Source organism: Triturus cristatus, chromosome 3_2 (assembly GCF_964204655.1).
Source record: "Triturus cristatus chromosome 3_2, aTriCri1.1, whole genome shotgun sequence".
Taxonomy (NCBI): domain Eukaryota; kingdom Metazoa; phylum Chordata; class Amphibia; order Caudata; family Salamandridae; genus Triturus; species Triturus cristatus.
The window spans coordinates 67548624-67620712 of NC_140584.1; positions in this window are offsets into that span (position 1 = coordinate 67548624).

Sequence of the window (72089 nt, forward strand, 5' to 3'; positions counted from 1 at the left end):
GTTTTAAGAGGTAGTTTTAATCCCCTGCCCTATTATATACTAGGGGCTTTACAGAGGAGGTCATGCTAATCACAGAGGGACCCCAACGCATGGTGTTCCCTAGTGTATGTAGGTGTTTTCACTGTATTCTGAGTGTTTTTAACCATAGCAGTGGCTTTAGGACTGGTTAGTCAGACTCAGTTACCACCAGTATCCGTCTGAAAAAGTTGAGGGTACAGGATGATTTTGCAACAAGGCTTCTTTCTGCTCTTCTGTTTGTTCTTTCTGCATGCTATCCTTCTTCCTGCATTTTTCTTCGTCTTTGAGGACTTCTGTTGCTTCTTTCTGCATTTCTTTTTTTTCTTTCTGTTAGTTTTTCTTCTTTCTTCACATGTCCTATCTCTGTAGGCATAGTTAGAAATTAGCATTTAAAAAACCTTTGAAATTCACTGAAAAAAACATAGGTTTCAGGCACGTTATGCGGATCTTAGAATTACTGAATAGGTTGTTGTAACTGGTATTGGTATGTCCATTGTTTTGAAAATTTTAGTTTCTATTTTTGAATGTGTGTATCAAAGGGTATATTAGGGGGAGAGGAGGTCTGCCACTCTATCACAAGGATGATGTCATCAGTGATGTCATTTGTGATGTCATCAGTGATGTCATGAGTGATGTCACTGACCATGTCATGAGTGATGTAATATGTGACATCATCAGCAGTGCATTGCGGGCGCGCAAGTTATAGTTAGCTGAACTAACTATAACGGGGGAATTTCAATGGTTTTGTACGAGTGAAAAGTGCAGCTAACTATAACGCCCCTGAAACCAATGGTTTTTTCAGTGAATTTCTAAGGTTTTTTAAATGCTAATTCCTAACTATAACGTGCCTGAAACCTATGTTTTTTTCATTGAATATATATATATATATAATCAATCTACTGGCGGTCGCCAGTAGATAGTTATAGTTAGGACCGAGTTTCCATAGGAAATCTCAAAATTCTATTTTGAATAACTTTGGCGCCGATTGACGAATCCTCGCGAAATTTTCAAAACTAATGGGGCGCTCTGCTCCGCTCCTACCCTGAAAGTTTTGGGGTGATTCATCAAGCGGGGGCTGAGAAAAAGGGGGGTCCCAAAACGCATTTTCCCCATGGATTTTTCCATAGGGACTTTAGTCGCAGCTACAGCCCGAACGGCTGAACAGAATTACGTGAAATTTGGCAGAGAGGTAGCCATAAGGTCCATGAAGTGCCTTTTGCAGGTTTGGTGTAAATCTGTTCAGTATTTCCAGAGAAGATAGCATTTAAATCAATATATATATCTGTACGCGCGCAGCGTGCGCTCTGGGTGCGCGCACCTTGCCGTGCGCGAGCGCAATTCTGATTGGTTGTTAGATCTTAGTAAACATTCGAATCGGTCGAAACCAGGAAGTGTCGGCCGCCATTTTGTCTCTCGCACTCTGAGGGGGTGAAAAACAAATGTGGAGAACGTGAAAAGGGGGCAGGGTGGACAGTTCCTGACCCCCTAGCCGTGGTCAGGGGTCCCAGAAGGACCCCCAAGTGCCAAAAAACAATTTATTTTTTTTCGAAAAATTGCCGAGTGCGCGCACCCTGCGCTCACCACCCAAACGGAAAAAATTCTGCGAAGTTCGCACAGCGTGCGCGCACTCCGCGATTTATTTTAAAAAAAAATGTATTGTAAAGTGGCCGGGCGGTCACCGCGCGCACGGAGCTCCGTGCGCGCACGTCACGAACTGCGTAAAGTGGGCGCGCGGTGCGTGAAGCGCACCGCGTGAACACCGCGCGCGCACGGTGCGCGAAGCGCACCGTGCGCGCGCCGTGAAAAAGTTTTGTTTAAAAAAATATATTAATAAATACATAACTTAGCATTTAAAAAACCGCACAAATTCACTGAAAAAACCATAAGTTTCACACACGTTATAGTTAGGAATTAGCATTGAAAAAACCTTGCAAATTCACTTAAAAAACCATAGGTTTCACACATGTTATAGTTAGCTGGGCATTTCCCTCGTAAAAAACCAATGAAATTCCCCCGTTATAGTTAGTGCAGGCAACTATAACTCACGCGACCGCAATCCACTGCTGATGACATCAGATATTACATCACTGATGACATATGTGTCTTTCTGAAAAAAAAAAAATGTAATATATGTATAGCTAAAGATGAATGGAAGAAGACATGGGTAAATAAGTGTCTAAATACAGTGATGTAATATCTGACATCATCAGCAGAGGATTGCGGTCGCGTGAGTTATAGTTGCCTGCACTAACTATAACGGGGGAATTTCATTGGTTTTTTACGAGGGAAATGCCCAGCTAACTATAACATGTGTGAAACCTATGGTTTTTTAAGTGAATTTGCAAGGTTTTTTAAATGCGAATTCCTAACTATAACGTGTGTGAAACCTATGGTTTTTTCAGTGAATATATATATTCCTCACATGCAGTTCGACATTTGTGGTGTATGCCATTGAGTGTACATGCAACCTCTGGTACATCGGCAGCACCACATGCATGGCCAAGAAGCGCATTCTGGAACATGCCAGGGCCATAAAAAATCAGGACCCCAAATACCCAGTAGCGCGTCATTTTAGAGAGACACATTGCTCAAACACCAATGACATGAGTTTCTTCATCCTAGAACAGATTGAAAAACATCCTAGGGGGGGGAACAGGCTACTCATGTTAAGGCAAAGAGAGTCGAAATACATCATAGACTTTCAAACGAAAAATCCCACTGGATTGAACCAGGACGAGGAGTTGTCAATACACCTCAAAGAATGATCCTGAAGACACCCAGATAACACCCGGGCGTGTCAATCTTGTACATACATATATTTCTGTATATACATTTTAGTGCGAACCTGGAGCTTCTCATTATTGTAGCTTTCTTGCTTTTCATATTTAATTTCTCTCTTTAGACATCTGTGCATTTGAACATGGGATGTTTTTTATAACTAGCCGTGGCACATGTCATAGTTACATTGCTGGATGGGTGGCTGCTACTAGTGCGGGACATGTCATCCCCCTCCCTTCATTTATGAGGGTGTCACTACCGTAGACACTCACTACCAGTTACTATCCTTTGCTCTATGACTGAGTGCTCTTCCTCTTTTTTCTTCTTTCCTAATTCATGTTTCCTGTGTTTCTTTTTAGTCACTTGAGCCAAGGACTTGGCCCTTCTATCAAATTTCACCAGCACAAGACATTTATTAATCCCTCACATGACACAGGAACCTGTACATCACCCACTTCTCTTTTCTTTTCGGATGGCAGAACTGATCACAACTTCATCATTGAAAATACGAGCACATGAGGATGACGCTTTGGTATTTACCTTTCAATGTCATGTAATTTTATGCATCATGTATATCCTTTATGACAACGTGATTAAGATGGACATTTCTTTTGAACTTTGGAACCGTGTAACATACTATAACCCCATGTGATGTGAATTACCGATGCTTGAGATGCTCGTTTTGTATAACACGGGGCACTAGTCCCCCACTTGTCAATACTTTGCGATTTCCCGTGCGAACTGCCAACTTTGCGGTCCACAGGTTTTTCTTACCTCATTTTTTGCTAATTTTGAGAGTGCGAGCTTCGACATATCTGTGTTTTATTTTATTTATTAACACAGAGCACAGTACACTTACAGCAATCGTGGTTCCATTGTTCAATTTAGTCAGTCTTTGTGACAACTTGCAGCGCCAAATGCTAAGATATTTTATTTTATGAGACGATGTTGGGGACAGTTCTTTCAAGTGAATTTACACCGTTACAAGATGTCCGCTGCACCCAGCACATTAGTCCATCTTTCTATGACTGTTGTTTTCTATTTAACTGCATTGCCATTCGGTAGCCTACATTCACGTGATCAAGCTCGAGGGCGAGCGAAACGCGTTGTGAATAAACGGCGATTTCACCTTGGTACGGAGTTTTGTGTTTCTGAGAGTGCACTTATTTGGAACGTTGGTTTTGATGATATTACGAACCGGATTTCCCTGCCGGTGCGTGCACCACTCTACGAGGGTCCCAAGCCGTCCGGAAGGGGAGAAGCGCTTTTTGGATTTATTTGGAGGACGGCGCCTGGACCGGCCCTCAAGCACTCACAGCAGACGTAAGGAACAAGCAAGAAGACAACACGAAGACATTGCAGCCAGCGGGGTAAGCGGACACCGTCATCTTCCATCCCTAGAGGGGGTTTGCAGTCAGGGGATTGGGTTCCTTAGGCTTGATTCCACTGTAACCTCCCGGGGCAGCGGGGTTGCTTGCGGTTCCGCTTTTCCTTGTATGTTCCCAAAAACGTTGCATCACGCACGTGTATGATACATGTTGCCCAATAGGAGCAGTGCAACATCGTTTCTGCTGTAGTAAACCTCAGCAAGAAGACCTTATATTTAAAATAAAGTCATTGCAGTACAGGTTTACAGTGCCCGAGGGCATAGAGAACCTACTACTACTAGTGGGGGAAACCAATTTACTCCGTACACATAGAGTGGTATTTACCGCTGTGAGTAACATGGAAGATGAGGAAGAGCGCAGATCAGCGGCAAAGAATTTATTTGCAAGAAAAACGACACAAACAACTAACAGCAATGTTCAAGTCACGCAGACACAGCCTAATGAGGAAAAACTGCGTAAATATGAGAAACTAAAGAAGAGTGAGACGGCGAAGTGGTGGGAGGCAACTTCTTTGCAGAACTACATTGAACAAGAAATGGTGCCCAGGGGTCTCAGGATATTCATAACACCAACGTACGACAAACCGAACCCCAAGATGTTAGATGAATGGGCAACGAATTCGGCACAGAGCTCAAGAAAAATGCTGGAAATACTGATCAAATACGCTTGGTCGGATCGAGAAAGCATTATGGATGAAATCAAATCAATCATGGAAGATCTAAAAAAGAACATGGAAAGTGAAGCACTCAATACAGCGCTTGATGTAATCAAAGAACGCCTCAAAAGACATGAGGATGAGATAAGGGCGCGGAAAGAAAGGAAGATGATTCGTGATTACAACGATTACGACAGTGGAAGAATTTTAACTTTCAGTCACAAATATGACCATCTTTATAATCAAGGAGACAATGACAAGGATGATGCGGACAGCAATAAAGAGATTCCTACGGAGGAGACCGCTACAACCAGCGGAAGCGAATCAGACGTTTCTGCGAGCAGCTTGCCAGTAACTGTAAGAAGCAACCGGCAGGTCACTTTTTTAGACGAGTATCGAACTCTGAGACGGGGAAAACAAACTACGAGAGAAACACCAGTGCCAAAAACGAGAGGACAAAGGGGGAGGGGACGAGGCCGAGGAAGAGGACACGGAGCAACCGGCGAGCAAGAATTAGGCAACGATGGCAGAGGAGGCAGGGGCCGTGGCGCAATGGGAAATGCCAAAACACGCGCCAGAAAGAATTACTAATGGACAATACAATGATCAACATGACTATCATCAACCTGTCTTCTAGAGTTGTAAGTGACACGGAAAAGAGAACCCTATGCCTAGGCCTCTCCTTTTGTCCGTCCTTTCCCTCTAATTATACCAACACCAGGATAGATCTATTTAAATACGTGCGTAAACTCAAACTTAACAAATGGCACAAACTTAAAGGGAACACCAACATGAGTACAGCACAGGTGACCCCAGTTGATAGTAACAAAGATCTCAACATTGATGACATTGACACACTTAACACCATGATCTCCTTAGAACAAGGGAATGATAACAACGAGCAAGATCTCACTCCCACCCAAATGTTGGTCGAACTTGACATTACCGCTGATGCATCTACAGTTACTCACTTTAAACCCAAGTCCAACTTTTTGCCCATGACAGCACACGACAACATTGACACATTCCATGAATGTGTAAGTAAAGCACTTAACGAATTCAGATTCAAGAGTCACAGTAACCAATTCAAAAGGGACTCTAACCTTTCTTTCAAGCAGAGACAGGCCCTTAAATCGTTGATGGAAGACAAAAACATCATTATCCGCCCAGCGGACAAAGGGGGCAATATTGTCATTTTAGATCGCGAACAATACATCAACGAAGCTTGTAGACAGCTGAGCGATGACAAGTTTTACGAAAAAGTCAGCACAGACAGGTACAATAACAGCATTCTGGCCATCTGGGATCTTTTGGAAAGCTGGAAAAACAAGGGCATTTTGACCTGGGAAGAATATGGATATCTGAAAAGGGATTTCCCTACCCTCCCTGTCCTGTATCTTCTTCCGAAGATACATAAGGACCCCAAAATGCCCCCAGGGAGACCCATTGTCTCTTCCAGAGGCAGTGTGACAGAATGTATCTCCAAGTACATAGATCATTTTTTGAGGGAGTATGTGGTGACTCTCCCGAGCTACATCCGTGACACCAAGGACTTCCTCAAAAAAATCGACAACTTCACATGGAACAGTGAGCTCCTCATGATCACACTCGATGTACACAGCCTCTATACCATTATCAATCACCAGCAAGGTTTGGAGGCGTGTAAGCATTATTTGAAGGATAGGCCCATCCGGTTCCGTGATCATACCTCAATGATCATAGACATGACAGAATTCTGTCTGTTGAATAATATATTCATGTTTGACGGTTCTCTGTTTCGCCAAACCACAGGTACCGCGATGGGTTCGTGCTTTGCTCCCAGCTTCGCCAATCTTTTCATGGGGAGCTGGGAGGAGACCGTTCGATCCCATCCGGGTCTCATCTCGGATTTTGGGCATGTGTCGTTGTGGCTTCGCTACATCGACGACTTGTTCATTATCTGGAGGGGGACCGAGCGAGAGGCTGAGGAGTTCATTGAGAAACTCAATGACAATGAGTATAATATCAAACTCAGTGGGAATATCTGCAATATCTATGCTGAATATCTCGATGTGAAGCTTGAAGTAAGGGAGAACAAGATACACACCTCCCTGTTCAGAAAATGTACAGCAGGTAACAGCATCTTACATGCTCTCAGCAGCCACCCGGATACTCTCAAATGGAGTATCCCCTATGGTGAGCTGCTGAGAGCAAAAAGGAACTGTAACACAGAAGAGGCATACGTACTTGAGAGCAATAACATCATCACTCGGTTTACGGAGAGAGGTTACCCGAAATGGGTACTTAAGAGAGCACTTGATCGAGCCAAACAGGTAGACAGATCAACTACCATTGCTGACAAACCGTGTGATGAGACGGAGGGTGAGGCCTCCCCTAGAATAATTACCACTTTCAGCACGGATGCCAATAAGATCAGGCATATCATTTCAAAACACTGGGGTACCCTCAAGAGTGACAACGTTATTGGGGGGGTGATTCCTGACAGACCCAATATAACTTTCAGGAGAGGGAGAAACCTTAGAGACATGTTGGTACGCAGTGATGTCACTATCTATCCACAGAAAGACCTGCATGGCCTAAGGGGTTTTTTCCCCTGCGGCCATTGCAAAGCGTGCAATAAAAGTAATTTTCGCAAACATGTCAGATACAATGGTGTCAGTAAGGAACTCACCCAATTCCTCACATGCAGTTCGACATTTGTGGTGTATGCCATTGAGTGTACATGCAACCTCTGGTACATCGGCAGCACCACATGCATGGCCAAGAAGCGCATTCTGGAACATGCCAGGGCCATAAAAAATCAGGACCCCAAATACCCAGTAGCGCGTCATTTTAGAGAGACACATTGCTCAAACACCAATGACATGAGTTTCTTCATCCTAGAACAGATTGAAAAACATCCTAGGGGGGGGAACAGGCTACTCATGTTAAGGCAAAGAGAGTCGAAATACATCATAGACTTTCAAACGAAAAATCCCACTGGATTGAACCAGGACGAGGAGTTGTCAATACACCTCAAAGAATGATCCTGAAGACACCCAGATAACACCCGGGCGTGTCAATCTTGTACATACATATATTTCTGTATATACATTTTAGTGCGAACCTGGAGCTTCTCATTATTGTAGCTTTCTTGCTTTTCATATTTAATTTCTCTCTTTAGACATCTGTGCATTTGAACATGGGATGTTTTTTATAACTAGCCGTGGCACATGTCATAGTTACATTGCTGGATGGGTGGCTGCTACTAGTGCGGGACATGTCATCCCCCTCCCTTCATTTATGAGGGTGTCACTACCGTAGACACTCACTACCAGTTACTATCCTTTGCTCTATGACTGAGTGCTCTTCCTCTTTTTTCTTCTTTCCTAATTCATGTTTCCTGTGTTTCTTTTTAGTCACTTGAGCCAAGGACTTGGCCCTTCTATCAAATTTCACCAGCACAAGACATTTATTAATCCCTCACATGACACAGGAACCTGTACATCACCCACTTCTCTTTTCTTTTCGGATGGCAGAACTGATCACAACTTCATCATTGAAAATACGAGCACATGAGGATGACGCTTTGGTATTTACCTTTCAATGTCATGTAATTTTATGCATCATGTATATCCTTTATGACAACGTGATTAAGATGGACATTTCTTTTGAACTTTGGAACCGTGTAACATACTATAACCCCATGTGATGTAAATTACCGATGCTTGAGATGCTCGTTTTGTATAACACGGGGCACTAGTCCCCCACTTGTCAATACTTTGCGATTTCCCGTGCGAACTGCCAACTTTGCGGTCCACAGGTTTTTCTTACCTCATTTTTTGCTAATTTTGAGAGTGCGAGCTTCGACATATCTGTGTTTTATTTTATTTATTAACACAGAGCACAGTACACTTACAGCAATCGTGGTTCCATTGTTCAATTTAGTCAGTCTTTGTGACAACTTGCAGCGCCAAATGCTAAGATATTTTATTTTATGAGACGATGTTGGGGACAGTTCTTTCAAGTGAATTTACACCGTTACAAGATGTCCGCTGCACCCAGCACATTAGTCCATCTTTCTATGACTGTTGTTTTCTATTTAACTGCATTGCCATTCGGTAGCCTACATTCACGTGATCAAGCTCGAGGGCGAGCGAAACGCGTTGTGAATAAACGGCGATTTCACCTTGGTACGGAGTTTTGTGTTTCTGAGAGTGCACTTATTTGGAACGTTGGTTTTGATGATATTACGAACCGGATTTCCCTGCCGGTGCGTGCACCACTCTACGAGGGTCCCAAGCCGTCCGGAAGGGGAGAAGCGCTTTTTGGATATATATATATATACACATCTACACACACACCTATTCATAAATTCTAATTAACACACATACTTGCAAATATTTCCTGGTACATCCCTGTTCGGGGACTAAACCCAAATCAAATCACATATGCACACATTAACAATTACATAGCCAGGTGCATAAACAGATGTAAATGCATAAATGTACATATGTTGCCATATACACAACCTATTCTCTAAAGTATAGCTATAGACATATATACTAACACACATATACATGCACATGCATTTACATTTGCATACAAGTAATGGCGCATCTTTATACAAAGTATAGACCCATATACATATGTGTATACACATTACAGTACATATATACTTAGACATATATAAATGAGGCCTGAGCAAAATTGTAATTATGCTGCAAAAAACTCAATAATTTCAGTATTTTCATGTGAGTCTTTGATGCAAAATGAAGGAAAATTATGCAATTATGCTTACTCACATAATTTAGAGTAATCTGAGGCAACAATGCTTATGGCAAGAGCACATGAAGAGAGCCCAGACAGCTGCTAGCTGCTGTTCTTGTTCTGTTACATGTAGGGCTATTTTCTTACCATTTAGACACAGGGGTGCATTTTTGTGCTTAGAAAGTAGAGCTAAATGCAGAGTTGAGGTCCTATGGTAATTCTACATAATTTTGCTGTAATGTTTTCTTGAATACGGTACAGCAAGTTACAACAACCCCTAATATAAATATGTAAGGAATAAATACACATGCATTGTTATGTACAAAGCGCCGGTCATTTTTTAAACGTCTTGTTCATGCTTTTACTATAAATTGTTGTCTTGTGACTAGTGTGATCATGTAGTAAAAGGAGCTAGCTCTTGACTAGTCTTTTTAAGCTGAGATCCATCTCAAAAGACCTTAATTTTAGAAGTGTCAAATTCCACATTTTAGCCACTTGCACAAAGAAAGATGTGCTTATTGTTCTTGTTGTATCCTGGGATATTGAGATGGGGTGCCAGTCTAGAACATAGGTTAATGTGTTGGATGTATTTTCTTACTGATGAGAAGTGATACATTTCCGTTGACTTGTGGGTGATACAAAGCAGCTTGAAAGGGGATCCTGTGGCAACTGGTAGCCAGTGGAGGGATATCAAGGCAGGGGAGATGGGCTTGTAACTGTAGCTGTAGGACTAGTCTGGCAGCTCAGTTCTGATTTCCGTGCAATCTTCTCATGGTTGGAAAAGGTGAGCCAAATGATATAGACTATTAGTGTAATCTAGTCTTGAGTAAACAAGAGAGATTGTTGCTTCGACCATGTGTTTGTGTGCAAATCTACATGTAGGATTATGAGTTGCAGTGTTTTTCTGGTAAGAAAGGTTGACCAGGACAGTTTACCCCCCTGGACATTTATAGACAGCTTCAAGTATGGGAACTGCAATATTTCTTACAGCCTTGGATATTTTTGATATTGTTCCTAGATTGTCGGGCCAGGTACAAAGAGAGGGTCATATGTTTTCCAGGCACCATAGGTGATTATTTGAGTTTTGGAGATGCTCAATTTGAGGTGGTTCCATGTCATCCAGTGGTCAACAGCCTGGAAGCAACTGAAGATTTTTAAGTTTCCGGTGTCCTTGCGGCTTTGCAATTTAAGAAGTACCTACGTCATCTGCATACTTATAGCAGGTGCACTCAAAAACTTTGATCAAATCTCGTAAGGATTTCATGTAGCTAGTGGGATGGAGGGGACCATGAGAGAGCCTTGAGGACTGCTGCTTTTATGCTGTAGGTTTTTGACAAACGAAAGGAGGAGTATGGATCACATTTGTTCTAATGGATTGGTAAAATTAGATCCAATTGAGAACCGCACCCTCTATTCTGGTTTCCTTAAGATTTAGGATTAATGTTTCTTGAATGACTGTGTCGAAGGCAGGTGAAAGGTCCAAGAGAAGTAATGCATCAACCCCATTCTGGTCTGCTGTGTTTTTAAGGTCAAACTAGATAGAGATTAGTGTTGATTTGGTGCCTCTTCCAGGATTGATTACCAGTTTGAAGTCGGAAAGTAGTGAGTTATCCTCCGTGTAGATAAAGTTATCCACACCAACTACTCTCAACCCCTTAAATGTAAGCTTTTTAGTAATACACATAGATTTTGTCAACAATAAAGGTGGGGCATTTTTAATTAGACAACAAACATATGTGCAATACATAGAAGCACTATTTTGAATGGTGATCCTCTTCTTCATATACATCTACAACACTATGTCCTTTCTCATACAGTGATAGAGTAAAGTACTGCAACCTGTGTCAGGAAAGGGTCACTCGAAGTCTTTAAAGGGCTTGGAAATGTGTGTCATTGCTTCTTTGAAAATAGCAAGACATTTCGGGATTAACAGTGCTTGTTTCCAAAATCATCTTCAATAAGATTCCTTGTTCCCATGCAGTACAAGCAGAGCAGTGCTTTGTGGTTGCAGCTGCAAAATAATGCACAATAGCAAACTAAAAACACTCTAGTGTAGGGTACATTTTCTTTATAAGTTACTAGGACAGATAGTACATCGTAATCGAGCCAGCTCGTCAGGTCTCTAATTACTGTCTGCTGAAACATTTGAGAGGTTCACACAAAGCTCATCTCACTCAATCTTTCAAAATATCTTCACATACTATGATGTCTCATACAGCACACGAGGATAGAAAGATTACTAATGCATCCTTTCTCCTAATCAAAGCACAGAAAACAATAGACGGTATATATGAGCATACGAATTAGAAGATAGCACAGAAAATAGTTTCATAGAATAGAAATTGACAAGCATAGGAACCAGAAGAAATGTCAAGATTGTGACTCTTAGAATAGTTTAGGCCTCAACCTTCTTTCCTCCATGGTGTGGCCCCTTGAGGTGCATTAATAAGACTCATGCAGCTGTACCGGCTCAACACATTGCCATTCCTCTCCTGAGTGCCAGATTTACCCAATCGGATAGGTAAACATCGTTTACAACTATGTTTACACATCGCATTCCGTTACAACGCGGTCATTACAATGATTGCGTTGTTACATTGCATGCTATTACAATGCAAGCCGTTACAACAACTTCCACACTGTTGCACATACTGGAGTTGGAATAGTAAATTATACTATTCAAATATCCATCGCCCTCTCTACAGAAAGTCGTTGTGATGACTTGCATTGTAATCGACTCCAATGTAACAACAAGGTTGTTGTAATGACTACATTGTAATGGCATGTGTCCTAAATGCATGCATTGTAACGTGGCATATTCAATCGGATCAGCATGCCTCCAATGCATCTAGGCCTGCACTTTTAGAGCATTCCATGCAAATTACTTCGGAAACATAAAATTAATTTAACTTTGAGCTTCTGTGTTATAAATAAGTGTGGGCGGGGCTGGCGTAGTACCTCTGCTTATAACTCCACAGAGTTTGGAAAAAACTCTGTGGAGCTATGCTCCACTACCTCCCTGCTCCCTCTCCCATCCCAAATTCTTTAAAAATGATAAAAGAAGGCACTTACCTGTGTTTCTGCCGCCTCCCCTGCCTGGCCGCTCTCCTTCCTGCTCGCGCGAGACGTACAACATAGTGTTTTTTTAATTAAGAAGGATGTGAGAGGAGCAGAAAGGAGAGCGGCCAGGCAGGGGAGGTGGCAGAAACGCAGGCAAGTGCCTTCTTTTATAATTTTTAAAGAATTTGGGAGGGGGGAGGGAATGGCTAACTCTGCTCCGCCACAGAGGCGGAGTTTTGCCTACCTCCTCATTCGCAACGGAGCATGGAGTAGGAAAATCTCTGCAAACTCCTCTGGCAGAGCAGATTTACCTGCCTAGGGTTAGTTATAAATAAGGAGAAGAGGCACCATCAAGTTTGCAATCTAGAAACAGACTATGGCAATGCAAATTTTCAATGAAAAAAACAGGACTCATACATTGGCAATGGCACAAAGCAGCTGGCTTACCTCATAGAGATGAATGACTACTATTTAAGTGGACCCAAACCATAATTAAAATTTACTAATAAATAAAATTGTCTACTCAATCTAATAAAAAGGAGACAATTGTAATGAGATAAGATGATATCAAAATGGTCAAAATTAAGGAAACCAAAGATATATACACTTTTAATATTTTATAGCATAAAGTGCCATGAAATTGCCAAGCACCTATGATTGTGGTCGTTGTAATGACCGCGTTGTAATCGCATGTGTCCTAAATGCATGCGTTGTAACATGGCATATTCTATCGGATCAGCATGCCTCCAATGCATCTAGGCCTGCACTTTTAGAGCATTCCATGCAAATCACTTCAGAAACATACAATTAATTTAACTTTGAGATTATGTGTTATAAATCAGGAGAAGAGTGATCATCGAGTTTGCAATCTAGAAATCAATCAATCAATCAAATAATTTGTAAAGCGCACTACATACCTGCAAGGGTTTTAAGGTGCTGAGGGTGGGGAGAGGGGGGATGCTGTTGCTACTGGTCGAACAGCCAGGTCTTGAGTTGCCTCCTGAAGGTTAGAAGGTCTTCCGTTTGTCGTAGGTTGAGGGGGAGGGTGTTCCAGGTCTTGTCGGCGCGGTGGGAGAAGGATCTGCCTCCAGCTGGGGTTGTACGGATGCGTGGGATGGTAGCCAGGGAGATGTCTGCGGAGCGGAGTTTCCTGTTGGATACGTAGAAGGAGAGTCGACTGTTGAGAAAGGCTGGGCCGGTCTTGTGGAATGTCTTGTGTGCATGGATCAGGAGCTTGAAGGAGATTCTTTTGTCGACGGGGAGCCAGTGCAGGTTCCTCAGGTGAGGGGTGATGTGGTCGCGGCGCGGGACATCGAGGATCAGGCGTGCAGAGGCATTCTGGATTTTTTGCACTCTGTTGATGAGCTTGGTCGGGGCTCCGGCGTAGAGGGCGTTTCCGTAGTCGAGTCTGTTGCTGACTAGAGCCTGGGTGACTGTTTTCCTTGTGTCTGTCTGGATCCATCTGTAGATCTTGCGGAGCATACGGAGGGTGTTGAAGCAGGTGGAGGAGACAGTGTTGACTTGTTTGGTCATGGTGAGTTTCGAGTCGAGGATGACTCCCAGGTTGCGTGCGTGGTTGGCAGGTGCGGGGGTGTCCCCAGTGATGCGGGCCACCAGGAGTCATCCCATGCTGAGGGGTTGGGCCCAAGGATGAGGATCTCCGTCTTGTCTGTGTTCAGCTTAAGGAGGTTAACCCCATCCAGTCGGTGATGGCCTTCATTCCCTGGTGGAGGTTGGATTTGGCGGTGTGGGGGTCCTTGGTGAGGGAGAGGATCAGTTGCGTGTCGTCGGCATAGGAGATTATGTTGAGGTCGTGATGTCGGGCGATGCATGCGAGAGGCGCCATGTAGACGTTGAACAGCGTCGGGCTGAGGGAGGATCCCTGCGGGATGCCGCAGATGATCTTGGAGGCTCCGGGATGGGGGGAGGCGGACTCTCTGGGTTCTGCCGGAGAGGAAGGAGGAGGTCCAGTCCAGGACCTTGTCTCGGATCCCTGCATCGTGGAGTCATGTGCGTAGTGCGTGGTGGCAGACGTTGTCGAAGGTGGCAGAGAGGTCCAGAAGGATGAGGGCCACCGTCTCGCCGTTGTCCAGTAGGATCCTGATGTCGTCTGTGGCGGCGATGAGGGCGGTCTCAGTGCTGTGGTTGCTGCGGAATCCTGACTGGGAGGGGTCCAGGATGCAGTTGTCTTCGAGGTAGCGGGTGAGCTGGGTGTTGACTATTTTCTCGATGACCTTAGCTGGGAACGGAAGCAGGGAGATGGGCGGGAAGTTTTTGAGTTCGCTCTGGTCCGCCTTGGGTTTCTTCAATGGGGCGTTGATCTCGGCGTGTTTCCAGCTCTCAGGGAAGGTCGCGGTTTCGAAGGAGAGATTGATGATGTTGCGTAGGTGGGGTGCGATGTAGCTGCCGTCTTTGTTGAAGATGTGGTGTGGAAAAGGGTCAGACGGCAAACCGGAGTGGATTGTGCCCATGGTCTTGATTGTGTCTTCGATTCTCACGTCGGCCCAGGTTGTCAGGGGGTCGTGGTCAGTGGGGTGTGGTGGGTCCAGCATGTTGGGGCCTGTTAGGGTCGTCCGGGGGTTGAGGCTGTCGTGGATGTCGACGATCTTTTGGTTGATGAAGGTGGCGAGGGAGTCGCACAGGGCTTGTGACGGCGGGATGTCGTTGGCGTAGAAACAAACTATGGCAAAGCAAATTCTCAATGAGAAAAACAGGACTCAAACACTGGCAATGTCACAAAGCAGCTGGCTTTCCTGATAGAAATGCATGATTACTATTTAAGTAGCACCAAACCAAAATTAAAGGTTATTTAAATAAAATTGCCCCCTCAATCTAGTAAAAAGGAGACAATTGTTATGAGAAAAATGATATCAAAATAGTGAAAATGAAGGAAACCAAAGATATATAAGTTTTTAATATTTTATGACATAAAGTGCCATGAAACTGCCAAGCACCTATGGTTGTGGTCGACTGTGAGCTGCTACAAGTTTATATTAATCACTGTGGAGTAAACCTAGCAGGTCCCAATGGTCAACAATTTTGCCCACTAACTTATATTTCTCTTTGCCAATGTAACACTACTGCCTTTTCCTTCACTATAGTTTTACCATCAGCTTAAGGGCTTGATTTAGAGTTTTACGGATGAGTACTCTGCCACAAATGTGACAGAAATCCCATCCACATTACAACAGGTGCATTAGGATATAATGCACTTGTAAAAAAGTGGATGGAAAATCTGTCATGTTATTGATGGAGTAGCCTCCACCAAATTCTAAATCCGGCCATTAATCATGTTACTGAAGCTTAAAATCCTCCAGCAGGCTGAATTTTATAGACAAGAAGGGTTCCACAATGCGGTGTACCTTTAATGTGAGGTCCTGCTGAAACTGTTTTTACTTTCCAGCAAAAGGAATACATTTTAAAGTGAACTAGGAAATGTCGGCCCCCAAGACCATAATTTTCTGAGAAACCTTCAGCATTTTATTGTGATCATTTCCAAGTCAAACAGGAAACAGAAGTGGGGCGCAGGCTCAATCATTCACTTCAGCCAGGGCTACAGCACAGCTCCCTGTGTATACTGGCCTGATGGTTCTTATTCCAAGCTTGCATTCTTCAGCTTTTTCTCTCATTGAGGCTATAAAAGTTAAGCTGGTCGTACCCTTGAGGTCACATGTAGGCTTGGTATGAGGCAAAGGAGGGCCTAAATGAGAAAGGAGACAGCAAGCAAACATCCTCCTCTTGCAACTTATTCACCTAAATCTATGTTTCTCATTAATCTCCGTAGTATTTTCCTATCCTGATTTATGAAAAATTAGGATTTTATTCACCGTCAGAAGAGCTACCGTAGCATGCGCTATGAATAGAATGTTTTTATGTTGTCACTCCTTGGAAATACCAGATTGAATGTTAGGCACATTCTTTTTCACATTATGCACCAAAGTCTAGTGAGTTGCATAGCACCATTCATAGGTGATCTAGTTAGTGTCATAATTAGGTTTTTCCACGTGTCAAATAATTATTTAATTTGATAGGGGCCTACTGTAGTTTTGCTTACCACTGTTCAGGGCTGCATTGGAAAGCGAGAAATAATGTTTTTACATTCACTCATGTGTTCATGTAAATGTACACTGCAACCCAGTTGAGATATTTAACTTTTATGCCAGTGATAGGCTTCCGTATCCTCTACAGAATTCTTCCAGGGGGGTCACTTATGTATACAGTACCAACCATTCATTCTCTATATTTGCCGACATATTTGACAGTTATCCAACAAAAACATATTTTTAATTATACAAATTTATATTGGGGATGAAAATATTTAATTCTGATTTATAAAATAAATATATTCAGAAACCTGAAGAAGAGAGCAGCACATCAATCATACACATAAAAAACTAAAACTACCACATTTAATTAAGAGACGAAAAAGATATTGTGATATTGTTACACAAAAATGAAACACTTCATGCAAATTACAGATGATACAGGTAAATCAATTATAAAGCACTTGTCCAATTAATCTACGTAAGTCGAAGTTTAAGTCCTCAAAATAAATCAACATAGGACTCTCATCAGGACTTGTGTGCCAACTCGATAAAGAAATGTCTTATTGTTGAACAACATAACAAATGATACAAGCTATATTAAAGTTCCTAAAGTCCCTAATCAACATTATATTGAATACATCATTTAGATTGTACTCTTTACAATTACAGCATTTTCATCAAATAATCAATAGTCAATTCATCAATTTGATAATACATTTTGTTACATATCTTAAATTTCAACAAGAACTCAATTCTAGAAAAGCTGATTGACGCATCATTCCCACAGTTACTGGGCTCTACTAATGATTTTGGTTGTGAAATCATGTAATTATGGGAGCTATTGTACTTTAAGGGCCGTGTTGTACAAATATGAATAATCCTCACTTAAGTGTTTTACCAGGGGTAAACAACTTTAATCCAGCTCTGTCACAGCAAACAACTCATCAAAACTTTGCTGATGTGTTAAGGTTTGTGACAAGATTGGAAGAAAGATATTTACCTTTGTTAGGGTGTTTGTACACTGGTATAGAGGACCCAGTTTTGCCCAACAAGCTAGTGACCTCCTGCTCTGCTTCTACAGATGCGAAGGTTGTGTTCAAGGTAGAGGGAGGCAGAGCATAGATGTCCGGCAAGCTGATGAAGTCCCTTGTTGAGTTCTCTGGAACTCCAGGGATTTCAGTTTTTTTACGGAGGTTGCCCCTCAGCAGTCCCTTTAGAGGACTTTCTATTCTTTGAATCAGTTATATACAAGGTGCCTGAGATTCTTAAATTGCCTTTGTCAGTTACAGTGGCTTACACAAACATTCTAGTGGAAACACTTTAGCCCAGTTCTTCCACATTTTAAACCTTGTTTCCTTTTAATGTTACCCTTGAAGACCATATCAGGCCTGCCTGGATTAAACCAGTCTGTTCACAGGCCATCCACTCCCAAGTTGCTAGTCATCATTGTCTGTCTCCAGATGACCACAAAATATTGTTTACATATCTGTCACCTGATGATATGGTAAAGCAGACTTTTGACTTTTCCAAAATGTATATTGACTCTTTGACATCATCTCCTCCAGACACCGACTCTTGGTGAATCCAAACACTAGGCAAGAAATTGTTCCCCCAGAGGGCCTGGCTCTTTGTTTTGCAATGCTGTATTCTTGTTGGTTTGCTAATCCCATGCTCTTTTGGAAATAGCACAGAAGGAGGGGTCCCTTCTGCTGGATCATGTGAGTGGACAATTTGTAGAAGTAGTTGGTAATTGTTTTGGGGCCATTAAACAACTTCTTGGAAGCAGTCTTAGTCTTGACTTTGTGGATTCAGTGGGCAGGTCAATATTTGCTTGCATTCAACAGACATCCTCACAGGCACCTGGGCGAATCTGGTGGATGTGTATGGATTACAATAGTTCCCACCTTTTTAGTGATTGGACTTCCTCAGTCTTTGATGGGAGTCAACAAACTTGTGCCTACACCCATCTTAGGGTTTGGATATTTATGCACTAATTTCTTTTTAGCAGCACATAATGTCCAAAGGCTTTGTAACATTGCAATGTTGTGGGAAACACCAGAATCTCTGACCTGAGATACATCAGCCTGTTGTACCTTTGGGTAGTTTTTAAAGAAATTATGTTATAGATTGGCATTTCGAAATATTTATTGGATGCAGAGTTTTATTCCCCAGAATGCAGCATAACAGTTGGTCACTAGAACCAGTGGATATCAAATTAGGTAAAATAATGGGTATCATACCACTCACATTAATTGGGGCATTGGTATTCCATGTAGGTCTCTCTGTGGGACCTCACTAAGATATAGGACTGCTGGTCATTAATCTGGTGGGTAGATGGATGGTAGCTATGGTATACTGCCTAAACACTTGGTTCCCATCTGCTGCAGATGAGGTATCTTCAGCAAGGACTGGAGACAAATCTTGAGTCATTGGGGTCTTCAGACTCCATCTTCACTTGGGCAAACCCATTTCTGAGAAGGGCTTGGCTTTATGTCACAGTAAGGGCCACTCACTTGAATTCCCCGGACTTCTGAAGAAGCGAAGATCTTCCACCACTTCCGCATCAGGTTATTCCTTAATTTCAAAAGAGATGGCTGATAGCAGTGACTAACCCTGGGAGGAGAGAGGGTTTGGAGAGAGAGAGAGGGCCATAGAGTGAGAGGGTTCTGAGGTACGTTGGCGCTCCATTGGGTGGTGGGTGGGTGTTACTTCTGGCCAGAAATAGCCATTACCACGCAGTCATAACCGCGCATGACCATTACCATGAATTCTTTACAACGAACATGCCTTTACCACGCATGCCCGTTACCATGAATCTTTTACCATGAATATGACTTTACCACACACGCCTTTGTATGCGCGGTAAAGGCATGTTCATTGTAAATGATGCGTGTTAACGGTAATGGACCGTGTTGTACACCGAGGGTGCTGCAGCGGGGGTGGTTTTAGGGCTGAGGGTCCAGTAAAGGCATATACATGGCATCACACAGCATTCTACATACCTTTCTGTCTCAGTTCTGGTTCTCTCTCTCTGGATCTGGCCTCTCTGTCACAGTATTCTGTCAGTAGATGCAAATATATATATATATATTTTCACTGAAAAAAACATAGGTTTCAGGGACATTATAGATAGAAATGAGCATTTAAAAAACCTTAGAAATTCACTGAAAAAAACATAGGTTTCAGGGACCTTACAGTTAGAAATGGACATTTGAAAAACCATTGAAATTCCCTGAAAAAAACCATAGGTTTCAGGGATGTTATAGTTCAAAATTAGCATTTAAAAAACCTTAGAAATTCACAGTAAAAACCACAGGTTTCAGGGACGTTCTAGTTAGTTGGACATTTCACTCATACAAAACCAGAGAAATTTGGCTGTTATAGTCAGTTGACTAACTATAACTCGTGCCCCCGCAGTACACTGCTGGTGATGTCACATATTACATCACTCATGACATGGTCAGTGACATCACTGATGACATCACTGATGACATCATCCACGTTATAATCTGATGCACCTCCTCACACCCTAATATAACCTTTCATACACCCACTCTAAAGTACAGACTGCCAATCTCGAAACCATAGACACATCAATACCAGTTACTACATACCCACTCACTGATTCATAGGTCTACACACACATCTACTCCCTCATCCATACAGTCACTCATAAATGCAGTCTCTCATCAATACAGCCACTATCATATGTACTCATAAACCCATACAGACACTCACACACCACCACTCACCCATAGTTACTCACACAGCTAGTCAGTAATGCAAAGAATCAATCACGCTCCCATTTACTCACTTACACAGATATACACATACCACCTCACTTATTTATACAGATACTAACACATACTTACTCTCATATTCAATCACTGACACAAGCACACACTCATCCATACAGCTACTCTCGCAATCACTCACTCTTACATATAATCATTTATATACTCCAACACTCACATATACTGCCTTTCACATATGTATTACTCACATATGTACCACTGACACATCCATTCACTCACCAACACAGCTATACAGATACTCACCCACCCATATAACCTCTCACAGGCGTACTCTTGAACCCATACACCCAGTGAATCACCCATTCCCTCATCCATGCAGGGAGTCACACACACCCCACCCACCCACACAGACTCTGATGCACCCATTCAGGTACTCAGACAACCAATCAAAAAGCCATATATAGATAGTAATGTAGCTACTCACCAACCCAAACAGCCACTTGCACACCAGCTGACAGACTGATGCAGATATTCATACAAATTAGTCAGTCACCCATGTATTAGTAAAACACGTTTAATCACTCACTTATACAGTCAGTCATGCACCTATTAAATCATCCATTCAGACGCTCATATACCCACTCATTCTTCATTACACCTTGGCATATATATGTATAAAACATATCTAAACTCTTGAGAAACCCTCAGCCACTGGATAATGTAATCAGTGATGTCATTTGAGATCTCATCAGTGATGTCATCAGTGATGTCTCTGACCATGTCATGAGTGATGTAATATGTGATGTCATCAGTAGTGCATTGCAGGAACGAGAGTTATAGTTAGTCAACTAACTATAACAGCCAAATTTCTCTTTTTTTGTGCGAGTGAAATGTCCTACTACCTATAACGTCCCTGAAAACTATGTTTTATTCAGTGAATTTCAATTGTTCTTTAAATGCTAATTTCTAACTATAAAGTCCCTAAAACCTATGTTTTTTTCAGTGAATTTCCCCAAAATTTTAAATGCTAATTTCTAACTATAACGTCCCTGAAACATATGTTTTTTTCAGTGCATTTCAAAGGTTTTTTAAATGTTTATTTCTAACTATAATGTCCCTAAAACCTATTTTTTTAGTGTATTTCAAAGGTTTAAGAGAAATGTTGCAGTAGTCACTTTAGGACACAGGGACTCCGTAGTTGTCTCATGAAAATGCAAATAAAACAAAATATAAGGGGGCATAGGTGTCCTCTTACTTCTGGGCTCTGGGGGAGTGGGAGTGAAGTCCCAAAGACACAAAGTCTGAGTGCTATTTTTTTACCATTGCTCAGACTCGTGGTTCTCAGTGTGCACCGTCACATGCAAATTGACAGGAGAACCAAAAAATGGCTGCAGATTACCACTAGATTACTGTGGGACCAAAAAAAACACAAACAAAAAGAAAGTGGGTGGATGTCTGTGTGGTGTTGCGGGACCATGGGGGGTTGGGCAGCAATGGGGGTTGGCTGCCTGTGGGGAGTTGGGCGCCCGCGGAAGTTGGGAGCACATGGATGGTGGAGGCAGGGACTTTACCCAACCCTCAGCTGCACACAGCCAAAAGTTGCAGGGGCTTGGGATAGTTAGGTGTGGTAATAAAATCGTACTTCATGTTAAAAATAACCCTAGAAATTCCCTAAAAAATACAAAGTTAAATTGTCATTCTAGTTAGACATGGCAATACCTTACATTGCATTTTTTTTTACTTTTAATAACTCACTGTAAAAACAAAAGGGTCAAGCGACGTTACAGTTAGGTGAAAAGGTCAATTAAAAAAACAATTTTCAACTTAAAAACCCCTGAAATTGATCAATTATTGATAACTTAAGTGACTATAACTTGCAAACTTGTCATGCACTGCTTATGGCCTCACATATTCCATCATTCATAACATGGTCTATGATCTCATTGATAACATACATGATGCCATTTGAGATGGCATCATTAAGAACATCTCCAGTGAAGAAGTTCTAGTTAATTCAGTTTACTATAACTTGTGAATTACAGGTTTTGTTTTTAGTTCAAAATAGTATTTTTTAACTGACACTTTCACCTAACTAAAATGTCATTTTAACACTTGGCTTTTTTTAGTGAGTGTGTGTGTTTTAAAAAAAATATATATATATATATTTACACACACATATATATATACACATAAGCAATTAGAGAAATTGATGCGAACGGAACAGTCAAAGTGGTGGGAACATAAATCCCTGTCACGATATTTGGAGGTGGGAAGGATCCCAAGGGGTTTAAGAATCATGTTAGCTCCGAGTTATGAGAACCCCGACCCATTAATGCTGGCAGAATGGGCTAATAGCAACTTGGAGTCCTCAAGGAAATTAGTCCAGATTTTGGTAAAATATGCTATTAGCGACCGGGCGGCGCTTCAGGTCAAAATAGATGAAGTTAATGTAATAATTGGTAAGCTGGAGGTGAAGAAGGAGTTACAGAAAATGCGGGATGACATGATGTCAGGCTTGCAAAAGGAAGAGGATATTATAAAGAAGCACAAAGCTTTTAAATTTCAGCGCGATAAGCTCGACTAGGAACAGGGTTGCGTGTTTATTTTTGCAAGAAAGTATGACTCTGTCAAAGCAGCTAATAAGAACAATGTACTATCAAAATCACTAGCAGGCGGCAGTGCGCGGGTTGAGACATCAGAAACTGAACTCAGCTCGGCAGTGGAAAGTGATTCTGAAATAGACCAGCCAGGATCAAGCTGCGGGTTGGGGTTTCAGAAGCCATCACTTGCGCAGGAAGTAGATTTTCTCCGGCAAGACAGGAGACAGACGCTGCGTCCGCGTGTACAAAATGCAAAATCAAGCAGCGAAGGAACCAAAAGCGACGGGCAAGACGCCGGCTTTCCCAACAACGGCGGAGCAAACAGAAAACCAGCCAACAGGGGTTGGAGGCACAAGTAGTGCCAATAATGCCAAATGTAGACTCGCGAATGGTGATCAATTTAACAAAAACAATATTAAGCGAGGATGAAAGGAAGATTCTGGCATTAGGTTTATCATATAGCCCAAATCGAATTTTGATTATGCTGAAACACGAGTGGACATGTTTAAGTTTGTGCGAAAATTGAAATTGCGAAAATTCCATTTAATGCAAAATACGCAAAAGCACAAAGCCAATGAAGCACCAATAACGGCAATCGGTAGCCCGACGACCTTGACAGCAGGGGATGTAGGGCTTTTAAGGGATCTGGAGCAACTTCATGATGAAACAGAAAACGAAGTAATAGCAAGCCAGGACAATCCATTACTGGGAGGCACAACAAAGACCCCATTCAAAGTCAAATCCACGTTTTGCCCTATTTTGATCAAAGATAATCTTGATGTATTCAATGATAAGGTCACTGTTGAATTGAAAAAACTGAACCTGTCAACAATTAGAGCTCTGAGAAAATATAGCAAACAGGACAATTTGTATTACCAATTTATGAAGAAATTACAATCAGATGACATCATAATTGTCCGCCAATCGGATAAGGGGGGCAATGTGGTACTGTGGCCACGAGACCTCTACATGGAGGAAGCCCTCAATCATCTAAACAATAGGGATTGCTACAAAAGAAGCTCTGTACAAACTGTCAAGAATTCATGGCAGGATTATTATAACAAATTGTTGGCATGGAAAACAGCGGGATTACTGAGAATGGATGAATTCAAGTTTCTGAGGATAGACCATCCGGTAATCCCTGTGATATATTTCATACCCAAAATACATAAGGGACTATGTAAACCACCAGGTAGGCCAATCATCTCAGCTAAAGGAAGCCTGATGGAGAATGTTTCTCGGTATATTGATCTGTTTCTTCAAGAACACGTGAAACAGCTACCATTATATGTACAGGATACAGGAGACTTCCTTAGAAAGCTTAACGAAATTGAGTGGGAGGATGATTTTATGCTTATGTCCCTAGATGTCACTAGTTTGTATACAACCATATACCATCAGGATGGTGTCAAAGCTGTTGAATATTATCAAAGCACTAAATCAATGAATATGTACATGCATAATAAGATGTTGAGCACAATGATTTCAATGTGTTTGGAATTTTTTTTTTTCGATTTCAAAACCAGGTGTTCCAGCAAGTAAGAGGTGTTGCCATGGGGGCTTGCTTGTCCCCGAGCTTTGCTTGTTTGCATATGGGGTTCTGGGAGGAGCGGGTCCTCATGGCAACCTATGATGATATTGTTTCTAGGCATGTTGTGTGCTGGTACAGATTCATTGATGATCTGCTCATAATTTGGAAAGGAAATGATGTGAGTGCTCGGGAGTTTATTGAACGGATTAATGTGAACAATCTGAATTTGGAGGTTACGGCTCAAATTAGTAAACAATCCATAATTTTTCTGGAGTTAGAAGTATACATTGAAAATAATAAATTGGAAACCAAAATGTATAGGAAACCAACTGCGGGCAATTTGGTATTGCACGCCTCGAGTCATCACCCGAAGCATCTGATCCACAGCATTCCTTACGGGGAAATGCTGCGGATACGCAGGATTTGTAGTACAGATTCTGAATGTTACAAAGCTCAGAATGAAAGTAAACTCAGATTTAGAGCAAGAGGATACTCTGACTCAGTGCTTAACAATGCCATCAGAAAAGTGTATATAATTGATAGAACATTGGCACTGATCAATAAAAGCAACAACAAAAAAGAGACATCAGAAGATAGTCAATCTGGTCAACCAACAAGATTGATTTTAACCTACAACCAGCAGCATAACTCCTTACAAAAGATAATAAACAGCAATTGGCCCCTGATACAAAATGATCCCATTATTGGAAGTCAGCTCACTAAATCTCCGAATATCACGTTTAGGAGAGCACCATCAATGAGCCAATCTTTAGTGAGTGGTAGTCCTGAAGTGAGGACGGGTAAAAGCTGGCTTAGTGCTAGGAAACAGTTCTACAAGTGTACCTCATGTAAGGCTGGCAAGTATGCTAGTAGTAAGTTCTCATATGCAACGCCTTTCAAGCCCAAACCGGTTCAGATAACTAAGATGCTAAATTGCAGAACAGAATTTGCAGTGTATATGCTGGAGTGTTTGTGTGGCCTGCAATATGTGGGTAGTACCAAGTTGCAGGTCCACAAACGAATACTCCAGCACATAAGGGCCATAAATATTAATGACGTGACCTATCCGGTTGCATGACATTTTAGTTAATTCCACAACAGATGATTGGATGATCTAAAATATTATGTTGTGGGTTCCATCCCCCCATTAAGGAGGGGAGGAAATTGGGAGGCCTTACTCAGGAGGCTTGAAACGAGGTACATAGTAGAGTTAGACAGTAAAACACCGTCTGGTCTCAACTCTAGTGAGGACTTTTACACTTGTTTATAATTGTTCTTAAAACGCATCGTTTCTTAAATACTGCTTTTACATATATATATTTCTTTTCCAACTGATGTATTGCTGCTGCTGATATTAAATTTAGCTTTCACATATATTTTGCACATTTGCACAGACTAAATCACGGCTGTGACTTAGCATTTTGATATTATTTGCACTTTAGACACTAGTACAGTGATAAGGGTGGGATGTATCAATCATGGCCCACTGTGGGCATTAATCTATCAAACAAACTCAATTATTCAAGCAATGGATACATCCAAGTTTATTGGACAAACCAAATGTTTACAATTTATAAATGTTATTGTTGACAGTTTTTAAGCATTAAATTATATGTAATTTTATAAAGATGATTATTTATGATGTATGGAATTGATTATGTGATTCCAATCCCGCACATATGAGAATTTTTTATAAAAAAACTTTTAAAGACAAAAAATAAATTTTTGTATATTAATTTTAATGATGTATTGGCCAGTCCGTTATCTTGAAACACTGAATTTTGTATGTATTAACATGCTTAATGTGTTTTGAATAATTTGGATGTATTTTAAATCTTGCTAATGAATTAATGTATTACACAATGATTTTTGGGTTTAAGAGAAAAAAGACCATGCTACTAATAGTATGTTTTCTATGGGTATTGAACATCCGTATCATGTGATTATCACTTGCACTTTAAGATGGTGAGAGCACTCCCTTAGCGTGTCATGTGATCAAGGCCTCAGGTAGGCTGAAACGCGTAATGGCGGAGGTGCAGGGAGTTCTTTAATAAAGAAAGTTGCACAGATTTTCGGGTCTGCATCCATCATTTCGAGACAACAAAAGTTGGGGGAGTAAAGTTACACATATGTGTATATTATCTACTGGCGGTCGCCAGTAGATAGTTATAGTTAGGACCTATTTTCTATAGGAAATACGCAACATTCTATTTGGAATAACGTTGGCGCCGGTTGACGAATCCTCACGAAATTTTCCATACTTTTGGCCTGCTCCGCTCCGCTCCTATCCTGAAAGTTTTGCGGTGATCCGTCAAGCGGGGGCCGAGAAAAAAGGGGGGTCCCAAAATGCATTTTCCCCATGCATTTTCCCATAGGATCTGTTGTCGCAGCTACAGCCCGAACTGCTGAGCGGAATGACACCAAATTTGGCAAAGAGGTAGTCCTCAGTTCGGACTCGTGCCTTTTGCATATATGGTGTGAATCTGTTCAGTAGTTCCTGAGAAAACTAGGGTAAAAAAGTTAGTGATATCTATGGCCGTGGAGGATCCGCGGACCGTACCCGCACCGTAAGCGCACCCTCCCCGAACCGAGCACGCACCCTCCCAATCGCGCGCTGAATGCTAATTGGCTGTCGATTGTCTCTCTACATTCGAAACCAGGAACTGTTGGTGGCCATTTTCTGCCTCGGTAGAAGCGAGGTTGAAGAAGCAAGGGGAATAAGTGTGTAAAACATATAAAGGGGGCAGAGTGGAAATACTCTGACCCTCTAGAGGTGCTTAGGGGGTCCCAGAAGGACCCCATGTGGCCCCCTTTTTAAAAAAAAAACACGGGGAAATGCGCGCATGGTGCGCGCATCCTATCGTATTGGATGCACGGATTCTCTCGCGGTGGGTGCGCGGATCCACGGCAACTTTTTTGGAAAAATGACAAGAAATCATTGGTTGTATGACTACTTTCTACACTAAAAGGTAGGGTGTATATTTCTGTTTTTTAAAGGTATGATTGTTATTGGTTGACAAAAACAGATTGTAAGGAACAATATATATGATAAGCTGATATGTTGAAAAGTCAAGCACACTTTCTGTCTTATGTAGGAACATTGTGTGCTGAACTTGTGACCTGTGAGCTCAGTGCAGTGTTCCATGACCTGTTTCTATGCTAACAGGCAGATGGCAGATTGGGGGAAGGATTGAACTGTATTTCAGTTGGAAAGGGTTGAAATGTTTAACCAATAGAAATGTGTGTTTGCTTTTGAGTTTATGTGTGAAGGATTGTGATTTGATGTTTACATGTATATGTGTGGAAAATGAAAGGGACACTTTTTCATTCTTTGCTTATGCTGAGAGGTGCACAGTGCAGAGATTCTGTGAAAAAAAATATGGTGAATGATTGATATACTTCCTAATCTACAAAATAACTTGAAAGATGAGTTATTTAATTGTGAGGGGATGTATGTAGAGTATTTTGATTTTAATCAGACTAATGTATTTTTCCTGCTAAAGTGTAGGGAGTACTTTTTTCTCTACAATGTGTGTGCATGTAGAAACCATTCTGTGATAAGCATTTGTGTTTTTCATGTGTTAGTAAACAGATAACTGTGCAGTTTTTATATTTTGGTAGAATTAGAAACCAGTCATTGTTTATGAATTTGTGAAATGAGTTATGTTATGTTTCTATACTAAAATGTAGTACTACTTCTAGATGAAGAAATGTGTTTTGGTATAGTGCAAGGGATAGTGTTGTTTGTCTAGAATCACACAGTGAGTCTGTGTGCATTTTGGAACCACTGTGAGAGAAGCATTTGGTAACATCGTGTATTTGCTGACAGATAACTGTTTTAACTTGTCATGTTGTGAAGTTTTAGTAGCATTAGAAGACAGTTATGGCTTATGATTTGATTAAATGAGTCAGGCTTTGACAGAAAATTGCAGTCCTGAAATATGTAGATTGTGTGCAGTTCCCTTACCAGTTGCACTGTAGTGAATGAGTTTTGGTAAACTCCTAGGGATAGTGGTGAATGTCTAGAATCACAGTGTGAGTTAGTGTGTATTTGGGATCAGTGTGAGAGAAGCATTTGGTGATATCATGTATTTGCTTACAGATAACTTTTTTAAAACCTGTCATGTTGTGAAGTTTTAGTAGCATTAGAATCCAGTATTTGGTTATGCGTTGATTAAATGAGTCGTGCTTTGACACTGATTTGCTATACTTAAATATGTAGATTGTGTTCAGTACCATTAACTCTTCTAGACTAGTGAATTAGTTTTGGTAAACTCCTAGGATAGTGTTGATTGTCTAAAATTACACTGAGTCTGTGTGCATTTGGGTAAGGATTGTGAGAGAAGCATTTGGTAATATCGTGTATTTGCTGACAGATAACTATTTTAAAACTCCTCATGTTGTCAAGTTTTAGTAGCATTAGAAGCCAGTCTTTGTTTATGCTTTGATTAAATGAGTCAGGCTTTGACACAAAAGTGCAGTCCTGAAATATGTAGATTGTGTGCAGTTCCCTTACCACTTGCACTGTAGTGAATGAGTTTTGGTAAACTCATAGGGATAGTGGTGCTTGTCTAGAATCACACTGTGAGTTAGTGTGTATTTGGGATCAGTGTGAGAGAATCATTTGGTAACATCATGTATTTGCTGACAGATAACTGTTTTAAAATCTGTCATTTTGTGAAGTTTTAGTAGCATTAGAATCCAGTCTTTGCTTATATGTTGATTAAATGAGTCATGCCTTGACACTGATGTGCTGTACTTAAATATGTAGATTGTGTGCAGTCCTCTTACCCCTTCCACAGTAGTGAATGAGTTTTGGTAAAGTCCTAGGATAGTGTTGATTGTATAAAATCACACTGTGAGTCTGTGTGCATTTGGGTAAGGATTGTGAGAGAAGCATTTGGTAACATTGTGTATTTACTGACAGATAACTGTTTTAAAACCTGTCATGTTGTTAAGTTTTAGTAGCATTAGAAGCTAGTCTTTGCTTATGCGTTGATTAAATTAGTCAGGCATTCACATTAAAGTGTAGTCGTGAAATATGTAGATTGTGTGCAGTTCCTTTACCACTTCCACTGTAGTGAATGAGTTTTGGTAAACTCCTAGGGATAGTGATGTTTGTCTAGAATCACACTGTGTGTCTGTGTGCATTTGGGAACCACTGTGAGAGAAGCATTTGGTAACATCGTGTATTTGCTGACATATACCTGTTTTAAAACCTGTCATATTGTGAAGTTTTAGTAGCATTAGAAGCCAGTCTTTGCTTATGCTTTGATTATATGAGTCAGGCTTTGACATAAAAGTGCAGTCCTGAAATATGAAGATTGTGTGCAGTTCGCTTACCACTTCCACAGTAGTGAATGATTTTTGGTAAACTCCTAGGTATAGTGGTTGTTGTCTAGAATCACACTGTGAGTCTGTGTGCATTTGGGAACCATTGTGAGAGAAGCATTTGGCAACATTGTGTATTTGCTGACAGATAACTAATTTAAAACCTCTCATGTTGTCAAGTTTTAGTAGCATTAGAAGCTAGTCTTTGCTTATGCATTGATAAAATGAGTCAGGGTTTGACACTAAGGTGCAGTACCATGTACTATTCTGTTCACTGTGGCAGAACTGAAAATTAAAAAGTTTTACCTAAGCACTGTCCTAGAAGTAGTCTGATTATTTAGTCAGTTTCTAAGTACCAAATAGACTGCTTCAAATGTCTATGCAGTATGCATGTAGTGTTCTAACATACTATACACTTGTCTATTACACCTTTAATTCCCTAGTCAGTATCCATACACTTCCAGGAAATATCCTGTCACTTCCTTTGCAGTCCTCTAGAGACCCATTCAACAGCATGTACTAATCCGTTCACTGTGCCAAAACCCAAACACGTATAAATTCACCAAGACACTCTCTTTCCAGTACTCTAATGATTCAGTCACTGCCTAAGGATTCATGCACAGAGCCAGGTCTTAGCATATGGACTTCTTCAAACCCCTATCCACTATGCATGCAGTCCTCTAAGCACCTACACACTTGTCTTTCACACCTTCAATTCCCCAGTCAGTATCTGTTCACTTCCAGGAAACACCCTGTCACTCCATTTGCACTCCTCTAGTGACCCATTCAGCATCATGTACTAATCCATTCACTGCGCCAAACCCTAAGAAATTCACCCAGGCACTCTCCTTGCAGTACTCTAATCATTCAGTCAGTACCCAAGTACTCATTCAGTGACCCAGGCCTTAGTATATGGACTGCTTCAAACTCTTATCCACTATGCATGCAGTCCTCTAACCACCTATGCAATTGTCTTTCTCACCTTCAATTCCCTAGTCAGTATCCATACTCTTCCAGGAAATACCCTGTCACTCCATTTGCAGTCCTCTAGTGACCCATTCAGCACCATGTACTAATCCATTCACTGTGCTAAAACCCAAACACTTATAAATTCACCCAGGCACTCTCTTTGCAGTACTCTAATCATTCAGTCAGTGCCTAAGTATTCATACACTGAGCCAGGCCTTAGCACATGGACTGCTTCAAACCCCTATGCACTATGCATGGAGTCTTCTAACCACCTAGACACTTGTCTTTCACACTTCCAATTTCCTAGTCAGTATCCATACAGTCCAGCACTTGGGACTGCCTTTGCACTCCTCTAGTGACTCATTCAGTACCAAGTACTAATCCATTCCCTGTGCGAAAAGCCTTGCACTTATAAATTCACCTAGGCACTCTCCTTGCTGTACTCTAATCATTCAGTCAGTACCCAAGTAGTCATGCAGTGAGCCAGGCCTTAGCACATGGACTGCTTTAAATGCCTATGCAGTATTGATGCAGTCCTCTAATCACCTACACAGTTGTGTTTCACACCTTCAATTCCCTAGTTAGTATTCATACTCTTCTAGCAAACACCCTGTCACTCACCCAGTGTGTCTCCTTATAGTACTGTAATCATTTAGTCAGTTAGCATGTAGTCTTTTAGGGAGGTAGGCTTTAGGGCATGAACTGCTTCAAAGTAGTATGCACTATGCATGTAGTGTTTTAACGTTTGTCACACTTGTGGTTCAGGGCTATAGTTTCTTAGCCAGTTTTTATATAAAATGTGTTTGTACAGTAATGGAATAGTATAAATTTGAAAGTTATTAATATACATTTATTTGTGATTCTTTTTTACAGATACAGAACAGGAGTGTTTCTCATCTGTTTGCACTCTTCTCGTGCAAGATTGTTTGGATGAAGGGTCCTTAGGTGTGTCATCATACTTGCTGTGCCGCACGAGTATTTTTTGTTAGGATCCCCTCGTAACAGAACTCTTTGGCAAATCTTGCGAATGAAGGAGGTGGCATTGGTCTTTGTTTGCCCCTTGGAAAAAGTTAAACATTTCTTCACCACTGAAGAAAAACGTTGTGGGCGTGGTGCCTTTTGCAAAAAAAATTCCTCAGATTCGGTAAATATTTTAAAGCGGCAACATTTACAGTTTTTGTAAGTTAAACTTATAAAATTTTGTTAGCTGTATACATTTTATATATCTGTGATTTGTTTCTTGTGGTATTTTGTTGAGAATACCATGTTGGCTTTTATTTAACAATCTTTTTGATTTTCCAGGTCTGTCGTCGACATCCGTGGTTCCCACAGGAGTGTTCCGCTTTGTTGTTTTGTATTATTGTTGTTACATTTTGTTTATTAGTTTATTGTTTATATTTATGTTAATAAAAAAATAAAGTTAGAAAATAGTTTATCGTTTCTATATTTATTATTATAAAAAACAAAGTTTGAAAAAAAAATTAATAATGTTTTTGGTTGTTCTCTTAACTGCTGTGTGACTCTTTCTTGTTCTTATTACTGTTATTTGATGGAGTCCACCATGGTGTTAAATTTTGGGGCACTTATCGCTGGAATACTAGTGATATCTGCAGTTTGCACCAACTTCTGAATAGTGTGTTAGGTTTATCTCAACTTTACTTCCGTTAAAGTGCTGATAATGAAATGGAGAGTAGCCTTTCCCGTGCAAAAAGACATGAGGTGCACCTTTGCGATTTATTCTAAATACTAAAATCCTGTATTGTATTGAACTGAGGTATTGGCTGCACTTACAGTGTACACACGAAATCTATTAAGAAATCTCATTGTATTTATATTGATTGGGAATAGTGCGTCAGGTGGTGGATCTTGACGAGATACACTGCTCAGTTCGTATACTGTTGTGCACACGAAAAAAATCACATCACAACTTTCACACCAATTGCAATGCGAAACAAATTTCGGCGATAAGACGCGTTAGCACCAGGGATTTTACACCTGCTTTCTGCTGGTGTTAAGCAGGACAACTACCTGCACCATGAAAGGGAACACAGTCAAGAGGCACACCAGAACACCCCCACAGGTGCCATAGAGTCAATGAGCATGATACAGGGATACCCATGAGGGCCAGAGACTCATCTCAACAACTCCAGGACCGCCAATGCCCCCCAAACCCACATCTTAATAAGTGTGTCCCTGTGGTCATTGTCTTAGCATGATAGGCACGAGCCCTGCAATATCATAGTGTGCTGTCACCTCAGGGTTGGCAGTGAGCCTGGATGTGTAGCTATGTATGCATCCTCCTGCATGCACAACTGGCATGTGCTGGTCTGGGGTTTACAGGTCAGTGCAGGGGTGTGCCTATCTGGCAAGGGGAACGGGGTGTCTCGGACATGTCCGTGTACAGGAAGTGCGGCAAGTGTGTCTCTGTGTTCTGGTGTGGCCTGTTACAAGAGCCGCAGCAGTCGATGTTGTAAAGTGGCATGCACCACCTCCAAACGGCACTGTGATTTTGTTGTTGGATTGTAGCAGGACATGCGCAAATAGGCATTACAATGGCGTTCTGGTAGAGTGCACGAGATACAACAGCTCACCGTACAAAAGTGTGGGGGCTCTTGGGAGGGAGGAGGAGCCGTTTGGCAACATAACACACAGTGAACTCGACCATGTGCCACATGCTGGGCATCTCATCCATGATGACCACGGTCGCAGACATGCCACAACACCAACGACTGGCCTTTGTACACATCCTGTATGAATGCAGCATGGTTTTCACTTCTATGCTCGTTCAGTGGTGTGATGTTGGCAGGTTGTGTGACTTGTGCTCCTTGTTGGTGTGTTTCATTTTGGCCATTGTTAGTCTATATGTGTGTTGTACTTAATTGTGCATGTGTGCCATTCTGCCCATCTCCCTCCCTCCCCCCACTCCCTGCTTCTTCCTCTTCCTAGTGCTGTTGTGTCTATAATTTTGTTGCTCCACACATAAATACATGTAAAGAATTAATTAGAATAGTTCCTTGATTCTTTTAGGTTTCAAAACTTCTCTATTGGTTTCTTTTTAATTTTCCATATGAACCGTTTTTTTTAATATTCAACAACACATAGACGTCAGAAGTGCAACGTATTCTATCAACACACTTTCTAGAATATTCTACAATACGTGCAGGTTAAAAGTTCATCGATTTTTTAAAACTCTATGATTTTTTTTGTAACATTTTCTTGAACATTTAACGACACATGCAGGTTAAAAGTTGACGATTGTTTTAAGTTCGAACAGTGCCTTTCAAATGCAAGTAGCATGTATGGTTGAGCTGAGCAAATTTTATCCTATGATATGTACTCCACGTTGAAACTGCTTTTTCTTAACCAATCACAAAGATGCTTTTCCACAAAACTAATGTGCACCCTACTTTTAAAAATGAATGCTTTGCATGATATCTACAGAGATAAGTTATAGATAGGAATTAGCATTTTAAAAACCTTTGAAATTCACTGAAAAAGCCATAGATTTCATGCACGTTATAGTTAGGAATTGGCATTTAAAAAGCCTTGAAATTCACTGAAAAAACCAAAGGTTTCAGGGGCGTTATAGTTAGGAATTGGCATTTAAAAAACCTTAGAAATTCACTGAAAAAACCATAGGTTTCAGGGGTGTTATAGTTAGCTGGACATTTCCCTCGTACTAAACCCTAGAAATTCCCCTGTTATAGTTAGTTCAGCTAACTATAACTCGCGCCCCCGCAATGCACTGCTGATGACGTCACATATTACTTCACTCATGACATGGTCAGTGACATCACTGATGACATCACTGATGACATCTCAAATGACATCACTGATTACATCACTGATGACGTCATCCATGTGATAAATTAGTGCATCTTCTCACACCCTAATATAACCTTTGATACACCGACTCAAAATTTGAGACTTCCATTCTCAATACCATAGATACTCCAATACCAATAACTACATACACACTCCTTGACTCTTAGGTCTACACACACCTCCACTCACTCACCTGTAGAGTCACTCATACTTACAGTCACTCAGTACAGGACTATCATATGCATTTATATACCTATATAGACACTCAGACACCACTAATCATCCATAGACATACTCACACACCTAGTCAGTCATGGAAATAATTAATCACACTCCCATTTACTCACCCATGCAGTTATACACACACAAGTTCACTTACTCATAAAAATAGTACCACATTCTTACACTCTTATACAATCACTGATACAAGCACACACTCATCCATGCAACCACTCTCACAATCACACGCTCTCACATATACCCACTTATATACTCTTACACACATATATACTGCCTTTCACATATGTAGTTACTGACACATGTACAACTGAGATATACATTCAATCACTAACACACCCATACATACACTCACCCAACCATACAGTCCATCACAGATGCACTCTTAAAAACATGCACCCACTGAATCACCCACTCACACATCTAGTCACAGAGTCACACACACCCTAACCACACAAACACTCAGGCACCCATACAGATACTCAGACAACCAATCAATAACCCATATAGACACTCATATAGCTATTCACAAAACCATGCAGCCACTTATACACCAACACACAGACACATACAGACATTCACACAGTTTATTCACTAGTCTGCAGTAAGATGCATTTAATGACTAACTTATAGACTCAGTTACGCACCTAGAAAATCATCCATTCACACACTTGTACACCCACTTATTTTTCAACAGGCCTTTCCCTATATATATTAAACATAATAAAACTGTTCAGAAACACATACTCAATGGATAACGTCATCAGTGATGTCATCAGTGATGTCATTTGAGATGTCATCAGTGATGTCTCTGACCATGTCATGAGTGATGTAATATGGACGTCATCAGCAGTGCATTGCGGGGGCGTGAGTTATAGTTAGCTGAACTAACTATAACAGGGGAATTTCTAGGGTTTTGTACTAGGGAAATGTCCAGCTAACTATAACACCCCTGAAACCTATGGTTTTTTCAGTGAATTTCTAAGGTTTTTTAAATGCCAATTCCTAACTATAACGCCCCTGAAACCTTTGGTTTTTTTCAGTGAATATATATATATATGGAGAGAGAGAAATATAGATATTTGTGTAGATAGATAGATAGATAGATAGATAGATAGATAGATAGATAGATAGATAGATAGATAGATAGATAGACAGACATACCCAAAGCAGAGGGTACAGTGGTATTTTTTATTTATTACCTTGTTAAATGTCACATTGATTTATGTTTCATCAGTATAAGTACGTGTGGTCCATCCGAGGTGGTACCACAAAATGGGCAGTAGTAACAGCTGCGGGTACAGCACTTGGAACCAGCAGAAGTGCGGTACGCAGCATTACATAAAAAACAGTTGGTATTATTATTATTATTATTATTATAATAAGTAATAGTGATGTTTGCAGAGCCGAGTTCTTTCAATAAGAGGAAGGGGGAACTGGAAAGTCCTCCAACGTGTTTGCCGTGGATCAAGGTGCCCGGGCCTCACTTTCTTTATCTTAATTCTGACTTGAAATGATATGAATATGTACTGCGTGCAGAACAGGCGGAGCAGCTGTGCGGGGCTCAGGTGCGGCCAGCTGGGAGGCGGGCTGCTGCAGCGCCAGATAGGGCGCCAAATGAAGCTGTGCTGCATCCGCATACACGGCGCATTAAGTTCATTAGCATGAGCTCCTTTCTTCCCGCCTTTGTGGGGGCTTTTCAGCCAGCTAATCCCCCACTTTCAAAGCCAGGCCTGTAATCTTTTAGGGAGGGTCTCTCCTTCTTCTGCTCTGCCCAAAGCTAATACCATTCTCTGAAACCTGTTTGCTGTGCACAGGATGATTAACCCAAATGGAGGAACCCCCTTGTGCTCTGCGCTCCTGCCAAATAAGCTCCTTATCGAGCTGGAGAACACTCCGTCCTATTTAAGGAAATGGGCCTGTTTAGGGCGAAATCTCTTTAAAAATGTGCATCTTTTATTGAATTGAAAAGTGTTTGTGTTGGTGCCCCTGTGGCTGTTTTATGTGTGGGAATCGCTGCATCCTGTGAGCGCGAGAGCTTTTATGCACTGGCATCAGGAATACAAAGTCATTGCTGAACTGCCTTTCAAGACCATCTTCAGTACTGTGGGCGACTCAAAAGACTCAACAAAAATACACTGCTGGTTCCAGCGGTGGAATACATCAGATGTGCAAGAAAGCCATTCATGATGGGCCTTAGACCGGAATAAAGACCAACACAATTATTTGGCATCAGTATGCGGCAGATAGAGTCTGCATCTTCCACACAATACTCGTAAGGCCATCCGTTCCAGTTAACATGATAATGTATTTATATAGTGCACACCGCACAATAAATATTTTCTCTGTGCTTAAATATGCCAATGCAGAAATGTTAAAAACTCACATTGTGTTCTTGTTATACCACTGGCATTAGTAAACAACTAATTTATCCGACCCACTTCCACAGTGAATGGCTTTGCAGTCAATGCCATAAACAGTACGTAATGTTTATGTGCCATGTTAGCAAACAAATTAAATACAGGTCAGAAAAACACTATTACTTCGTTTCTACTTTTGCAGTAACGAAACTGCAATATGCCTAATGTCTGCTATTCAGTACATTGAGTATATGTTTTAACCTAGCACCGCCGTGCTTTGTTACACAAACCCTATATTCATCATCAGAAAAACTTTATTCGATTCACAGAATCATCAAAGCATAGTTTAAACACTAAAAACATTGGTAGATAAAAGACATACAGTGAATTGATCCTCATAATAGTTACAGTTAGGAGCAGCAAAATTATGTATCGCTGTGCTACATTTACATAGTTGGAAATCTTCAGTTGTTTTTCTCACAGAAGTTTTGTTTTGTTCCATATGTATAAGATTTAGCGTTGAGTTCTATAAAGTGACAAATGCAGATTTGTTCGACCTTATTAAAAACAATTATAATACATTTTTCATCATAATATTTACAGTATGTGCTGGCATGATTTTATGACATATACTACATTTACATATTTAAAAGACTTTGGTTAAACGTGTAGTAGAACTTTGGGTCCCCATGTACAATTTTTAACAGTATGTTCCACAAAGTGCCAAGTGCAAATTTGTGTATGCTACTTATTAAAAAGTTCACTATTAAAAATATTTGGCAATGCTTCGATGATACCAAAGAATTCAATATGATTAGGACTCAATAAAATATACCTTCAAGAATCCACATTTAGAAATACAAATCCCAATACCAAGATAGTAATACCTGAGAATACCCCTATTTAAAAATAGCATATAATATCTTTAAATTATAGCCCTTCCTTCCTTCTTATAAAGTTTGTAGTCAGTAAAAATCTGCTAACGCCGAAGACAATGAATTTTGAGGAATCAGTTTTTAGTATACGCAACATATCATTACATTTACTGATATTCAAGCTTCTGCCTAGGGGTTTTAACCGTTTTCTTCTGGGGTTTATGTATTTGGAACAGAAGAATAAAACATGGGCGATATTCTCCCTGGACTTAGGATATTTACCTCCATTCTGTTGTTGTCCCCGTTTTGATGTAAAAGTTTTTATCTGCATCATACCCTACCTGAATTTCAGGTATAACATTTTTGCCAGACGGGGTTCAATATAAGGAGTGATTTTGAACATCAGGAATTGGTTTGTGAGGGTTCCTGATGTACTATTTAAAGTGGCTCTATGCCAAATGAAATTCCAATAAATGGTTTTAATTTCCCGCTTTGAATCAGGTGTCAGCAGGCTCGGTCTTTCCCAGAATCTGCTCAGACTTAACTTAAAGAACCTCATGCGGATGTGTGCCAACCAGGGGAAAATAATATAAGTGTCAAGTGTCAGTAACTCACTCAATGTTTGTCTATGTGTTACTAATTATTCGGTAGTCCAGATTCTGATCCAATATGACAGGGTCATCCAAATTGCCTTATGTTTAAGTCGTTTTATACCCAGGTCATATATTAGTGGAATCAGAGGAGTGCATAAGGGAAGTACCACAAATCTTCTTAAAACCTTATTTTCCCCCACAATTAGAGCAGAAAGATTTTCCCCACCCCACAGCTCTGAACCATACAGGGCTGCAGTTTGCGCTCTTGACTTGTAAAGTTCCAGGGCTAGTGATACTGCCTTTGTCATAGTCGCATACTGTTTTTTTATAATTGGAGCAGAGTTTTGTAATAACATTGATTTTGATTTCATTATCTGTGGGTTCCATGAAAGTTTTTAATCAATGGTTACCCCCCGATAAATGAAATTAGAGACACGCTCTAGGGTCACTCAGTTCAGTGCTATTTTGTTTTTAAAACATTTGTGCGGTTTTATAGCCATATATTTTGTTTTAACGGGGTCCCTATATTATTAATGAAGCATAAAGTATCAATTGAAGAACGCAGTCCACGCTAAAGAAGTTGCTCATGTTTTACCTGTTGTTATTTTGGTTTCTATAGCCCCGTTATGCTCGTGGTCTCACTTTGGTAGGAAAGCTGTGCACTGATTCTGTTTTATTTTCTTATCTTTTCCCTGGGGCAGGTACCCTGAAAACGCAGCTGGCTTCCGTTTATTTCATGTAGAGAACATCGCCTCGGTGGCTGGGCAGCAGAGGGGTAACTTTAACCGGCCCCATAGCCCTATACACCAACACGCGTAAGGACCGGCTGATCTGAGGCCTACTTGGCTGCTGGTCTAATAAAGCGTGTATTTTATTTTAGTTCAAAGCCATTGTAGCGGGACCTTATCACAGGGCAAGAAGTAGTCAGAGTGTCCTAAATTATGTCCAAGCAGCCTCCCGGATGCAGGGATTAAGAGATTAAAGGAGGGGGTGCCGTATCCCCGGTATGGTAATTGGCAGGCCTGATTTGCACTTGCACAAAAGCAACCAGGGAGCTTTGTAGATGCAAAGAGCAGGCAGGCCCGACTGTCAATGGGCAGAAGGCTGAATAAATGGCCTATCGGGAGAAAGAGCCGGTGAACCATGAACAAACCCCAGGCTGCTCCCGAGAACTATCAGCGGACTCCAGACTGGTCTGCCTATGGCAGGCTTCTGCCTCCGGGCAACACCAGGTGATATCTGAGGTGCACAGGTCTGACCAGCACCCGGGTAGGGCAGAGGCCTGTATGGGCTATAACAGTGGAGAATGTTACAACACAGCAGCTGAGGGCCACAGGGCCCTGCAGGGGGCATGGTGCACCGGGAGGGAGGGCGCACCAGGAATGAGTCCCTCATAGCTACGGTAGTTATGGACCGCGATACTACCAGCTCATTCTCGCACTTCACGTGTGACGAAGAAACCAGAGGATTGCTGCGCAAACACACCCAGGCTTTCACTCAGAGAGAATGGTTAAATTTTTTTTAAAGACACATGTGAGAGTTTTTTAAATGACGCGCAAATCACAGGCATATTATATTTATATTTCGCTCAGAATATATATTTCTTGATATTACCTTTTTCTTCTCCCTCGTCACAAGATGACTGCCAACACTTCCTGGTTTGGAGTGCTGGCAGCCAATTAGAATGAAGCTGTGCTCGGGAGGAGATATGTGGTTAGGCTCTGCCCAGATATCTATATTTCTTTTTCCTTTACTATTTCAAAAATTACTGAACGGTTTTACACCATTTAAAAAAGGGAGCTTTCTGAACCAAGAGCTACCTTTTTGCCAAATTTGGTGTAATTCAGTTTGGGCTGTATCCTGTTCCAAAATTTCCAATGGAAATTAACATGGAGAAAACAAACTTTGGGACCCCCTTTTTTCTTGGCCCCCGCTTCACGAATCACCCTGAAACTTTCAACAGAGAAACTGAGAGGGCCGACCATTAATTTTGTGAAGATTCGTCAAACGGCTCCAAAGATATTGGCAAATCAAAAAATGCTTTTCCTATGGAAACTTGGTTCTAACTATACCTACCTACTGGCAGTCGCCAGTAGGTTATTTAAAAATAAATATATATATATATATATATATATATATTTTATTTAAGCTACTGGCGGTCACCAGTCAAATATCTTTGGCGCCATTTGACGAATCTTTGCGAAATTTTCAAAACTAATGGTTCACTCAGGTCAGCTCCTGTCTTGAAAGTTTTGGGGTGATTCGTCAAGTGGGGGTTGAGCCAAAGGGGGGTCCTAAAATGCGTTTTCTCCATGTTAATTGCCATGGGAATTTTGTAACAGGCTACAGCCCGAACTGCTGAATAGAATTGCACCAAATTGGGCGCAAAAGTAGCTCTTGGTTCAGAAAGTGCCCCTTTTTAAAATGGTGTAAATCTGTTCAGTAGTTGCTGAGAAATTCAAAAAGTAAAAATGTATATAACTGAACACCGAGGAGGATTAGTTGACCCTCCCGAGCACGAGCTTTATCCTGATTGGCTGCGCCCTGACCCCGTAGGCCTACTCAGGGTGTCTCACAAGGAACCCAAGGGCAAAAAAAGCAAATAAAAAAAAAAATTGTCCGAATACATGCTGTGTGCGTGAATCCGGCTGAGAAAATTTAAAAAATGTGGCAAGGGCTCCCGCGCTTCATTTTCCTTAATCCCCCGGGTGGGCCAGGTCCCAGTACAATGTGTAATTATATAGCAGAGCCCGCAGCCCCGGGGACCACCACCTCCCCAGGGCTTTATCCATAATGTGCGGGGGCACACAGCCCACCGTGGTCCCGGGGACTGCCACCTCCCCAGGACTTTCTTTATATATAGGCGGGAGGTCTGTCGGGCCCCCTCCAAGCCCTGAGGACCACCACCTCCCCGTGGCTTTGTTCAAATAGGGGCGGGGGCCTCGCGGGCCCACCAAGCCCCAAGGACCACCATCTCCCTGGGGCATTACTAAAATAGGTTGGGGGGCCTTGTGGGCCCTCCAAGTCCAAGGGACCGCCACCTCCCTGGGGCTTTTACAAATAATTATTGTGGGGTCTCAAGCCCCCCCACACTGTCCCAGGGACCACCACCTCCCCAGGGCATTGAATATGTAAATACGGGGGTCCGTTGCAGATCCCCAACCCCGGGGACCACCACCTCCCCAGGTCTATTTTCACTAAGGGAGGGGGGCCCCCCTTCGGGGCCCTCGATGGCCCTGGGGACCACCACACCCAAGGTCTGGCTCCTGCAATGTCCCGGGGTGCCCACCCCTGGGTCATTGTCTTAGGGGGTGGGTATCTGGCTGGAACTGTGGGGGCATTAGGAATCCCCCCACAGTCCCCACCTTGAGGTCCAGCCAAGGGAGATGGGGTCCCCGGGGCCAGAAGTGGCACGGGAGGAGGACCACTCGGCCCCCTCCCCTTTATTTTCTATATAATTTAAAAAAGGAAGGCCGGCCCTGGGGGATGGGGTGTCCGGGCCATAATTGGCCTGAGGAGGGGGCCACATGGCCCTCCTCCTAAAAAAAAATAATAATAGTCTGGCCAGGTCCCGGAGATGGGGTCCCGGGGCCAATAATGGCCCAGGACCTCCCTTATACATATATAACTTTTTTTTAATGGCTGGCCAGGCCCCAGGTTATTGGGTCCCTGGGGCCATACTTGGCTTTAGGAGGAGGGCCTCACGGCCCCCCTCCCCCCAAAAAATCCAGGCTGGCCATGGCCCCTGGGCATGATGTCCCCAGGGCCAGCAGTGGCCAAGGAAAGGGGGCCACGCAGTCTCCCTCCCGTACTTAAAAAAATAAAAAAGAGGCAAAGCCCCATGGATGGGGTCCTGGGGGCCATTATTGGGCTCAGAAGGTGGGCCAAAATGCTGCCCATGCCCCAGGGAATGGGGTCCACAGGAACAATAGTGGCCCAGATAAGGGAGGACATGTAGCCCCTTTCCTGTTTTTTTATTTTTTTAAAGATGCCCAGGCCCTGGGAGATGGGGTCACCAGGGTACAAAAAATACTAAAAAAGAGGTGGGCCACACAGCCCCCTTCTAAAAATATTATTTTTAAAAGTAAAGCTGGCATCTCACCAGAGGCCCTGCCCCCTCCCAGCACCACTCTGTGAACTCGCCCCTGGCGTGTTCTAAGTTGGGGGATTAAGTCCCCTTCATTCCTGAGGGTACTTGGGGGCCAACTAGCCCGCCAGGTAGCTCCGGTAAGCCCCACACAGTGGGATTGCTGAGAGGTGGTCAGAGGCCATGCCCCTTTTTACACCACTCTGCAAACACGCCTCTTGGTGCACTGCTGGCGGGGCGATGAGGTCCTCTTGTTTCCTGAGGACCTCATGACACAAGTGGACTTCCTCCCCCAAGCAGCAGTGGGCCAGAATCCGCATTTGCAGAGTGATATAAAAAGGGGGCATGGCCTTTGAGCACTCTCAGCAAACCAGCTGTATGATGCTTACTGGAGGTAACAGGAGCGCTAGTTGGCCCCCAGGGACCCTCAGGAGGAATGGGGAATGGGGACTTTACCCCTAACCAAGAGCACGCCAGGAAGTGCATTTGCAGAGTGATGGAGAAAGGCAGTGTGGCCTGTGTCTACCTCTCAGCAATCACACTGTGTGGGGCTTACTGGAGGTAAGAGGTAGGATAGTTGGCCCCTAAGGACCCCCAGCAGTGAAGGGACTTCAATCCCCTTCCAAGATCATGCCAGGGGGCGGATTTGCAGAGTGGTGGGCAAAGGGGGTGTGTCCTGTTATGAGAACGTAGCAATCCTGCTGTGTGGTACTCACAAGAGGTAATAGGAGGGGTAATTGGCCCCCAAGAATGTCCTTGGGTCCAACTACCCCTCCTGTTACCTCCAGTAAGGCCCACCCAGTAAGATTGCTAAGACGTCTTTGGAGGCCACGACCTGTTTCTCCACCACTCTGCAAACGCACCTCCTGGCAGACTACAGGATGGGGATGAAGTCCACTTTACTCCTTAGGGACTTTGGGGTAGGCCTGGGAGGTGAACTTAACTCTGTTCGCGGAGTTTGCAGAGTTTTCTGCACTCCGCTCTCTGCGGAGCTTGCAGAGTGCAGAAAACACCGCTTCGCGTTGTGCAGCATTTTTTTCCCCACTCGTGATTGCGAATGATAAGTTTGCGTTTGCGAACAGTAAGTTCGCGAGCGCAAGCTGCCGCTCAGGTAGAATTTCTACCAGAGCGGCAAGAATACCAGCACAAACTGCAGTTTGAACTGCACTCCGCCACTTGCTGAACTTTGCTCTGAGTTTTTTTGTAACTTCGCTGAGTTCCACGTAGCAAAACTCCGCAAACTATGCCCAGGCCTACTTTGGGGGCCAAGAAACCCTCCTGGCACCTTCTATAAGTCTTACACAGCGGAATTCCTGAGCGCTGGTCAGAGGCCCAGCAACTTTTCTCCACCACTCTGCAAGCGGGACTACTAGTTAAAGAAGCATTTGCAATGTAATAGGTTTCGCAATTGCAAGAGTTAGAGCTATTGGCATTGTAAATGTAAAAGATTTTAACTAATGGTTTTTGGTGTAGGGTGCATGTAGGTTGTGTGTAGTGGAATTATGTGGTATGTTGTGCAGTGAAATTATGTGAATAGAGAAAGTATGTGGTATTTAGTGTATAGAGATAATGTGGAGTGGGATCATGTGTTTTGGAGAGTAATTATGTGGTATTGTAGTCTGTGTTGTGGAGTGGTAACCCCAGGTTTAGTCTTCTTCGGTTCCATAGAAGCTAAACTATAAACTCAATGAGACACAATAAAAGAAGGAACCACTGAGGAGCACTTCCGGACCTTGTTGCGGTATGAGCAGAGCCACTGGAATTATGTGACTGTTCAGCTGCACCAATTTTCACATAATTAAACATTTTCCGCATTTGCCAAATATTCCATCATCTGCTGCCTAATCTGCAGATTTGAACAAAAAAAGCCTTGTTTCTAGCTCAAATGGCTCAAATGTTCCCAAAAATGCAGCTTCAGTTGTTACAGCATGGTGAAAGGCTCTTTGCAAACCTGGAAAGGTAATGTGTTACTTATTGCTCAATGTAGGTGTTATGTTGGTACTAATGGTGCACGAACCTCTCTTCTTTCTGTGCCTCTCTTGCCTCGTTCTGCATTTCTCTTGCATCTTTCTGCACATTTCTTCCTCTTTCTGCACCTCACTGTCCTCTTTTGTCACTTCACTTGCCTCTTTCTGCACTTCTCTTGTCTCTTTCTGCACCTCACTTGCCTCTTTCAGCACTTCTGTTGGTTTCTTCTACCTCTTTCTATACCTCACTTGCCTCTTTCTACACTTCTCTTGCTTCTTTCTACACCTCTTTTGCCTCTTTCTGCTCCTCTCTTGCCTCTTTGTGCATTTCTTGTACCTGTGTCTGCACTTCCCTCACCTCTTTCTTTACCTCTCGTGCCTCTTTCTGTACCTCACTTGCCTCTTTCTACACCTTGCTTTCTCCCTTCTGCACCTCTCTTGTCTCTTTCTGCACTTTTCTTGCCTCTTTCTGCACTTTTCTTGCCTCTTTCTGCACTTTTCTTTCCTCTTTCTGCACTTCTCGAGCCTCTTTCTGCACTTCTCAAGCCTCTTTCTGTACCTCTCTTGCCTTTTTCTGTACCTCTCTTGCCTCTTTCTGCACCTCACATGCCTCTTTCTGCACTTCTCTTGCCTCTTTCTACCCTTATCTTGCCTCTTACTATACCTCTCTTGCCTCTTTTGGAACCTCACTCTCTTTTTTCTGCACCTCTCTTGCTGCTTTCTGCACCTCACTTGCTTCTTTCTTCATCTCTCTTGCCTCTTTCTGCACCTCTATTGCCTCTTTCTGCAACTCTGTTGCTTCTTTATGCATGTGTCTTGCCTCTTTCTGCACCCTTCTTGTCTCTTTTAGCACCTCTGTTTCTTCTTTCTGTACTTCTCTTCCTTCTTTCTGTACCCCCTTGCCTCTTTCTGTATTTTTCTTGCCTCTTTGTGCACCTCTCCTACCTTTTTCTGCACCCCTCTTGCCTCTTTTTGCACCTCTGGTGGTTCTTTCTGCAACTCTCTTGCCTCTTTCTGCAGTTCTCTTGCTGTTTCTCTCTGCACTGCTCTTGCTTCTTTCTGCACCTTACTTGCCTCTTTCGGCACTGCTCTTACTTCTTTCTATACCTCTGTTGCTTCTTTCAGCAATTCTCCTGCCTCTTTCTGCACTTTTTGTCCTTCTTTCTGTACCCCTCCTGCCTCTTTCTATACCTTTCTTACTTCTTTGTGCACCTCTCCTACTTCTTTCTTTACCCCCCTTGTCTCTTGTTCACCTCTGTTGGTTCTTTCTGCACCCCTTTTGCCTGTTTCTGTAGCTCTCTTGCCTCTTTCTGCAGTTCTCATGCCTCCTTCTGCACCTCACTTGCCTCTCTCTGCACTTCTATTGCCTCTTTCTGCACCTCTCTTGCCTCTTCCTGAATCCCACTCAATTCTTTCTGTACCCCTCTTCCCTCTTTCTGTACCTCTCTTGCCTCTGTCTGCACACCTGTTCCCTATTTCTGCACCCATTTTGCCTGTTTCTGCAACTCTATTGCCTCTTTCTGCAGTTCTCTTGCCTCCTGGTGTACCTCTCTTGCTTCTTTCTGCACCCCTGTTCTCTTTCTGCACCCCTGTTATCTATTTCTCCACTCGTCTTCCATCTTTCTGCATCTCTCTTATTTCTTTCTGCACTTCTCATGCTTCTTTCTGTACCTCTCTTGCTTCTTGCGCACCCTTCTTCCCTTTTTTGCATCCCTCTTGCCTCTTTCTGCTGTTCTCTTGCCATTTTCTGCACCTCTCTTGCCTCTTTCTCCACCTCACTTGCCTCTTTCTGCACTTCTCTTGCTTCTTTCCACATATCTGTTGCTTCTTTCAGCAATTCTTTTGCCTCTTTCTGCACTTCTCTTGCTTGTTTCTGCACCTCTCTTGAATCTTTCTGTACCTTTGTTGCCTCTTTCTGCACATTACTTGCTTCTTTCTGCAACCCTCTTGCCTATTTTTGCATCCCCTTTTTTCATTCTGCACCTCACTTGCTTCTTTCTACATCTCTTTTCCCTCTTTCTGTACCTTTGCTGCGTGTTTCTGCACCCCTCTTGCCTCTTTCTGTACCTCTGTTGCTTCTTTCAGCACTTCTCTTGCTCTTTCTGCACCGTTCGTGCCTCTTTCAGCACCTGTTGCTTCTTTCTGCACTTCTTTTCCTTCTTTCTGCATACCTCCTGCCTCTGTCTTGCCTTCTTGTGCACCTCTCCTACCTTTTTCAGCACCACTCTTGCCTCTTTTTGCACCTCTGTTGGTTCTTTCTGCACTTGCCTCTTTCTGCACTTCTCTTGTTTCTTTCTATACCTTTGTTGCTTCTTTCAGCAATTCTCTTGCCTCTTTCTGTACTTCTCTTGCTTGTTTCTGCACTTCTCTTGCATCTTTCTGCACCTCAGTTGCTTCTTTCTGCATCTCACTTGCTTCTTTCTGCACCCCTCTTGCCTCTTTCTGCACCTCTCGTTCCTCTTTTTGCACCCTTGTTCCCTCTTTCTGCACCTTTCCTGCCCGTTTCTGCACCACTCTTGCTTCTTTCTGTACCTCTGTTGCTTCTTTATGTACTTCTCTTCTTTCTGTCTGCACCCCTCCTGCCTCTTTCTGTACCTCTCTTGCCAATTTGTGCATCTCTCTGCCTCTTTCTGCACCCCTTTTGCCTTTTTTGCATCTCTGTTAGTTATTTCTGCACTGTTCATGCTTCTTTCTGCACCTTATCTGCAAATTTCTGTATCCCTCATGCCTCTTTCTGCATCCCTCTTCCATATTTCTCCATCTCTCTTGCTTCTTTCTGCACATCTCTTGCTTCTTTCTGCACTGCTCTTGCTTCTTTCTGTACCACTCTTGTAAATTTAAGTATCCCTCTTACCTCTTTCTGTATCCCTGTGCCCTCTTTCTGTACCTTTCTTGCCTGTTTCTGCACCTCTCTTGCTTCTTTCTGCACTTCTCTTGCTTCTTTCTTCACCTCTGACTTAAAGGTAGTTTTAATCCCCCGCTCTTTTATGTTTTAGGGCCTTACAGGGGAGTTCATGCCAATCACAGGGGTAGAAAGACCCAGACGTGATAGAAAAACGCTACGCACTGATTTTTAGTATAGGAAGCACTCTTCTGTAATGCTTGTATCGCTTTCTACCGTCGCTGCTGCAAGGTTAGAAAACGGGGGGGTTTACTGTGTGTTTTTAAAATTGTTGATATTTATGAAGTTGGTTTTTAAAATTGCTGCAAATCCCAGAACTGCCCACTTACCCGCACTATAAAATCTCTGCACTTTAGCAGGACTATGGGAAGACTCACCCTATTAGCGCCATCTTGGTCAGCGGTCTAGTGGCTAGCCGGCTTGCTAATCACCTCCCTATTTAGGTGGGGCAATTCAAGCGCGCAGAGGGCGCGCCAATGGCGTGCCAGAGGCAAGCCCGTCTGCGCCTGTTCATGCATCGGTCGCGCCCAGTGCCAGCAATACTGCCCGTTTGAAAAATGGCAGGATATGCTACTCTAAAGAGCTACTGCTCAGTATTGGTAAAAGGGGACAGGGGGGGCATCAAATGGTTTTAATGTGCGGCCTGATTAACAGCAGATGCCTGATAAAACACCATCAAGAGGTATCCAGTCTGTTAGACGACATGGATCTGGTTGTTTTATTTATCACAGAGACCTGGGCCAGTATGGACTCTTCCGTAGAGATTGGTTTTGCTTGCCCAGAAGGTTATAAAATATTTCATAAACTCAGAGCCTCAGGAAGAGGAGGTGGGGTCGGGGTAATTTTCAAGGAGAGATGGAACTTCGCACCCTTTCAGGTGAATGAGGTCGCAGGGTTTGAGCTATTGGGTTTCACCCTGCAAGAGCCAAAGGGAAGGCTGCTGACTGGCATGGTGTGCTGTAGACCCCTGGGTCTGAACACTCAGCACCAGGTATTACTCGATACCATCGCTGCTTTGACCTTGACACACTCCAGAATGTTGCTCCTAGGAGATTTTAATCTATGGGACACTAGGAGCTTAGGGAGCCATTTGCGAGATCTGCGACAAATATGTAAGAACTCTGGTCTACACCTGTTAATACAAGAGCCAACACACCGGGGATGTCACGTGCTGGATCTCGTGTTTGCAAATCAGACCGAGACAGAAGTGATCAATATATTGCCCCAAAGTTGGACCGACCACTTCCTAATCCACTTTAGGATCACCATACCTAAGGTTACAAAGAACAGGAATTGTCAAACAACTTACCGATGGGGAAGAGACTGGGCTAAATTGCCAAAAGACTGATTAGATCCTCTGTTCCCTAACCAGACTCTCTTTGATCCAGGTGATTCAGTGGACAAGAACTATCACATTTACAGTAACTAGATCACCAACATCCTAGACAGACATGTCCCCATCAAAAGGATCAAGAACAGAAGAAAACCTTCAGCCCCTTGGTTTAGCGAGGAGCTGAAATCACTACGGAACACCCGCCGACAGGCTTAGAGGAGGTGGCGTAGATCATACGCAGAAACAGATAGGAAATCACTGAAACTAGTGCAGGCTCAGTATAAACAGACTATCTCCAGGGCCAAATCACTTTTCTATGCCAGTTCCATTCTACAAGCACCGAATGGTACGAAGGCTCTTGTTAATTTCATTAGAGACCTCTCCAGCCCTGCCTGTTTGGCCAATAGAGTTCCGACATCACAGAATTTATGCGATGAAGTCGCTACTTTCTTTGACAAAAAGATTGCCAAAATTGTTAGGGGACTTGATCTGGGTACTGTCAGTAGTCAGATATTAGATGAGGAAGCTTGGACTCAAACATCAATCGAGCACTTTCAACCTCTCACTGAAGAGCTCTTTAACAGTCTCGCTCAGGAGGTGTCCTCTGGGTCCCTCCTAGATCCCCTTCCTCACATGATCTGGAAGGAGTATGGTCCTGAAATATTCCCATGGTTGCGACTAATATGTTGCCAATCGCTCAGGGAAGGAGTAGTCCCAGAAGTATGGAAGCAGGCAGTGGTAACTCTCCTGTTAAAGAAGCCTTCACTGGATCCAACAACTCCAGTTAAGTTTAGGCCCATATCCCTCCTGCCTAATCCTATAAAAAAGACTGGAAAAGGCTGTCTGCAAGTCCCTGTCGAGTTACCTTGAGGAAAACCATCTACTAGACAGGGATCAGTTTTGGTTCCGCCCAGGCCATGGGACGGAAACCGCTTTGGCAACCGTGTTGGACAAATTACAAATGCGAGCCGACAATGGTGACTCCTTGGTGTTGGTATTACTAGATATGTCGGCCGCATTCGACACGGTTAGCCACGCTTTGCTGATAGGAAGGTTGGAGAGACTGGGGGTGAAAGGCTGTGCCTTGAAATGGATGCAATCATACTTGTCAAACAGACAACAGGTTGTAACCATGGAACCATTTGCCTCCCCTAAGTCCCTGGTCTGCCTTGGAGTGCCTCAGGGCTCGGCAATAAGCCCCATTCTTTTTAATATTTACCTACGCCCCCTGATTCCCATCATAAAATCATATGGGATTGATTTGGTTAAATACGCCGATGACACCCAACTGGTGTTTTTCCTGGAAGGGAAGCACGCGGTGTCTATGGATACCTTTCAGGAATGCATGCGTTGGGTCTCGGGCTGGCTTAAAGTAAACTCTTTGCAGTTCAATGGGGGGAAAACGGAGCTGGTATACTGCTCTGCAGCAAGACTGTCAAAGCCCCTACCGTGTGAGTTTAGACTCACGCTGGAGGACGACCCCCTGGTGCCAGCTAAAACAGTACGCAACCTGGGTGTCATGGTGGATGAAGATCTTCAGATGCTGTCACAGGCTAATAAAACAATCAGTGTATGCTTTGCCTTGCTAAAAGCACTTCGGCAGATTTTACCACTCTTACCCAGTGAGGTTAGACCCCTGGTGGTGAGGAGCATAATTTTGAGTAGACTGGACTATTGCAACTCCTTGTATCTGGGTGCTCCTCAATATATACTGCAGGGGCTGCAAAGAGTCCAGTCTATAGCAGCCAAATTGGCACTTAACAGGCAGCGCAGCTCCTCTTCCACCCTGGCTCTGAGGGACCTTCACTGGCTGCCCATCAGGGATACAATTAACTTCAAATCCCTATGTATGGTATATAGAGCATTGCATAGTACAGGTCCGGTGTCTATGCAAGAGAGATTAATCTGGTACAAGCCTACTAGACATCTACGCTCTTCTAGTGCAAACCTGGTAACAACTACCAGATTCAAGAAATCCAGGATGGGAGGTAGAGCCTTTGGCACAGCAGCATCATGTCTCTGGAATGAGCTACCCCAAAACATCAGACAAGTGACCTCCCTGCTAGGCTTCAGAAAAAGCCTAAAGACCCGGTTATTTGCCAGGAATGAGAAGTAATGCTTCCTGCTAATAGTCGGGCCCTTTTCCGTTGATCTTATCTGCCTTGGTCTTAAAGCGCCAGGATACCCGTTGGGTGACAATCTGCCCTTTACAAGTGTGCCAGACCATACCATACTACTATACCCCAAACCATAGTGTACCCTAGTGTATGTAGGTAATTTCACTGTATTCTAAGTGTCTTTTAGCATAGCACTGGCTCCTGGCCTGGTTAGTCAGTTACCACCAGTACCCATCAGCAAAAAGTTGGGAGCACAGGATGACTTTGCAACAAGGCCTCTTTCTGCACCTCTGTTGGGTTTTTCTGTATATCTCTTGCTTCTTTCTGTACCTTTCTTTGTCCTTCTGGACTACTGTTGCCTCTTTCTGCATTTCTCTTGCTTCTTTCTTCGCCTTTCTTCCTCTTTCTGTATACGTCCTTCCTATGTAGGCATAGTTAGAAATTAGCATTTAAAAAACCTTTGAAATTCACTGAAAAAAACATAGATTTAATGGATGTTGTAGTTAGAAATTAGCATTTAAAAAACCTTTGAAATTCACTGAAAAAAGCATAGGTTTCAGGGACGTTATAGTTAGAAATTAGCATCTAAAAAACCTTTGAAATTCACTGAAAAAGCCTAGGTTTCAGAGACGTTATAGTTAGAAATTAGCCTTTTAAAAAACCTTTGAAATTCACTGAAAAAACCATAGGTTTTTGCTAGGCCTGGGCGGTAAATTCCGTTCCGTTCGCGGAATTTGCGAAATTTGGGCAATTTCGCGTTCTGCGGAGACCGCGAAATTGCCCAAAATTCCGCATTCCGCGACTTCGCGAAATTTTTGCTTGTTCGCGTTCTCAAAATGCGTGTTCGCGAGATATTTCTCCCCGAGCACGCAAACAGGGATTGTGAACAGGAAAAAAGCACCGCGAACAAGCAATTCCGCGTGTTCGCGGAATTTCTGCGTGTTCGCGGAGATTTTTTACCGTTTCGCGGAGATTTGCGTAACGCGATTACGCATATTCCGCCCACCCCTAGTTTTTGCCCGATAATGAGATGGACAAGTCCGAACAACCAAAGGACCCACTCAATTGATAGCAACCTGAGCAGGCGTCATCTCAGTCAAATTACAAACACTAAGTCAGTTGTTTGCTGTCAGATGGCCCAAAGGGGTAAAGTGATTTTGAGTGGGAATATTGTAGGGAAATGACTAGGTAGGCACAGAAGAAGGAATTCTCTTCAATGTTGCGTGATTTGTTTTGACCTTGGTGAGAGGTCCAGATAAGATTGCTTACACTTCTAGGCTTCTGAAGAAAAAAATAGCAAGGTCCCCCCTTTTCGCCATAAGAATGTCTTTAAATATGTTACTCTGGCACCTGATGTTCTAGTGGATCTAATGGTAGTTTTATTAATTAGCTCCACAGCACACTCACTAACTGCAGGGAATAAAATTGGGACATGCTCTAGGCAGGAGATCGCATCTAGAAACAAATCCTAGACCCGAACCCACCTGCTGAGGAAGTAATAGTAAATTGTCTAGGGTACTGGGGCCCTCAGCTTGTGTTCCAGACTCCTAAAATACCCTCGGACAACTTGAAGTGGCTAAACCAGGTGCACACATCAACAACTGCTCCCTACCCCATTCCAGAGGCAGGCATCCTGGGCCAATCTCAATAGCCTCGGCCCAGTTTTGGTTCCACCCCATCCAACTGGGTCTTGGGCCGGCCCAGCAACCAATTTACTCAGTTCGCTGAGTTTCACCTCAATGTGCCCCAAGCATTCATACAACCCCAATAACTTGGACTCAAGAAGGAAAGCACCTTCCATACTAAACTGATCAAAATGACCCCCAATAAACCCTTTGTTATTAAAGATGAAATCAGGCATTGGATTTCCAAAGGTTGTAGGCTTGGTTAAGTTAGCTGTTTGTGTGTGAGTTATTCCTCTTTTCCAATGGTGCGAGGCAGTGAGAGCTTGCTTGGCAGCCTGCGGATTAAAGAACATTTATCAGGAAGGTGCCTCACCCACGCTTTCCTGGTCTAATGAGATAAGGGATGCTTCACAATCATTGGACAATGTAGCTATTGATAACTGCCTGTCGGGAAGGAGAATTTCTTTAACTATGGGCCCCACTGCCTTTTCAATGTATCTATCCGGTATTCTAGTTTTTTTTGCAGCTGCCCCACTCCATAATGGGGTCTTGTGTACGCTTAGCCATCCTGCTATGCTGAGTAGCAAACCGCTAACAACAAAGGGGTCAGGTAAGCAACTGGGAACAAGTTATCTGGTGCTAGTAGTCATAAGATGTCCCAAACCACCATTATGGGGGGCGTGTCATCTGGCCCTGGTATCCTCATTGTCATACTTTTCCGCAGGAGGGAATCACCAGTTGGCTCTCCCGTTCAGCGTGAGTTATTGTGCACTGAAGAGCACAATGTTGGGGGGGAATGGCTTCCGGCCCCAAAATCCCTGTTGTCGTGTTGGGAATGTAGTGCCCCCCAGCAGCAGGGAATCACCTGTTTCCTCACCCTACCTACAGGCCGTCAGTGCAAGGCTCAAGCATGCCCACACAATATATGATGCCGCCTTGTCTTTGGGCCTAATAATAATTTGGCAGTGGAATTCACTACAGATCCGACTCAGGAAACTCAAACACAAGTACCATACATTGTACAGTCTAGAACCTGTTATGGCATAGATGATTGTCATATGCCACTGAGGACGCAGAGTAACTCTTCGTAACATTTGTAGGTAGTAAGAACAGGTACTGGATATTTACAAGGCCTAAGATTACCAAATCAGCCTAGCATCCAAAAGGAGTCCTAACTTGCAAACTGACTTTCAGTAGTGGATTTAGCCCCCATTGACTCTGACTGCTTTGGACTATCTGGTGGAGGGAGGAGTAAGAGGAATCTCTTTGACCGCAGTAGTCTCTCTAGTATGAAGTGCTATGGGGTAGAGGAGTTCTGTCTGACAGGTGGATGATTTCTGGTCAGGGGGTTGTTCTCTAGTAATGGAGAGTTCTCTGGTAATGGGATTCCCATCTATCTGAAAGGGGCTCTCTTGGCGAGAGGGAAGAGGGATTCTGACCGTGTCTCAGGCAGAAAGGTCCTCTGTGCTAGAATTCAGATGCTTCGGTCTATACCTGAGAGGGGAGTGGGCTTAGGTCTCTGATAAAGGGGGGGATGTGTTTGTTTAACTGAGTATTTTTCCATAATAAGGTGTGCTTACTCTCTCTCTACCAGATGAGTGACGTCACTATGAAAGGGAGAGTGGCCATTTGGTTTTGTTCCTCGGATCTGACAGTGGGGGATGCTCAAGGAGTGGGTGGCAGGGATCTGCCACTAGCTGTGCCCCCTGTCCCACTTTCACTGGGCCCCTTAACTCCATGGAGGCTCTCCAGCTCCTAATAAAAGGGTGGTCCTACGCTCCTTCCCTGGGGGTCCTTACTCTGGGTGCGCCAGAGATGGTATGGTCTCTGATGGGAGCCGATGCCAATGGATTGTGAACCTGGGGCAGCATCGTTTTCTGTCAATTAGAAGGCTATCTCTGGCAAGAGACTGTGGTAGCAAATTGAAGGTTAAGTAAACAAAAACTTTAAACACTGGAACCTTCCTGAAGATTCTTGAGTGTTTCCCGTCAATTAAAATGCTGTCTCTGGTAAGAGTTTGAGGCAAGGAGAAGAGGCCTTTAATTAGATGGTAGGGCAGTTGAACAAATAAACAAGAGGCATACATAAGGTGTCTTTGAGGTCAGCTGGAAATAGAAGCTTTTAACTAATTACCACCTGTTGGGGCACTTGAAAAAATAAACAACAGGCAAGCATCATGCAACATTGTGGTCAGGAAGAAAGAGAGACTTTAGCAGATCTTGAAATGGTGCAGTTAAACTAAAGTACTTAGCGTGCCTAAATAAAGTGCACAGCAAATAAGGTGGCAGCTGCCCATCTCAAAGATAGTGTGAAGTGCACAGAAAAGTACATGGCACCGACCAAACTAGAAAACAGTGAAAAGTGCATAGTAGAGTACAAGGCACCTGTCAAACCAAAAAACAGTGAAAGGTGCACAGCAAAGCACATGGCCCCCACCCAACTAGAAAACCGCAACAATAAATGGGGAATAAGCAGTACAGGAAGACTGGGGTAGGACATTAATTTCCCAACTCATTTTTAGCATAACCAGACATGCACAGATTAAAATGGAAACAATGATACAGACACTTCAATATATTATAGCTTAGGCATTAAGGGGCACAGAATGCTTGAGCATTTGCTAGTAATGATATCAGCAGTACCATTTGAATTGGATTGCAAGTTTGATGGTGTGCTGGAAAATTAATTACCCTAGGGACCAATTGGTGGTCAATTTCTGGAACAGCAAAACATGAGCAAGATTTCTTTGTTTTAGGAATCCAACTTTAAAGGAAAAACTAGTAATTGCTAGTGTCATTGAAAGATCAGTCATGGCTTTTAAAGAATTATGAAAATTCAAGCATTTGAGTGAAACAGAAATTGTTTGCCAAACTAAAAAACGACCCAAATTCCACTAAACCTAGAACAAAATTAAGAGAGAAATAATGTTGATGTGCAAGTGACTTGCTATAGATGTGGATCAAAGAACCATTTAGCAAACTCTGATATGTGTCCAGCTGTAGTCAAGATGGATATGAAATGCAGGAAAATTGGAGATTTCACCAGAGCTTGTAAAAACAGTCAGAAAGTAGTACAGGTGAATGAACTACTAGCTCATGGAAATAAAGAGCAGATGAACAATTTAGGGAGCAGGGTCATCCTCACTAATAAGATGGTTGCAAAGGGAAAATATTATGGCAGAAAGGGGACACAGTCTGTGGTGTGCGAATTGGTGATGGGAAGGTTGACGTCACTGTAGATTCAGGCTCTCTAATCACCATCATCACAGGTGAACTGTATTAGTACGAATGGAGCCTTGTCGACTTGCTTCCCCCAGGCGTACACACTGTTGCATTTGGGTGGTTTAAAATAGAAATGATGGGTTATTTTTGTTAGCAAATGACTTACAAAGATAAGCTCAGTCACAGAAAAATGTATGTTGCTTAGAGAGGGAACAATTTATTAGGTTGGAGAGACCAGAGAGGTTTTGGCATGGTGCTCTGGCAAGGAACAGATCATCCAATTGTTGTGGTTTTTGATAATCAAGCGTGCTCCTTAGAAGGGCTATTGCTTAAACACAAAACCCTTTTTGAAGATCAGTTGGGGTTAATCAAATGCTGTGAACACAAAATAATGTTGAAACCCGATGCCATTCCTGTACTACACAAGGGGTCTGATTCATAAACTGGAGTTTGTAGGGCATTTTGTAGTATTACAAAAAGTGCTATAGAGTGTACCTTTTGGCTGTACTGATGTGTGAGGAGTCTCTGCAAATGTAAGTAGAGATTTTAGTAATAAATGTGGGAGGTACACAGTTGACTCATGGGAAAAGTGGCAGACTAAAGGGGATGGTAGTAGGGAGGAGTAATATGGGTTCAGGGAGAGTCAGGGAGAGGTTTTTAGAAAGGACGTTACCTACCCATACAATACTAAGCCTATTGCTTTACTATGAGGGTGGAGTCATTCAACAAACTTTTGTTGGAAGTTTACAGTTTGTAAATATTGAACGCAGCAACTTACTACAAAGTATACAATGACTCAAAAGTGTAGCTCACCTTTGTGTATCATTCCCAAGGTGTATAGTGTAACAACAAGCATTAGCAAGCATTAGACGTCAATTAAATGAGCATCTAGACAATCTTACAAAATTGAAAGTTATTGAATCGTTGATTCCTTTCAATGGATTTCACCTACAGTCACGGGTAAGAAGGAAATGAGTGATTTAAGGATTTGTGTTGCCTTAGGTCATTAAACAGACACATTTTAGAGGACTGTTTCCCATTGGCAAAGATCCAAGACATACTTTTCACATAGTTAATTCCAAAGTTTTTTCTATCTTTGACTTGAGTCGCTTGTCACCAGGTTGAGGTGAGTGAAGACTCATGTTCTTTAACTACATTCAATACCCAATTCAGAGCTTTTAGCTTCTTATGCATGCCGTTTGAAAATGCTTTTTATGCATCTCTCTTTCAGATGTTAATTTACAATTTTGGAGGCGGACTGTAATGCATTTTCTTAACAAGATGACATTCAGATTTTCACAAGCACATTGGAGGCGCATTTGGATGCTCTGGATAGGATGCTAAGTATATTAAGGAATTATGGTATTACTGTTAAGTAAGAATTTGAATTTCCTTTAAAGGAAGTGCAATACTTGGGTCATCACATAGTGGCTCAAGGTGTAAGACAAAAACAGATTTTTTGGAGAAGATTAGGGATGCACCTGCACCTGTAGACAAAGACCAATGAAGATCATACCTTGGTCTTTGTGAGTATTATTTGAGATTTGTGGGAAACATTGCTTTTCAAAGGGAGCCTTTGAGAAAACTACTAAGATCCGATGATAAGTATTTTGGAGGGAATGAAGAAAATCAAACATTTCATATTTTAAAGGTTTGATCATAATTGCTCCTGCACTTTAAACTTTCAATGATGATGTTAGAGCCGCCGACCTCGAAGCTGGGGAACTGGGTTCGATTCTTGGCAGCGACGCTCAACATCCTGTGAGTCTGGGCAAATCACTTAAGTTCCCCGTGCCTAGCAAAATGAATGTGTCCATCTGTAACGCAACTGTGCACATGCAATGCGTTCTGATACCTTTGGGTCAAGTTTGCTCTATATAAAACTCTTAAAAGAGAAACATTGTCATGGTTGATGCAACTAGTGTTGGTATTGGAGTACTGGTAAGTCAAATGGTGGCAGAGAAATCACAATGGCCTTTGCCACAAAAGGTCTCTCTGGTGCAGAGAAGAACTACAGTACAATAGAAAAAAAGTGCTAGCCTGCGTATAGGTGACCAATCACTTCTCTACATATCTATGGGGCATAGAGTTCACGTTGGTTACTAATCTTAAATCTTTCCTATACCTGTTAACTGCTAGCTATTTTAACAAGACCAGTGCTATGTTGATAAAGTTACTTTATAAAATACACAAGTTTAACTTCAGGGTGAAACACACATCAGTAGTAAAGAATTTTAGGGCGGATTTTCTTTCACATTACCCAACCACCAAAACCCTCAAAGTAAATTTACCAGAAAAGTTAGCAAGTGCTGTGGGTGGAGAGGAGGAGATGGGAAGTGGTGTCATTTGTAAAGCCTTGCTAAAAAAATACATCAGAAGAGGGTGGCAAAAAAACTCATATGTGTGATAAAGTCAATCTGTTCCAGAAGGTCATGGATAAAATTACTATTGAGGGCAAACTGATTTTGTGGGGGAATTCACTACTACCACATTTGAACCAGAGAATTAGATGGATAACACTTGTCTATCATGGTCCTTAGGGTTTCACTGGTTCTAAGAAGAGGTTGCAATTGCATTACTGGTGGCCAGTAATGGATGTCAAAGTTAAATTGTTTGCAACTGGGATGTGACCGGTGTAAAATGGCTGATAAATCACTTAGCGCGCATAATACACCTCATTTCTCTGTGAGTTTTCCAGAACTACCATGGGAGAAATTAGGGATGGATTTAATTGGGCCTGTTTTCTCTTAATGAGTACTTGAGATATGCCTTTGTTGTGTTTGACTATCACTTTAAGTGGACATGTTATAGATTTATCATGGAACTGAACACTAAAGTGGTAATTGATATGCTTCAAAAACTCATTAATTGAGAAGGTATTCTGAAGGTTTTACTTACCGACAACAGGGTGCAGTTCAAATCGGAATTGATGGAGTAATTTCTGTTATCCTTGGGTGTTAAGCCTTTAACTGTTGCGTCTCTACAGCCTCCAAGGTAATGGAATCGTGGAGAGGGTGAACTGCATAATAAAAGAGATGGGCTTACACTCTAATGCTCTTAAGTGGCTGCGCTCTTTCTTTCTGATTCGAACATAAACAGTGCAGCTGGGCACCTGAAGATCTCACTCTTTTACTTCTACTTGTGGGGTTCCACGGGGCTCCTCATTGAGCCCTAATCTCTTCAATGCCGACATAGCTCTGCTGGCAATATGTGTCAGGAATGTGGGCTTTGAGGCCACTTTTTACGCAGATGATACCCAGCTTATGATATCACTTGGGGAGGATCACAATGAGACCCGAAGTAATCTTCGGGGATGCTTCACTGAAGTAGCGGAATGGATGTCAAAGCATTGTTTAAAACTCAATGCAGAAAAAACAAACATCCTGCTGTTTGGTGATGTGCATCAGATTTGGGATGCCTGTGGTGGCCTGAGCCTTTGGGAGAGATGCCCTTGCTCAAGAAGTCTGCTAAAATATCACTGATTACCAACTTTCCATGCAAGATCATGTCAGAACTATGTGTTCCAAATGCTTTAGCATTCTCAAGCTTTTGAGAAGAATAGTCAAATGGATACTAGTAGCTTGGGGAAAAACTACAGTTCAGGTCCTCATAATGAGTATACTGAACCATGGTAATGCACTATTTGTGGGCATGGATGATTACCTTTTCATTAAATTGCAGGAAATTCAAAATGGGGCGACCAAGCTTATCTGCAATATGGATAGATTTGGCCCTGCTTCAGCCTGCTTAACTTCTCTGCATTGGTTGTCTATGCACAAGAGGGCCAATGTTAAACTTCTATGCTGCACTCACAAGGCTTTGCATAATGTGGGCCTTGGGATCTTACAAGCCAGAATGGAATTTTACAAACATGCTAGCGAACTGAGATCCTGTGGTTTGGTTCTAGCCAAAACTAAACAAATAAGGTAGGCCAGACTAGGATGCCGCTCCTTTTCTTATTTGGCTTCAGTTCAATGGAACTCTTAACCTCACCCGCCCCCCCCCCCCCCCGTGCCTAGTGCAGCTGCAACTTTCGCACTGCTCTAAATGCGGCCCTGCATGCCACAGCTCCCGGGTAATGTCAGAGGTTGCAACCTATATTTCCATGTATACGCTGATGGCACTCAGTTGTTAGTGAAGGTTATGGAACACCAAGATCAATTCACCACCTGTACAGGTGCCTGGAAAATATCTAAGATTAAATGAAACACAGATGGTGGCAAATACTGTTGCAGAAACATACATTATGTTCAGTGGCAACGTACATCAGCTTGGCAAAAGATATCCTCATGTCTCCTAGCTTCTAAATCAATTCGATGCACTTGCCAATGTAATAAAATGCTGGTGTGTGATATTTGTCGAAATCTTGTCTATGCATTCAAAAGTGGAAGAATAGGAAGCTCCTTTAAATCGAAGATTATGTATTTCCACAATTCTCTTTGAGCCATGTTGTTGTTACTGTCAAGGGACATGTGCGGTGGCTGCATAAAATGTGAGAGTTGGTCGTTGTGGAATGTGTGTGAGATGAGCAGAGATTTACAAATGAGGCAAGATTCTGGTAGTTAATGCATGTCATTTTAAGGGAATCAAAAGTGGCAAGAATGTTTACGTGGAGGGACTTCTTGTAAAGTCTCTCTTATATAAACGTCAATTTCGTTTGCCTTTACTTAAGCATGTCACTCTCCTTTTAGGGTATTTTTTGTGCTGCGCTATCACATCTCTTTTAGTTTTGAACCAATTCTTGTCTGCACTGCCCTGTCATGCCCAGATTGTCCCAACCCTGCTCAAGTCGTGCTCCTACTATGGTGGCATGCTTCTATTTGTGATCGACCTCCTGTCTATGCTTTCCTCTGAGCTCTCCTGCAATGCTCCATTTCCTGTCTGTGCTGGCTTGTGAGGTTCCCTGGACAGCAATGGGCACTCTTTCTGACGCTCTAAGCACTACTGTGTTGCAGAGGCTGTTCACAGATGCTTGTGCACCACCTTTTCTAATACTGATTCTGCCTGTGCAAGTTTGCCTTTGCGGAGCTAGAGGGGGTGTTCTCTCATTTGCGTGTGAGCCCAGGAATGGTGTACATTACTAGGTCTGGATCATGCCTCTTTTTAAATAACATGGCCTGTGTTGGATTGCTCCGGTCTAGAATGCAATGGGGAACCTGTGTTGATCTGATACGTCTCTTGCATGTTCGATCCTATGTGTATGTGTCCCTTTTTCTCTGATCCGTGTATTTCTTTCTGCTGGTGCTCTGTGAATCCACAGTTGTCTCATGCAGCTCCCGTCTTTGTTTCCTTCTGCCCTTGTTACTGCCATGATAACACCCTCCTACTGTTGTAACCGAGCTCCAGTCTGCGCATCTCTGGGAGCTCGCCTTTCTTCCGGTCGATATTCTGTCTTTACTGCCCATATGTCTTGATGCTGCGCCCACCTCTGCTGTATTGCAAGTCCGATATTGCTTGGTGCGGACGCAGCCTCTTACACCTTGTGATGACTGCATCGTCCTTCTTCTTATGAGAAGTGTTTATTGTCTAAATCAGCTCCTGTCTGTGGCACCCACGACCTCTCTTTGTTTTCCTGATCCAGCACCTGTCTGTACTGCCCAGTGATCTTACTGCGGTTCTGTTGCAGCTTCTGTCTGTGCTGCCCGAAGGTCTTCTTTTCTCTTCTCTTGTTCCCGGTCCTGTATGTGCTATTTTCTGAGCTCCTTTTATCTTATCTTATGTGATCCTCCTCCCAGTCACTGTTTGCATTTATAATGGTTCATCTAAGCGCGACGATTGCTGTTGGCTCAAAACCAGAAAGGCTGGTATCACAGGTGAAGGTTTGTTGTTCATGGGCCCAGGGGTGATGGTACACTCTAATGTGGTATTTATCACATCGGCAGACACTGACCAAGTTGTGCCTTGTACCTGCTCCTAGTCACCCATTTTTCACGTCAAACTGGTATCTCTGGTGTTTTTCTTAGAACGTACATATGGTATGGCTTCAATTGCAGCTAAGCAGCACTGATACTCCTCTTGTTACAGGAATTGAACATTGTCTGCAATGTCCTGCCGGCTTTTACTGCCCATTTGAAACCACCGACCCAATCCCGTGCCCACCAGGTACCTACAGTTCACTGGAGGGCCAGGACGACTTAAGAGACTGCAGAGCCTGCACAGCTGGCAGTGCTTGTACCAGGGTCGGCCTTACCCAGCCTGACACAGGATGCACACCTGGGTGAGTATCATGATCAGTTTCTGGGCAGGCATTTAATGTTCTTTAATTATGATAGTGTTTTTTTTAACAACACAGAAATCTAGGCAGCTAAGGTTGCACAGTGAGGTGTGGTATCACTTATCACTTTGACATGGTACCCAAGGCCTTCCACTTTGTAAACAAAGTTTTTCTACTGAAAATTTGTGGAGGAATTGTGGAACAGAAGTAAAATAGAAAATAAAAAAACAGATTGGGGAAGGGCCTGGCAAAATGTATTTGAGCCTTATTCAAACCCCGGGGACCAATTTTCATTTTAGGGCAGGGTGGCGTACAGCCTCCCTCCCTGAACCTTTTAGAGGCCCCAGGGGCACCATCTCCTAGGTCAATAGACTTAATTGGGGAGGGATGTGCGGCCCTCCTCTCTGAGAAAAATTACGACTCGTAATACCTCTGCTGGGGCCTAATCCTTTTTATGGTGGAGGGTGGCATGCAGCCCCCCTCCCGAGCTGAAGTTTGGCCCTAATGAGCCCATCTTCCAGGGCTCGAGCTAAGTCTCCCGCCTCTGGCGGGAGCAGTCATTTTCTTTCCAGGCAGGAGCACACATTTTATTTTGTTTCCTGCCAACAAGTGTGGAAAGTAAGAATGTCTGCTCTTGCTGCAGGAGCAGATGTAAAGCCTGCGGGAGCATACTTTTTACCGGCTCCCACCGGCACCTTGGGTGGGTGCTGGTGGGAGCTGGTCGGAGCCGTCAAGAGCCACGGGGGACTGGGGGCTTCCACCATGGCCACCACTGGATTTATAAATTGTGGGGGCCCTGGGTTGGCACTGGGGCACCTATAAAAATAAAAAGTGCCTGGTTGCCAACAGCAGAGCCAGGAGAAGCTGTGGGATACCCGGTGGCCCCCAACATATTTAAAAATATTAAAATAAACAAAATCTTTTTTCAAAATCCACATGGGATAAGAATAATAAATGAGTTTTCGGAGCCACTTATTTATTATTCACTGCTCAGGAAGTAACACCTCTTAATGCCCTTTCTGGATTAATTTAAATATTTTTGGGTGAATGATGGTGCCTGAATTTGGGCAGAGTCACCACCAGAGTATTTTGGAGGGCTTCAGGGATTACAGCAGCCCTTCAGAAATACTTTTAAAAAAATAACCCTATATTTCTGGGGTGTCTATAGAACATGACCCCTGGAAAAGTTGATCTTTTCTTTAAGTAGTCCCAGAGCTGGAGTTTTTACTCTTCAGCTCGGGAATCTAGTGACCCCTGTGGTTAGTTTTATGGCTGCGTTATGTGGCTTGAAGAGTGTAAAAGAAAGAGTCTGACACTTGACTAATGACGTTTTTAACATAAATGCATTATTGCCATAGTTACTGACTAACATTGCAATGACCCCTTGACAAAACCTATAACTCTGCCTTTTATATATTGACAGTGAATGACATAAAAAAAAGCTAGAAATTCACTGGAAAAAAAACGTAGATTAAAGTGACAGTTTTAGTTAGGTTTTAAAAGAAACCTTGAAAATTCAGTGAGAAAAACAAAGGTTGAGGGATGTTAGAGTTAGGTGATAATGCCAGTTTACAACATAACATGCACTGCTTATAACCTCACATATTATATCACTGGTGACATGGTAGCCACACTACATTAACTATAACTCGCCACTCTAGCATGCACCGTGCTCTCAGAAAACATATGATTTATGATATCATAACTATGATTGTAAGTAATATTATTTAGATAGTATAAGTGAGATTACATAAAGGGGTATAAGCAGTCCATAGAGAAGGGGCACGTTATAGTTAATGTAGTGTGGCTACCAATTTGACTACACGGTGTATGGAGGTGCGCAAGTTAAAGTAACTTGGAGGTGTTGTGAAAATTCTAAATTAAAGGTATAAGTGTGAATTCACAATCTTAAATTTTCGTGTGTATTTTAATTTTGTTTTGTGTATAAAGAATAAGTAACGCTTTCCTACCTGTGACATAGGCTTAAACTTTGGTTTTCATTGAATATATATACACACACACATTTTTTCTCACTGAAAAACACAAAGGTTAATGTTTCGGGATAGTTAGGTGAAAATCTCAGGTGACAAGGTAATGTTTTAAAGTAAAAATCCCCACTGAAGTTCACCAGTTATAGTTATCACTAGTAACTATATCTCTTGCTCAAATGTAACTATTGCTCGCACACCGGCAATACACTGTCTTGTCATCAATGATTTCATTTAAAATCTTCTAATGGTCCTATCAATGATGTCATAGAACATGTCATGACTGATGTAATATGTGGGGTGATTAGCAGTGCATGGCGAGGGCGCAAGTTATAGTTACCTTAGAGCACAAGATATAGTTACTGGAGGGAATTTCAGTGTTTTTAATTTAGCTTAAAATGTTAACTTAACTATAAGGTCACTTTATCCTATATTTTTTTCAGTGAATTTCTAGCTGATTTTAATGTGGGGGGCAAGTAAAGCCCTGTTTCCAACCCCATGTGGGCAGTCTACAGTGGTGGGGTTGACCAGGCAGTGCCGCCAATCCCATTTGCATGGTGGGGGCTTGGCTGCAGGGCCTGGCCTGTTAGGAACCAATTATCACAATGCACTGCCCTCTGAAATACCAAAATATGAAGAGGTAAGCATATCAGTATATGAAGCAGATCTATCACTTTTCTCCAAATATAAACATTATTAGTGATCAAATGTATATTTAAATATTTCACACAATGCAATTGTTATTAATGCTTATTAAAATAAAAAATGTTTAATAGCCTTTTAATAAAATACATATTTCTGACATGGTTTTTATTGTTATATTTTGTTGTTAAAAAAGACAGAATAAATAGCAACATATCTATATAAATTTTTTTAAAACACCATATCGATGAGTCTTCCTTTTAACTTTTTTCAGCTCAGAAAATCAAATCACAAAAATAACCATAAGATAGCCTTGCACACGATCTGAAGAGCATAGAGCTCAAGCGAGGAGTACTTTGAGAAAATATTGTAAGTCATGAATTTAATGACCCAGGAGACTTACTGTTTTATTAAATGCTGCTGGTGGCTGCTGGACTCCCTACAGCCCACATCAACTTGAAAAAAAGGCTTTGTGATGGCCCTCCCTAGTCTACGGGCACCACTAATCTCAATATAATTTAACAAATAAATCCCCTGCAGGTCATTATGGAGTGCTTCTTGAAAGGAGCCGCTTATTTATTATTCACTTTTGATTTAAAAAAAAGTTACAGTGGGTATCCCAGTACATATCAAGACACCCTTATTTTATTTTTCTAAGGGAGGGGGCTTGCGGCCCCCTCCCTAAGCCTTTCCAGGCCCCAGGCCATAGGGACCCCAACCCCCAGGGCCGTATTATTTTTCTGAAGGGGAAGGGGCGAACAGCCCCACTCACTAAGCCAGTCTGAACCCTGGGGATCCCATCCCCAGAGCCTTATCTTTTAAACTAGGGAAGGGGCACTCAACACCCCTACCCAGCCTTAATGGCCACAGGAACCCCAAAACCCAGGGCCTCTTGTGGGTGCCCCGGTGTCCACCCAGGATACCCACAAACCAATACTTTTAGGATGCAGTGGGAACCCCAGGGCTATACTGAATGCTGGTAGGAGATGGTGCTGCTATTTGCTCCCGCTCAGGTGGGAGCAGAATATTTTGACTGTTCCTGCTGGGTGGGAGCAAACTAGAGTTCCTTGTCTGGGAGAGTATGGGCAGGCTATGCCCGCAGTCTCCTGGGCAGAGAACCACAGTGTCTGGGGGTGGGCCCCCTGGGAACCTGTAGAGTATTTTGCCCCGGGTATAGGGTCTCTGGGGCAGATACCACCACAGGGAGGATGAACAAAGCCCAATCCCTTAAGTTCGCTCTCCTCTTTAATAAATATTTGTCCCCAGGGGATGGGGTCCCGGGGCCTGTTTGTTGCTCAGGAAAAAATACAAAATTAAATATGGCGATGGGTGTTTACTTAAAAAAAATTTGATCCTGTGGGACTCCTATGGCGATCCTGTGGGATTGCGACTTTTAAAAAAACATATATATATTTTCGCTATTGGGGGGCTGCCTCAGGGGATCCCCCCACAGGACCTAGTCGGGCAGTGTATCTCAACTCTGACCTTTATATATTCTTTTTAATTAGACACGGGAAAAGGGACCAAGGGTCAGATGTATGACCCGTTTTTGCATGCGCAAATGGGGTTGCGACCCGTTTGCGCATGCAAAAACCTACAGGGGAATGTACAAACCCTATTTAGCGAGTCACAATTTATTTGACAATCAGAGTCTTCCTCCGGGCTCTTTATCTGAGATCTTTTAGGAGATGCCACAGTTGTGCATGTGGGTGTGTGGGCCTAAAACAGTGTGTGAGTGAGTTAAAATTACATCTACGGTACTCAGAAAACAAGTTTTATTTAGGGGTCCGGAAGGTAAGATTAAAAAACAAAGGATAAGGAGAACCTCTTTCAAACGAATATAGTAGAGGGATGGGTATTATCCTGCTGAACTCTTTTCTGTGACTATATATATATATATATATATGTATATGTATATATATATATATATATATATATATATATATATATACATATATATACATATTATCTACTGGCGGTCGCCAGTAGATAGTTATAGTTAGGACCGTGTTTCCATAGGAAATCTGAACTTTCTATTTTGAATAACTTTGGTGCCGGTTGACGAATCCTCGCGAAGTTTTCAAAACTAATGGGGCGCACTGCTCAGCTCCTACCCTGAAAGTCTCGGGGTGATTCGTCAAGCGGGGGCCGAGAAAAAAGGGGGGTCCCAAAACGCGTTTTCCCCATGCATTTTTCCATAGGACCTTTAGTCGAAGGTACAGCCTGAACGGCTGAACAGAATTACTTGAAATTTGGCAGAGAGCTAGTCCTCAGGTCAGAGAATTGCCTTTTGCAGGTCTGGTGTCAATCTGTTCAGTAGTTCCAGAGAAAATAGCATTTAAAAGCATATACATATCGTGCGAGCACCGTGCGAGCACCCTAACGTGTGCGAGCGTAATTCTGATTGGTGGTTACATGTTAGTCAACGTTCGAATCGGTCAAAATCAGGAAGTGTCGGCCGCCATTTTGTTTGTTTTCAGTGCGAGAGTGAAAAAGAAAGGTGGCGAACGTGAAAAGGGGGCAGGGTAGAGAGTTCCTGACCCCATAGCCTTTGTCAGGGGGTCCCTGAAGGACCCTGAAGGCAGAAAAATATTTTAATTTTTTTTTTTTAAATCGCGGGGGTGCGAAAACCCAAAAAAAAACAAACAAACATTGTAATACTTAGTTTATTGGAAAATAAATATATAAAAAAAATAATAATACATACATAACTTAGCATTTAAAAAAACGTACAAATTCACTGAAAAAACCATAGGTTTCACACACGTTATAGTTAGGAATTAGCATTTAAAAAACCTTGCAAATTCACTTAAAAAACCATAGGTTTCACACATGTTATAGTTAGGTGGACATTTCACTCGTAAAAAACCAATGAAATTCCCCCGTTATAGTTAGTTCAGATAACTATAACTCGCGCGACCGCCACTCTATCACAAGGATGATGTCATCAGTGATGTCATGAGTGATGCCACTGACCATGTCATGAGTGATGTAACGTCATGAGCAGTGGATTGCGGGCGCGCAAGTTATAGTTATCTGAACTACCTATAACGGAGGAATTTCATTGGTTTTTTACGAGTGAAATGTCCACCTAACTATAACATGTGTGAAACCTATGTTTTTTAAGTGAATATATATATATATATATATATATATATATATATATTCCAAAGTTGCCCTGTGCCATATATCCAAATGAAGAGCGCACCACAATTGAAACGCCACACACGGTCGTGTAGAGTACCTTTTATTTGGCAGGATAGCAGGGAAGAAGGTTCACCATTGCAGCTCAGGCTAGTAGCCAAACATGTTTCGGGTTTGCTTGTCCCTTGATCACTGGCTTCCCAACGGAGAGAACAGCTGCAAAGATTTCCCGCCGCACTCGCGGAGGCTTGATTAAAAGTCCCGCCCCAGTGGGCGTGTCTGATGACTGCATTCTGGGATAGTGAGTTCTTTGAAAGCCATCGTGGCATTGTGCTTAATCTCCCATCAGTTTCTTGTACCTATAGTAGGCCGCTGTAAAAGGTAAAGCTGGGTCCCCGCTAGTGATGACCTGCCACATTGGTCACGCCGTTCCTTGAACGCCTGCAATTGTCGGCGTGTAGGATCTGCTCCTCCGCAGCGGGGCGTTTCGCGATCTGGCACAGACCGCTATATATCCAAATGAAGAGCGCACCACAATTGAAACGCCACACACGGTCGTGTAGAGTACCTTTTATTTGGCAGGATAGCAGGGAAGAAGGTTCACCATTGCAGCTCAGGATATATATATATTCATTGAAAAAGCCACGGGATTAAGGGAAGTTATAGTTAGTTGGACATTTCACTCGTACAAAACCAGAGAAATTCAGACATTATAGTTAGTTGAGCTAAGTATAACTCGCACCCCACAATGCACTGCTGATGACGTCACAACATATTACATCATTCATGACATGGTCAGTAACATCACTGATGACATCTCAAATGCACCTCCTCACACCCTAATATAACCTTTGATACACCCACTCTTAGATACAGACTACCATTTTCAAAACCATAATTCATGACATGGTCAGTAACATCACTGATGACATCTCAAATGACATCACTGATGACATCATCCACGTGATAACCTGATGCATCTCCCCACACCCTAATATAACCTTTGATACACCCACTCTAAAATACAGACTACCATTTTCGAAACCATAGACACACCAATACCAGTTACTACATACCCACTCACTGATTCCTAGGTCTACAGACACATCCACTCATTCACCCATTCAGTCATTCAGACATGCAGTCACTCATCAATACAGCACTATTGGCCCCCAGGGTCCCCATCCCCCTGTGCCTGGCCTCGTTTTGTTTTGTATTTACGGGCTGGGGGCCATATGGCCCACCTTCCCTGGCCCACTATTGGCCCCGGGGACCCCATCCTCCAGGTCAGGCCTAGTTTTTTTTTAAATTTACAGGAGGGGGGCCGTGTGGCCCACCTCCCCTGGGCCACTTCTGGCCCCAGGGACCCCATCCCCCGGGGCCATGCCTCTTTGATGGGGACCTTGGGGGGGGAGCCCCAATGCCACCACTGTCCCTGAATGTTTCCCGTCTCCTGCCGGAGCCAGCATTGCTTTTGGGAAAGGGAAGCTGCATGTTAGCTTGTCCAAAAGCATTTCTACTTTCTTCTTGGAAGCAAGAGCAGGTTTTCTGCTATCGCTTCCAAGAAGCAAAGCAGTGTTTGCTATGGCAGGATGGGAGCCTTGCTCCTGCCCTGCCATAGCAAACAGCAATGTCCCGGGGTGGGAACCCCGGGACATTGCAGGAGACATCAAGGGCTCCAGGAGAGGGGCCACCTCCCAAATTATTTAAGCCCCGGGGAGGTGGTGGTCCCTGGGGCCCGGGGTCCGCGAGGACCCGGTCCCTAAAATATTACATGCACCGGGGAGGTGACGGTCCCTGGGGCTTGGGGGGAGGAGCCCCCCTGCATTTTCCTAAAAAAGCCCTGGGGAGGTGGCGGTCTCTGGGGATATGGGGGGGCGTGTGTCCCCTGCGCATAATAAACTAAGCCCCAGCGAGGTGGCGGTCCCCAGGAGTACGGGGGCCCCTGCGGGCCCCCGCATACTTTATAAACATTGCCCCCAGTACCTGGCCCACCCGGAGGCTTACAGAAAACGAAGGGTCCGAGCCGGTGCTTCGTTTGTGTTTATTTTTTTGGCTGGATTTGCGCGCCCAGTGCAAATTTGGCCGATTTTCTTTATTGTGGGACCCCCTGGGCAGGCCTACAAGGTCAGGGTGTTCTACCGTGCCCCCTTTTCTTATTTTTTATTATTGTTTAACTGTTTTCTTGGTTACCAAGTCACAAGATGGCTGCCAACACATTCTGGTTTGGAGTGTTGTCAGCCAATCAAAATGAAGCACGTGCTCAGAAGGGTTCGCGAATCCTCCTCGGTGCTCAGATATATAAATTGTTATTTTTTGAATTTCTCAGGAACTACTGAATTAATTTACACCATTTAAAAAACAAGGCACTTTCTGAACCAAGAGCTACCTTTTTGCCAAATTTAGTGTAATTCCGTTAAGCAGTTTGGGCTGTAGCCAAAATTTCCCATGCAAAATGGGGAAAACACGTTTTGGGACCCCCCCTTTTTTCTCAGCCCCCGCTTGATGAATCGCCCTGAAACTTTCAAGATAGGAGCTGACCAGAGCTGGCCATTAGTTAGAAAAAATTTGCAAAGATTCGTCAACCGGCACCAAAGGTATTGGCAAAGAAAAAAATGCTTTTTGAATAGAAACAAGGTCCTAATTATAACTACCTGCTGTTGACTGCCAATAGGTAATGTATGCATATATATATGTGTGTGTGTATACAGTTGAGTGGAGTGTGGAGGGAAGGAGCAGGATCCTTTAAATAAATAAATAAATCTATATATATATATATATATATCTCCTACTGGCGGTCGCCAGTAGGTAGTTATATTTAGGACCAAGTTTCCATAGGAAGAACATTTTTTGTTTTGCTTATAACTTTGGTGTTGTTTGATGAATCTTCATGAAATTTTCCAAACTACTTCTTTGTTCATATCAGCTCCTATGTGAGAAGTTTGGGGGTCAATTGTTTAGGGGGGGCCGAGAAAAAAGGGGGGTCCCAAAACGTGTTTCCTCCATGTTTATTTCCATAGGAAACTTTAGACAAGGCTACAGGTTGAACGGGTGAACGGAACTGCCCAAAATTTGGCAGAGAGAAGGGTCTTGGTCTAGAAAGCACGCTTTTGTTTATTTGGTGTAAATCCATTCAGTAGTTTTGGAGAAATATCGAAATTTACAGATATCGCTATTTGGGAATTCTGCCATCTGATTGGCTGAGGTGTTACAAGCACAAGCTTGCTGCTTATTGGCTGTGAGCGGTGCGAGCGGTTGCAACTAGGAAGTGTTGACCGCCATTTTGGGATTCCGTTGAAGCGAGTAAGGGGGAAAAACTGTGAAAAAAGTAGGATAGGGGAGGGTAGGAGCACTGTAACGTATGTGGGGTGTTTAGGGTGTGCTATACAGGAAGTGTGAAGCTAAGTATTTAGTCCTACCGGTGTGAAAGTGCTGTTATGCCGAGAGTGAGAGGGTGCTGAGGTGAGGTGCCGGTACACTCTGGGATGAAATTGTGTGCCTAAACTGTGAGCTTAGTGCTGTAAACTGATGAGCTGAAGTATTTATCCCTACCGGTGTGAAAGTGCTGTTCTGCGCAGAGTGAGATGGTGTTGAGGTGAGGTGCCGGTACACTCTGGGATGAAAGCGTGCACCTAAACCATGAGCTGAGTGGTGTAAACTGATGTAGTCTGGGTGCTGTAGCATACTGGCCGCTGTAGGATAGCTGTGCAGGTGGTGTTGGTATGCGTTTAGAGTATAGCGGGAGTGGAAAGCAAACTACTCACTGGTACTGGTCTGAAGATTCGGGGATGAAACCGTGAGCGTAAGCCATGAGCTGATTGCTATAAAGTGATGTGTGTGGGCGTTGTAGGATACTGGCCACTTTAGCATATCTGTGTACGTAGTGTTAGTATGCGTTTATACGATACAGGGAGTGGGAAGCAAACTACTCACCTCAACTTTCTAAAGACTCGAATGCAGTGTTTTAGGAAGCAGGAATAAAGAAATAATCGTGAAGAATATAATGCAGATTGTTGCAATGCCACAGAAGAGCAATGGTGAAATCAGGTGTGTCTAAGAAAGTGGGTGTGTGTAATAGG